At 38.8% G+C, this 72089-nt stretch overlaps 4 protein-coding genes and 1 long non-coding RNA gene across 7 annotated transcripts; 1 reads left to right on the forward strand and 4 right to left on the reverse strand.

Annotated features, from left to right (window-relative positions):
- Positions 1-7492: 7492 nt before the first annotated feature.
- Positions 7493-11251, reverse strand: LOC115742091 (metal transporter Nramp3-like). Its single transcript, XM_030676200.2, has 4 exons — positions 10632-11251; positions 9749-9885; positions 8995-9644; positions 7493-8108 (listed from the first exon to the last, which is right to left on the reverse strand). Exons 1-4 carry the CDS (start codon positions 11168-11170, stop codon positions 7887-7889), a joined length of 1548 nt encoding a protein of 515 aa, XP_030532060.1. The 5' UTR covers positions 11171-11251; the 3' UTR covers positions 7493-7886.
- Positions 11252-19310: 8059 nt separating this feature from the next.
- LOC115742092 (E3 ubiquitin-protein ligase APD2-like) lies at positions 19311-21250 on the reverse strand. Of its 2 annotated transcripts, none has more exons than XM_030676202.2 (5): positions 20926-21250; positions 20601-20676; positions 20316-20388; positions 19895-20189; positions 19311-19822 (listed from the first exon to the last, which is right to left on the reverse strand). In XM_030676202.2, the coding sequence occupies exons 2-5, from the start codon at positions 20610-20612 to the stop codon at positions 19744-19746; spliced, it is 459 nt and encodes a 152-aa protein (XP_030532062.1). In that variant the 5' UTR covers positions 20613-20676; positions 20926-21250; the 3' UTR covers positions 19311-19743. The 2 variants fall into 2 exon arrangements, with proteins under 2 accessions (XP_030532062.1, XP_030532061.1); XM_030676201.2 differs by having other exon boundaries at positions 20601-20688.
- A 5213-nt stretch (positions 21251-26463) lies between these two features.
- On the reverse strand, positions 26464-29826 carry LOC125312909. Its single transcript, XR_007196982.1, has 3 exons — positions 29719-29826; positions 29389-29401; positions 26464-26505 (listed from the first exon to the last, which is right to left on the reverse strand). It is a non-coding gene; the product is annotated as an uncharacterized LOC125312909 (long non-coding RNA).
- On the forward strand, positions 29749-31980 carry LOC115742087 (pentatricopeptide repeat-containing protein ELI1, chloroplastic). 2 transcript variants are annotated; one of them, XM_030676198.2, is made up of 2 exons: positions 29749-31829; positions 31861-31980. In XM_030676198.2, exon 1 carries the CDS (start codon positions 29889-29891, stop codon positions 31788-31790), a length of 1902 nt encoding a protein of 633 aa, XP_030532058.1. In that variant the 5' UTR covers positions 29749-29888; the 3' UTR covers positions 31791-31829; positions 31861-31980. The 2 variants fall into 2 exon arrangements, with proteins under 2 accessions (XP_030532058.1, XP_048128842.1); XM_048272885.1 differs by having other exon boundaries at positions 29749-31818; positions 31850-31958.
- An 837-nt stretch (positions 31981-32817) lies between these two features.
- On the reverse strand, positions 32818-44537 carry LOC115742090 (WD40 repeat-containing protein HOS15). Its single transcript, XM_030676199.2, has 14 exons — positions 44433-44537; positions 42061-42206; positions 41588-41957; positions 39945-40039; positions 39765-39811; positions 38476-38626; positions 38175-38238; positions 37073-37231; positions 36873-36994; positions 34904-34978; positions 34623-34676; positions 34467-34540; positions 33625-33699; positions 32818-33334 (listed from the first exon to the last, which is right to left on the reverse strand). Exons 1-14 carry the CDS (start codon positions 44491-44493, stop codon positions 33115-33117), a joined length of 1713 nt encoding a protein of 570 aa, XP_030532059.1. The 5' UTR covers positions 44494-44537; the 3' UTR covers positions 32818-33114.
- Between the last annotated feature and the right edge of the window lie 27552 nt (positions 44538-72089).

Below are 72089 nucleotides of genomic sequence, written 5' to 3' on the forward strand. Positions count from 1 at the left end.
CCCTCGCTCTCATCGCAAGACAGATTTTAGTAACTCATTATTCAACGATTGCGGTTGAACAAGCATTTAGTATTGAAGGATTAATTTTGGACGACCGACGTTTAAGATTACATCTGGATTCGATGGAGGCTCAAGCTTGTCTCGATGATTGGATAAAGGCTCAATTTCGACAACAAGAGATGGATCGCAACGCAGAAGCCAAATTCTTCGATGATGATGATGGAAATACCACCGCCACGACTATTGAAACAGGTAGCGACGATTTACGATGAGGTAAGTTGAGGTTATCAAAGATAAAAAAATTATATGGGCTTTAATTTTTCTATCTCCAAAAAGATATGTAGACGCTTAATGATAATTAATTAAGTTCAAGCCCCTTCCCTCTTTTTTTTCTTTTTTGTCTCCGTCAAATTTGATTACAATGTACAATTTGATAATAATTTATATTTGATAATTTATTATTTATTATTTCATAATTTATTATTTACAAATTAAATATAAAAATCGGAATCGGAACCGGAATCGGCCCTTAAACCGGCCCCGGAACGCCTGTTCTGGGGACCACCCCTTAAGGGGCTTGTTACGATTTAGGGGTGGCCACGAACCGGAACCGCCGGTTCATGAACTTGAACCGGCATGTTCTGAATCGTGGCCACCTCTACTTTTGCCCCTTCCCTTTGCCCTAAACTTCCAATGGCAGTACACTAATGAATAACACTCTATTCTCATCCCATTTTTTACGGAATTTCATCCTTGATTTATATAAATAAAAAGTTAATAAAGAAAATAACAGAAAAAAGCCATATTAGTAGAAGAAAGTAAATACCAATTATGACAAGAAAATTAAATTTTAAAATTTGAGGAATATATTACTAGAACTAGTAAAAGGTTTTAAGAAAAAGAAACGCGATTAAGTACAATGAAAAATTGTCTCCATCAAAAAGGTCAAATTACAATACTTGAATACTCATTATGCATTTCAAATTAGGAAGCACCGACACCGTCGTGCTGTGTCAAACACTCTTCGACACTCTGACACTTCCGACATGCGATCGACATATGGTTAACGTTCCAGACACGTCGGCGACTTGTGAGTCCAACATCCCAACACATTATTTCGACACACACAGGGTCAATTTTAAGCATTTTTAATAAATTATGAGTCAAAATGTAGATTTGTCAAAAATATACATACTTAAGTCATATATCCAATCACTCCAAAGTTATATCCCAGTCAACAAAGAAAAAAAACCTAATCGTGACTGATATTTTTATACGTACATGATAATTAATTATTTATATATAAAAATATATATTTAATATACAACGTATCCCAAAGTGTCGGAATTCTCTATTTTTTTAGAAATGACGTATTAGCGTATCGTGTTTTATTGTGTCGTGTCGTATAGTGTCGCGTATCGTTGTTGGTGCTACTTAGATTTTAAATGGTTATCTAATGAGAAAGAAAAAGGATGATCCATGAAAAAATTTTAAAATATCACCTTGTATTTCGTTTAATCATTTCCTTTTATGAGTTAGACCCACGCGCACGAACATTTGGGTTAAAATCCCTAATTGGTGCCAAATTTCCTCCTCTAAACGTGAACAGAGTTTTGATTTGGGGGAGAATCTTCATCTTTTGCACTGGGGTAGCATCTCCAGCTTTGTTTAGGATCTACTAGAGCCGTCAAAACGGCGCATCGAGCTGGATAAAAAATGGTCCAACTCATATTGACTTATTTAATTAATTTTAATCATTTTCATTCTATACAAATTTAGCAATCCATACCCGACCCGACCTACATTGTTAAAACACTTCTATATTAAAATCTAATTTAGAGAAAATTATTTCTTATACATTTTTAAAGATATTACAGTTTAAAAAAAATCTGATATTTTGTATTCTTTCTTTCTTTCTTTTCTTTTTTTCTTCTACGATCGGCAAGGGTCACCGGCCAACCTGTCGTGGAGACCCACGACCCATATTATTAAATCACTTTCATATTTAATCCACTATAGGAAAATTTGTTTCTTATAAATTCTTGAAAAAAAAATTCCTAAAACATTGTGGATAATCTTTTATAAATTTTAAAATAATTGAATATTTTAATTTTTTATTTTTTTTTTTTTTTTGTTCAATATTGTAGTGTCCTAGGCGTAAAAGAACCACACCAATCCATCCTGAATTTGGTGGTTAAACTTTTCTTTCTTCCTCCTTCGTCGACTAGTCGTCGGGCCTCGGTGATGACCGGTAGCTTGGCAACCGATAATAGAAGTGGCCAATGGCGATGAGCTCGAGCTCACTAGATCCCGGGGACTTCGGGGCTCGCCGGTGGTCGTCGTCGGCTACTCGCAATGGAGGTAGGAGGAAATGGAGGAAAAACAAAAAAAAAAAGAAGAAAAAGAAAAGAACAAACAATAAATATAAAAAATTAAAATAAAACAATAAATTATTATAAAATTGTTTTTTTAAAAATATTCGTAAAGCCTATTTATGATTCACTTAAGATAGTTATATTGGTTAACTCATTTATGACTTATTTGAAATCCATTTATGACTCATTAAATTCTAAGTAACCCTTTTATGACACACTTAGCTTATTTTTAACAATACATTTATGATCTGTCACCATTAAATATGTGTCAAATATCGGTTCTATACTCATTTTACCACCTCTAGGACCCAAGTTACCTAGGACAATGGTCCAAAAATGCCTAAATTTATTCTACGGTAGCCAATTCAGTGCTAAACCTTTCAATTGTGCTAATATAATCCTTAATCTTTGGATGATTTATCAATTCAATTATGAACTTTTCAATTGTGTCAATTTTGTCCTAAACCTTTTGACGATTTGCTGCTTTAGTCATAAACATTTTGATAATTTGTCAATATAATCCTTTCCGAAAAAATAGATTTATGACTAAATTAGCAAAATTTCAAAACTTTTAGAACTAAATTGGCAAAACTTCATAAGGGTCAAGAGTAAATTGACACAATTGAAAGTTTTAGGTTTGATTGGCAAACTGTCAAAGCACTAAAATGATACAATTGAAATGTGTTTGACTAAATTGGCTATCTTACGATAGATTTAGGATTTTTTGGACAATTGTCCCCACATTACCTAGACCCCATTGTCTCGTTGGGATCAACATTGTCTTCATACGTGGTTGCAGTAGAGACCAACGAATCCAATTGTATGTGTGCTTACGCATGCATTTTATATGAATTACCTCGTGGTACCTTGCTCCAGTCCCCTTACGAAACTTTCGTTATTGAGTTAGCTATACGCTTCACATGTTTTTAGCTATTCACATGGTATCATCATATAAATCTGTGCGTGTATGTCTGCTAAATCATGGACCCTAAATGAAAAAGCCAAAATTGAGCCCGTGCTTACTCCATAGTTCGTCTATAAATTGAAAGGGCCGAACGATCGGCTAAGCGATCGAGTGTCATGCTGGCTTTGTATCAATCCATGATGTTCGGCATTGCAGCTTCCCGGCCGCCTGGCATTGTTCTTCCACCTTCAATTTCATCCTTTCTTTGTGTTTGCTCGTTTGGGATCGTCAATTGGAGCTTTCGCACCGATTAAGGATTTTGGTGATGGTCAAATATGAAGATTCTCAAACAATAATAACCTTTCATCAGGAGCAGATATAGCACATGAAAATCACGTGCTCGCTGTCCTTTACGAAATTTGGCCGTCGATGAGTTTTTTTTTGGGGTTTGGTCGAAGGCCTTCGACGGGTTGAGGGGTTGATTGAGACGCATCTTACGACTATGTGGGTCCACGGTGTTAATTGAGACCAAATCCATCTTTTGTTGCTATTTGCAAAAATTGGCACTACTTTAGGGTTTTTTTTTGGAATTTTCCCTAAGAAATTTACTTCCAATAAGGTTTGGTTTCAATGAGACATAATCTTTTAAAAATATATAAAGAGAATGTAATTCGTCTCTTATTACAAGTAGACATAACCTTGTATGACTTTAGGATTTCACTTCCCTCAAATTTCATTGGTGCACATCCAGCTTCGTGAAGATTTCGCTCTTACGGGTGTTAGATTTGTGCTCATTTAACCTTATTAATTTGCACATCAATGGTGTTGAGGACGCCGAACCTTGGCGCGCATTGTCAAACGGCAATAGCATAACAATTATTGGAGATTTCGGTATGTGCTCGTAGCCGATTTTGGTTTGAAGAAGTCACGGATCATAGATTCGATGATTGATGATCCCTAAATTTGTTTTGATGATTTATCTCGTTATTTGGAACTTCTTTTTGTTTTGAAGTTGTTTGAAATTTGTCTTGATTTGTGTTAGATTGCGTTTCTCTCTTGTATTTATGAGAAGATGTATGAAAAGTTATTTTGACAAAAAAAAAAACCTCTAGTGAATTGCACTTTCGATATCATTCGAGAGCACAATATAAACATAATAAGAACTCCTTTAAAAGAAATGCAAATCCCGACACGACTAACTTATTATACCAATAAATATCACACCCCGAATCATATAGGAATAGGGGAAATGATGGGGCTATCCTTCTCTCCACCCGAGGGATGCAGTCTCAAACTTAAAATTCAACTACAAAAAGTTTCCAACTATCAGCGCTCTCATCCTACTTGACACTAACTGAAGAACCTAAAAAACAAGATAAAATGAAAGGGATGAGCAACTACAACTCCAATGAATAGTACGTCTCGTCTAAACAGATCAAACAATCACTATGCATGTATACAAAGGGCAAAAGGACGCTTCACGTATCAATATCTATGTACGACGCTCACTTTGGTGCCAATATTTTTTTTATAGCTTAAGTGTCAATTTTTTTGAAAAATAATTATTTAAGTGCCAACTCTGATGAGGTAGCTGGAATTTCTTGCCTTTGGCATTAAAGTGATCGTTTTGTCTTTGATCCGGTACTAAAGTGATTATTTTTTGGATCACTTGAGTGTTAATTTTTTTAAGGAAAAACACAACCAAAAACCCTAAATTATGCCCACCATGATACATTTACCCTAAACTGTTTTTTGTGACACAAAAACTCCCAAATTTGTATACGTGTGACACATTTACCCCAAACATTTTTTTATAACACAAAAATTCCAAACTTATATCAATGTGACACATTTACTTCAAATTATCTTTTTGCGACACAAAAAATCTCAAACTTATAAGCATGTGACACATTTACCCTAAATATTGAGGTAAATGTGTTACATAGATACAAATTTAGGATTTTTAGTATCACGAAAAAAAGGTTTGGGGTAAATTTGTCACACTAGTATAAATTTGGAGTAAATGTGTCACATGGATAAAAGTTTGGGAATTTTGGTGCCACAAGAAAAAGTTTACGATAAATGTGTCATAATGAGGATAGTTTAGGATTTTTGGTGGCTTTTTCCTTTTTTTTAAATGATTATTTAAGTGCCAACTTCAATAAGGTCGTCGGAATTTCTTGTTGTTGGCACTAAAGTAATTATTTTTTCTTCGATTTGGCACTTAAGTGATTCCTAAAAAAATAATGACACCAAAGTGAGTACCGTATACAAATATTAATTCTTGAGATGTCCTTATGCCGTATACAAACCAATATTAGAAATCATACTTCAATCCCAATATATATACACGAACACACACACATATCACATCTAATGCAATTTGTTTCATTTCAACAAAATTTTGAGCAAGCCAGAAATACTCATTTAATAACCATCACAATTCAAATATCAATGATCAAGTCCATTGATCAATCTCTATCAAAAGCAGCATCAATGGTCCATTCTATTGACTAATTTGTTGCTCAATCTGACACAATGCATGGTGACAAAGCAACCAAGATTCCCCCTTGGCAAGGTTTTCACCTATTACCGATCGGTAGCTCAGCTCAGAAGGATATCCTAACATCGATGTGATACCCCGAAACCCCTAATCGGGTTCACATAAATGATAATCCATTTAGTAAATCGAAACAGATAACATTTTTGCAACACATCACATCCGCTAGAAATATCTTTCTCAAAGTATTTCTCATATCATTCAGAAATCCTTTCATAAACCAATTCGCAAAGAAATACATACATACATGCATATATGTCTTCACAATACTTTGCATAACATGTTGCCTAAAACATTCGTAAATCAAGGAGTAGTAAATGCTTGAGCTTTTTATGCAACAATAATGTCATTTCATGATTCATACGATATGTAATAATCCATATTACTTTTGAAATATGGGTTTTACAAATTCAAAAAAGAGATGGTACCACTCATCTAGTAATGTCCAAAACCAACAACATGCAGCTAAACAAGCCCACAACCTCATAATGCTAACAATTAAACGAGAATTGAAATCAAAATCGAGTAAAATACTACAACAATTACAAATCGGCTAAACTATATGTAAGCGCTAACGAAAAAAGTCCTACACGTCAACCAATTGCACAACCAAAGCGATTGCTCAAGTCGTTCGCAACGTAAAACCCTAAAATTTTCACCCAGACCGAAACGTTGCTTCAAAATGAATGCCATCAAATCCCACGGTTCCACAATGCCGTCACCAACTCAAACATCAGATTTTATGGCTCAAATTTCACATAGCTTCGAATTTAAGCTCTAACCCCAAAAATTACTTTGACTAGATGAAAAAATGGTGCGAACGCTAACAGGCGTTGCAAATTGAAGTCGAAACAGTTTGAAAAGGCGTCCGTGGCGAAAACCCTTTTTTTTCCTTCCTCTCTCTTCTTTCTTCTTCCCCTTTTATTTTCTTGTGAGCGAGCTCTCGGTCTCTTTATTTGAGTAGGGGCGTCCAATTTTCTGCTTTTGTTGACTTTTCAACAATTTTTGTACTCTTTGATCTTTGACTTGGTCCAAGTCCAAATATTACGTTCCACCCTCTTTAAAAAAAAATTATGTTCAAAATTTATGCATTTCTCAACCGCCAAACAAGTGAGGGTATTTGTGTATTGCATCTTCCTCAAGTTCTCAAGCGGTCTTAGTCAACCTATTAATAATCTTCATTAAAAAAATATATTAATAATCATCCATATAGCACTCTTACCACTTGACATTCCCAGTAGTCCAACAATAATATCCTTGCTAATATGCTCCACCTTTCATTTAAGTATCTCTTGCAACTGTCCATCCACTGTTAGAGCTCAATTTCACTTGTTTACAAATCGGACATTGATACAAATGTTACAACATCATTGTTACAACGGACACGTGATTATGTTCAAATATTTTGGTAATGACCCGAATAGGATGAGAGGACCCAGCTTATTACCCTCCCAACACTTGACTCATACCTCTAACAACATATGCAAACGGATGGCACGCATTTAAAAGGTTCGAATCCAACGGCTTGACAAGAGGTAGGTCAAATTTTACCGAACTGTAGAACCGGCCTTTTGACAAACATCTTCCTCACCCTCAGTCCCCTCACATGTTTGCAAGTTGAATTTTTTTTGTGTTCTCGTTTCTTAGCACTTCTAATTTAAACATTGGGAGTTTTATTAGCTATACAATACATGTAAGGCAGCAACATGTCCACAAGTATCCCTGCCAACTATATTAACATCGTACTACTGCAATAGTTTTCCATTTCAGCAACCCTGTCTACAGCTGATATATTGAATAGCGTAATCGTACATTTAGCTGGTTTCTTTGAACCCTCGTCTTGCTTTAGTCCAATGGATTGGATTCAATTCTCTCTACACAGGGTCCCTGTGAGTGCGTCTAAGCGAAAAAGGGCACGTTTCATCCGAAATGACGGTGTAGATATTCCGATATGATAAGGAGCCCCCGAATGACTTCATAAATAAAAGGCTGCCAGATCGAAGCAGTGTCTGTTAATGTGCACCAGACTCCATAGATTGGCCCGCTTTTAACTCTCTGTGGCAGTGACTTTCTTAGATCGCACAACATTGCGCCATGAGGAAAACGTGAGGCCCCGAGACACGAGGTACAGTATGAATGCGACATACGCAGCCGTGAAACCAGACACGACGGTGCCGAACATGATGCTGGTTACTTCGTTGGAGAAGAAGTCCAGCAAAAGATAGCCGTTGATCACGATCACCAGAGCAGCTACGAGCCAAGAGACGATCTAGAAACAAGAACCGGGGATTAGTTTCAGGGTTATTAGCATCAGTGTGATGGATGCTGATTCAAAGAAAGTGCTTTTCAGATTTACTAGTGAAATCTCATCATGCCTAAGTAGCTATGGTACTTCATGGTTCCTTCATACAACATCAGAAGCTTGTGAAAACAGATGGCATAACATTAATTCTCTGCAAAGAATGCGGTGAACCTGACAATTGTTAAGATGATGAGACTCATAGTGAAATGTTTGCAACCAAATCCACTTCATCACCAAAAGAGTTATGATTTCAGTATTTCACAGACAAAATCAAGGTATCTAGAATGAGTTGCACCTTGCCTCTGCATATTAAACCTTACTTTCCTGCACATACAGGCATATGAATGTACATGAATACAGCATAAGAAAGGAAGTAACTGGAAAGAAGTGCACACACTAAAGCGCCGCCATTAATGTAGAAGAAGACAGACATAGATCCATGCAATAAGCTGGAATAGTAGGTTTTTTCAAAATCTTACACCCCTCGATAAAACTGAACTCACCGTCACATTCTGCCATTTTAATCACAACAAAATAATAGGGAGGCTTTTTGGAGGCAAGCAGTTCACACAGCAAAAACTCATTTTCGTAGATCAACTATCAATGGGGCTACTATCCATTTAGGCAACCATTTTCTTGTCCTTCTTAAGACTAACATTCACGCCTTTATGGTCTTTCTGAGCACTTGCATATTTAGCCTTCATTTAGCTGTTACTTTCTTTTTTTGTTCTGTGTGTTTTTGGTCAGATAGCTGTTACTTGGAAGGCAGCAAAAGAAAGCAAAGAAAAAATAGTGCATCAATCTACGTCGAAACGATCAAGGTACACCGCGGAAAAATGAAATCACAGCATACCTTAAGAACAGGACCGATCTTAAAAGACCCCATGATCTGCTCCCTGGAGACCAGATAGAGAAGAGGGATAAGTGCGAAAGGGATTTGTATGGACTGAAGCACGTTAAGCCACTCATTCAGAACATCTAGCGTCTCCTCAGTATCGAACACAAGAGCCACTATCATAGTCGGCACGATCGCGCAGCTCCGTGTGATCAATGCCCTCATCCATTTCTTCAACCGCAGGTTAAGAAAACCGCCCATTATAAATTGCCCAGCGTAAGTGCCTGTGATGGTGCTGCTCTGCCCTGCAGCTAACAACCCTATTCCCCATATGTACAGTATAGGGAAAAAGCCTCCCCCGTACTTCTCTTGGAGATACTGCCCAGCGTTTACAAGGCCAATGCTGGTGGCAACTGGCGTGCCATAGAAACCTTTTGCGAAAACAGTCGTGACAAAGAGATTGATGATGAAGGAGATCACGAGGGCGGCAGTGGATTCTATTGAGTAATATCTCAGGGCTTCTTGGACCCTGCCTTTTTGGTTATGGTCAATCTCCCTCGATTGCACGAGGGCTGAGTGCAAGAAGACATTGTGAGGCATAATAATGCAACCCACGACTCCCACAGCTTGCTTTATTGTTCTGGAGCTAAGTTTTGGGATCAACATGCCTGCAAAGACAATTTGATTTACCATCTGTCCCTAAGGTGACCATTGTGGATCTCAGTTAAGCACAATCATAGATGAACAATTGGGAGAAACTATCTATTATTACCCAAAAGAAGTTCGGTTCCACTTGGTTTTGCATCAGCAAACATCCAGGCAAATGACATTGCCATTGTTGCAATAAGGAAGGCAAAAAATGCTTCAAGTTTCCTCACTCCATAGTTCTCAAGTAATAGAAAGATGAAGCTGCAGCAGCATTAATGGAGATTTCAATTCAGGAAGCATTCTACAAATAGACCGCATAAACAACCCCTATCAGAAGATTGTCATTTCGAGAAAATTTAGCATGATCCACTTTTCATTTCAGGCCATTTTCTCCCAATTCTCCAGGCCATTTCTAGATGGGGCCTGCATTTGCTTTCAGACAGCAACTTAGGAACCTCAACCCAATCTACTGTTGTCATTATTCATTGACCCTATTTACTCTTTGAGTTGACCTGACTAGGTAAAACACTAAATTCAAAATCTGACAACTCCTAAAGGGCTCAAGAAAATACTCAAGATAGTTCCTTAAAAAAACTTGGCATGTCATCAGGCAAAACTGCAATCAAATCAAAAATGACAATCCTCAACAAGGGGGGGAAAAGAAAATCAACCCTCCGATAACTCCTCTCCTGCAGATAAAAGGCGAAGAAAATCCAAAAAGCCTCCGGGACATAACTCAGACTAAAGCTAACCAGTCTCAAATCCCACAACAAATAAATTTCATCAAGAAAACATCACAAAACCGGAATCCTCACCACCACCAAGACCACTGCAATTCATAAAGCAAAGGCAAAAACTAGCATAAAATAAATAAATTAAAAAAAAAAACCATCTTGCCAAAAAAAAAAAACAGAAAAAACAACTACGAAGTCACCACAAAAACAAAAACCATAACGAAAAACAAGAGCGAAATCAGGATTTCACTTCAATCCGAATGAGACGCTCACCAATCAGCGGCGGTGATGACGACGCCGGACCAGAGGGGCAAGACCCCATTGCTCAGAATCTTGATGGCGATCGCGCTACCAATGACCTCCTGTATGTCCGCGCCGATCAGGGCCAGCTCGGCCATCACCCACAGCACCATCCTCGCCCACGTCGGGTACTCGTCCCGGCACAGCTCGGCCAGGTGCCGCCCCGTCGCGACGCCGAGCCGGGCGGAGAGGAGCTGGACGAGGAGCCCCATGGCCGTGGCCCACATGAGGAGCCACAGCAGCGAGTAGCCGGCGATGGCGCCGGCCTGGAGGTCGCCCTCCAGGTTCCCGGGGTCGAGGAAGGCGATGCTCATGAGGAACCCCGGGCCGGTGAACAGCCACAGCTTCCTCCATGAGAACGGCGGCGCGCCGCCGGAGGAGGGCGTGCCGGAGGCGGCGGGGTCGTCGCCGGCGCAGACGATGTGGACCTTCTCGGCGGCGTCATAGGCGGCCTCCTCTTCCGGGTCAGAGGAGTGTAGGAGGGGCTGTCGGTGCTCATCTTGCGGTGGCATGGCGAGAGAGAGAGAGAGGTTGGTGTTGAGGAAATTGAGGTTGCTTCTGGTACTGGATTTAATGGGGGGACGCTGCTCTCTCTCTCTCTCTCTCGCTCTGTCTCGGCTTTATCGTTACGAGAACGGGAAGCTGAGAAAACTACCAGTCTCCCTCCCCCACCCACACTTGATTCCTTTTTGTTTTTCCTTTTTCTTTTGTCGAGGGATGGACAATAAGATAAGGTTGCTTCTCGTATTTCCCATCAACATTTTTGTCAGGAATTTTCTCAAATTGTTCAATCATGTCCTTCACCTAAACTTTTTTTTTTTTTTTACTAATTGAATCATCAAGATGTATTTTAACAAAAAAAAAAACAATCATCAAAATGTGTACTTTTTTGTTCGAGTTAGATCTTTCCTTAAGAGAAAAATGAAAATGTCGGCGTAAATATGACACATTACCGTTATATTAACACTTCCGGTGGTCAAGTTGATAATCATGTGTAATGACTGGATATTACATTATAAATATATATAAAAAAAAAGCAAAATCCCAAAGGAAATAAAAAGAGAGAAGAAAGGGAGATTGCAAAATCCCAATAGAAAGAAAAAGAGGGAGCAAGGAGGACCACAGTGGATGGCAGCAATGCATCTCCCCACCGATGAGGCATTCCATTTCTGAGGTCGCACGACCCCCTCCTGTCGATAATCGAGGTTGCGAGACCTTATCCCACACCTAGCACGGGTTGCCTGACTTACGCAAATTTGGCCTACCTAGCGCTACCCATGCATGGCCTCAGTCGAGGCCATGCGACCCCTAATCATCGGTCAATCGAGGTCTTGCGACCCTAGCCATTGCTCCTCAAGGTTGTGCAATCCTAACAACAGTTGCCAGAGTTAAGGGTCCCTCTCTACGACTAGCAGCCAGTGCTCACGCGACGTCGGTGACACTTTACCTCCTCCCCCACACTCACCCCCTTCATTCCTTTTTGTTTTTCCAATTTCTTTTGTTGAGGGATGTACAATAAGATAAGGTTGCTTCTCGTATTTCCTATCAACATTTTTGTCGTGAAGTTTTTCAAATTATTCAATCCTGTCCTTCACTTAAACTTTTATTTTTTTGCAATTGAATTATCAAGATATATACTTTTTTTTTTTTTTGAGTTAGATCCTTCCTTAAGAGGAAAATAGAAATGCCGGCGTAAATTTGACACATTACCGTCACACCAGCACCGATTGGTGGTCGAGCTGATAATCACATGTAATGACTAGATATTAGCTTATAAAGAAAAAAATAAAGAAAATCTTAAAAGAAAGAAAATGACAAAAGAAAGGGAGACTACGAAATCCTAAGAGAAAGAAAAAAGAGAGAAGAAAAGGAGACTACAATGGATGGTGGCACCGCCACTCCTCACCGATTGAGGAATACCATTCTTGAGATAGAACGATCCTTGCTATCTTATCCAACACCCGACGGGGGTTGCTCGACTTTCACAAATTTGGCTAGACCGGCGCGACCGATGCCTTGGTTGAGGTCATGCGACCCCTAATTGTCGCTTAATCAAGGTATTGCGACCCTAGCCATTGCTCCTCGAGGTTGCGAAATCCTAGTAGCAATTGCCAAGAGTCAAGTGACCCTTTGCGGCTAGAGGCCATTAGTCACGCCACATTGGTGACGCTTTACCTCCCCCGATCTATAAGAAAATTCTCTCTTTATTTGTAATATTAATAATGTTTTTAAAATTATTTATCTATAAATTACTTTATCTTTATTTTGTAAATGCCAAAAAAGGTCAATGTTTTTTTTCTGATGGTTCATCTAAACGATCGTAAATCGTTTTACTTTCCTAATGGTTAATGTTTGTCTACTCATCCACCACTATAAATATTGTTTATTTTCCCCTTTACGTGTACCGATAAGCATGTGTTGAAAATCATAGAATCGGATGGGGATGATTATGATGAATTAGTATCATATGTACTTGTTTTAGAGGACGTCGTTTAGTGATCAGAAGTCGATTAATATAGGATTAGGTCCACCAAGTTTAATTTTCCTTTTGGCTAGGTGACTTCATGTCAATTTGCCCCGGCATACAACCAATAATTGGCCTAGCTTTTGTTCCGATGGAGATATTTGTAAAGTGCTTTTGTAAGTATCTTTTCTTTTCAATTCAAAGTACATGACTGCGTAATAATCGGAAAAAAATTATAAAAAAAGTCTTTAACTTATTGTATGACTATCAATTCAGTTTTAAATTTTTAAATTTGACCAATTTAATTCTAAAATTTTTGACGGTTTGTTAATATAATACTTTCGGCCAATTTTAACAAAAAATTGTTAATGTGTCGATATAATCATCATCCATCATCTTACGTGATTCGAGGCTGATATTATTTTAACCACGTAAGATGATGGGCTGATTTGATTGTGGAGTTGTCCACATCGCCACTGCAAAAGGTCGAATCAAGCCCATAATTGCTCCATAATTTCAAGACTGAGAAGCCAGAAAAAAAAAACAAAATTTATGTACATTTCCGAAATTATTAACCCCACTTCATTCCTTTTTGGTGTTTTATTAGTCATTATTCATTACAAGACACCGCACGCATCTTAGTCGCGGGCCCCACGATTCCCTCCCATTTTTCCTCGAATTGAGTATGGAGTGACGGCGACGTCGAGAACGCCCACTTCCGTAAAGTCGAAGCTGATAGACGCGAGGTGGCAAAACGACGTGGCAGATGGTGCCGTTTTCGGTTTTCTGAAAAATTTGACCGCCCCCGGGTAAGTTGCGTGGGTTCTTGGGTGACCGAGGCCCCAAGGAGGGCGCGGGCAAGGCCGAGTAGGGACGTGACACGTGTGTGGGCGCCACGAGAGCACGCGCGCCTTGACCGTGCCTGGCTCGTGGTTGCACGGGGTCGTCCGTGCCTCTAGTTACGACAAAATTCTTCTCCCTTGAAAATTCCACCCGAGATTCCGATCTGAGTCGCATTGAAGTGAAAGATTCCGAAACAATTTAATTTAGAACCGAACAACATCAAATTTAATTCGACCAAAAAAAAAAAAATCAAATTTAAGGAAAATATTTGGTATTATCTTTAGATGCTCGAAAAGATGCATAAGTATAAGATAGATAATTAACGACATAGTTCAATTAATGACATTAAACGAAAAATCTTGACAATCATAAAGAATAAACATCAATTTCTTCGGCCGCAAATGATCTATTTGTCAACGATTATGATTTTTAAATTTTATTCTTCGGAACAAAAAATATGAGAAACATGTTTGATATCCTAAATGATTCTGATTTTGATTTTGCTCCTGGGAGCAGTTTTGGAGCAAAAAAAGAATAAAAAAATTGATTCTAAAAAAAAGAATCAAATTTTCAAACTCACAAAAAAAAAAGTCTCAATTCTTTTAAAAATGTTAAGTCTAGGTGAACTTCTGAACTTTAAAAAAAATTAAAATTAGATTTGAAAATTTTCTAACAACTAATTTTTCAAATTCATTTTTTTAAAATTAAGTTTAAAAATAAGCTTTAAAATTTTACAAAAAAATTTTAAAAAAAATTCAAAAATGCAAAAATTTTAAAAAAGGGGGGGGGGAGGGGAATTAAATTTAAAAAAACTTTAAAAAATTTAAATTTTTTAAAAAAGATGGAAAAAATTAAAAAATTTCTCAATTATTCTCGAGAACAGAAATTTTGTGCATATACCAAACGCCTTTCTATTTGGGAATAGAAATTTTGTGTAGTTACCAAACGCATTCTGATTTTCTAAAAATATCTAGGGAACAGAATCGGAAAATATGATTCTAATCAGATTTACTTTTTTGGATCAGAATCGTTGCCAAACGGACCTTTTGTGCGGTTGCCAAACGCATTCTGATTCTTTAAAAATATCCAGAGAATATAATTAGAAAATATGAATTCCAATCAAAGTTAATTTTTTAGAAAATATGAATTCAAATCAAAGTTATTTTTTTTTATCAAACTCATTACCAAACAGGCCGTTTGTGCGGTTATCAAACGTGTTCTGATTCTCTAAAAATTATATAGGGAACAGAAACAGAAAATATTATTCTAATCAAAATTACTTTTTTGGATCAAAATCGTTGCCAAACAGACCCAAATATTCCACCCGATGTTTTGACTCATGTATCTTTAATCCGAAAAAGGGAAAAAGCAAAAATAAAATAAAATAAAGCAAAAACAGAAAATAGAATAGGCGAACCAAACCTCACTCTTATCTATTTTACAATCTCACTACAGTCCCCAAGAATTTCCTCAAAAAGGCAAGAGAAAAAACATCATTTCATCTTGTTTTATGAAAATATCAACTTTACACCCCATAAAAGAAAATACATGAATTTCTAGTACGAACCCAAACTTGTCTACATAGCAGGTTGGTGAACTCAGAACTCCAAAGTGGGAGGTGGGTGGTGCATCTTTCTCCCAACTCCTGCAAAGATTCCTCAACAGTTTTTTTTAAAAACAGAGAAAAAGCACGTGTGATCCAAAGTTCTGTGAACATTTCAACTCTATTTATTGCCCTAAAAACAAATGTTTACCGAGCATCAGCAACGGCGCTTTCGCAATAGAGACACGGTTTGCTTCTGATCTAAAATGATTTCGGTCAAAAGCAGCAGCACTCATTGCCACTTTCTATGGCCATCATGTGAGCTCCTGTCCATTTTTAAACCTTTAGCTTTTCGGTCTTTGGCACATTGGCGCATCGTCGTTCGAGGAAAAAGAGCAGACATCTTGGGCTTTAGTGCTTTTGTCGATGTGTGGCAACTTCGCAGATGGGTGTGGACGGAATCTTTCTTACTGTGTGGTATCTGTCTTCTCCATGCAGTGAGTGAGAAAAGGAGGAAGTGAAGTGACCCGTCTTGGAAGAATTTGTCGAAATCTTCATACGAAGTTCCAGTGATTCTGTCAAAGAAAACGAACTAGGTTCTCTCGCGTAACAAACCGTACGCGATTCGCTCTTGGAAGTTTTTGACTCTTTTTCCCGGAAAAATATGATTAGGTCGAATCGACAAAAGTATCAAAAAAGTCCTAAATATATTGTAGGGATACTAATTTAATCCTAAACTTTTTAGTTGGATCAATTTAGTCCTAAACCTTTTTACAACGGTTCGATTCAATTCATCTGGTTAATTTAGATCGGAAAGTGCCGACGTGGAGGCCGGCCGTATTACATGACACAATCGATGCTAATGTAAATATTTTTTTTAAATAATTTTTAATTTTTTTTATATTTTCTTTCTTTTTCCTCGTTGGCCATGGCTAACTGTGCTGCCCTCCCACCCTCGCCTAAGCAAGGGTGAGAGCCGGCGAAGCCAACCCTTGCTCGAGGACCGGCGAGGCCGCTCTAGCCGGTGCGAGGGTTCGTCTCGCCAGATCTGACGAGGGTGGCCTCATTGGCACTTGCCCTCACCTAGGCGAGGGCAACCGTTGCTTGAGTGAGGGTGGCGAGGACACGACCCTTGTCACCCAAAAGAAAAAAAAAGGAAAAAATATCAAAAAATTATTAAAAATATCAATGTTAGCGCTAGTCGTGCCATGTAGAACGTTTAGCGTCCATGTCAGTACTTTCTGACTTAAATTGGCCGGAGAGACCGAATTGATACCGATGTGATAATATTTAGAACTAAATTTGCTCAATTAAAAAGGTTAACGATCGAAGTGGTATAAATGCATCATTTTTAGGACTTTTTGGTACATTTCCTGATCATAATGTGTAGGTACATCATCCAAAAACTTAAGTTGTCAATTTTTTTTTTTACTCGAACCATACTTTATTTCTTTGATACTCATACATAAAAGTGTCAAATTTGACCCACTTTATTGAAAATGGGTTAGTCAAATTAAAAAAAAAATCTACAAAATGGGTTGTTAATGGGTTAGCCTCACGATATGTGGGTAGTAAATGGATTTGTCTTCGGACTTATTCACAACCCATTTAGCTAGACAAACCCAACCCATTTACAATTCATTGGCTTTAAAATTTATCAGCTTATATTTTTTTGATTTTGATTTTATTATTTTTAATAAGTAAAATAAAGAAAGAAAAATTTAAAATAAAATTGAAAAATATAAAAACTATTAATGCCGCTGCCGAGCTCCGGTCATTGACCTCCGGTCGCCGTCGTCACCAACCGTTGCCGTCCGCCACCGACGACTAGACATGGCCGGTTCGGCCGAACCGCCTGTTCCGGTTCCACGAAAAGGTGGAACCGGCGGTTCCGGCCCGGTTCCGATTCCGATTAGGAATCGCTGGTTCCCAAGCCTAACGGCTCTTTCTCCGTGCTTCTCCTTTTTTTTTTTTAAAAAAAAAATGGTCTAAACCGGCCCCGAACCATCGGTTCCGGGTCGGTTCCGACAATTTAGAAACCGGAACCGGCCTTCCGGGTTGGAATAGTGGGCCCGGTCAACGGGTCGGTTTCGGGCCGATTTCGGGCCCATTTGGCCATGTCTACCGACGACCGCCCATCGCCGTGCTCGATCATTGTCTCCAATTGCCGGAGATAAAGGAAAATAAAAAAAAACAATAGAAATTATTTTTTATTATTGAAAAATATTAATTTTGTTTTCTATTTTCATTATTAAAAAATTATTTTTAATTATTCTTTTAGAAAAAAGTAAAAAAAATTGAAAAAAATTAAATTTGTATTGCATAAAATTGTCTTAGTAATATCATTTTTCTTAATAAATTATAAGAAACATGTATTCTAGGATTTCATGAAATATAGAATTGTTTAAGTAATACGGTTCGGGTGTGAGTTATGCATGGGTTTGATCGAGTATGAGTCATTAGATTTGTATTGCACGAAAATGGTTCAATATAGATCGAATCATATTCGACCCGACCCAAACACAACTCGGCCTAGCCCACCCCGTTTGACACTTCTATTCATACACACTCATTTTCACACCCCTAAATGTAAAGTATCCCAGCCCTTCTAAACAAATCTGCTTTCAGTCCCCTCCACACCCGAAGCACCGTGTTTTACATTCTCTTTTGACTTCATTCAAGTGCCTCGAGCCTTCTTGAACAAGCTTTGAGTTGCATTCCCTCCTCGGCCACATCTGGTGCTCCCTCTCTTTATTCCCCTGTCGCTCTCCGTTGTCCACCACCCATTCGATTTGCAGTCCATATACATCATGACCCATGTGAAAGAATCATCAAGAAAAGGCAAAACAGCCCAACAAAAAAAAGGGCCAAAAAGAAAAAGAGCAAAAAAAGAAGAAAAATCCAAGGCACAAAATCATCCAAATCAATTTGGAAAGTCTCCCTCTTGTGTTGCGTTCCTTGGAATGAACAGGAGCATCCCCCACTTTGTCGGGAAAAGGATCCCCTAACATTGGGCATCCATATTAGGGGTGACATAACCCCCCATCGGACCGTCCATTTTTCATCGGACGGTCAACAATTAATCGCGTCAATAAAAAAAAAATTCCCTCCCAAAATTTTTCCCCTCTCAAAATTTGAATTGATTGATTATTGACTGTCCGATGGAAAATGGACAGCTCGATGAGGGGTTACTTTGTCGTGAGGTCACATTGATGAAGAGAACAAACGGCCAAACATATCTTGTTCTCTACCCCTTCAGTGCACCAGATTTTTTTTCATTTCCTTAGGAGATTTGAGTGTGATTCGAGAATGGCATCTTTTGAAATCCTGAACTTGCTTTTTTCATTTCGTAGTTGGCTTTGGCTCCACTCACCTATTCTCTACTCCTAATTATTGCTTGTGGCTATTCCTCCAAAACCTCGAGGCAAAAGTAACAATTTAAAATTTCCATGAACTTATGAAACCTTGAACATGAATCTATAGATTAATATCAGTGTATTTTGAAAGGTACCGGATGTTTCCCTTAAAAAAAAAAAACAATCGAGTTGCGGGAGTCCTAACATTCGTGAAAGGCGAAAGATGAAATGTAGAAGCGACCCGAACAGACCATCCATTTGGATAGGCGATGCCATGACTTATGAGCCATCCACATATTTGGAATTTTTAATGAATTCTCACTTCAAATGGTCCGAACAAATCCAAAGTTTTTATATCATTCCACACTTGAAATTCAGTATTCAAATTCTCAGTTTCAATAAATATGACCTCGTGTAAATTCATGGTCACTTCGCCTAACTTTTTCCCCTCTTCAGTACCAAAAATTCGAAGAGGGTGCATTCTTTTTGCCCCCGGAAAAGTCAAATGGAATGTACATAGCTACAGACAGCCGAAAGAAGCGAAGAGTGTGTGTTTCAATTGAGCTGAGGCTTATACTTCGTTGGTCATATTTTTTTCAGTCACCTGCTGACTTGTGGGCTTAGGGCCCACATTTTCATTGGGCCTTAGAGCCCACATTTTCTTTGGGCCTTACGGCCCGTCTGTACACTTGGAAGTTCCCACAAACAGTTGACCTCTGCCAGTGACATGCAAAATCTCAATGATCATGAACTCGAAGTGGTGTGGGCAATCATCAATTTCAATCCTAAATAACTCAAGCCAAGGACCAAAAAAATTCCTCCAAAATCGTCGCTATAAAACACGAAAAAAAGGAAAAAGAAAAACGACGGCGTTTCATCTCAAGAGGTGAACCACTTCCTCACTTTCCTGATGGGTCTCCTGCAAACAGGGCAGGCCTTGCTTTCTCCATCAAAGATCCTGGCAGGAACCCAAGTTGTCATGAGTAACAGTCTTTCGAAACCGTAGATAAATGAATCAATGTTTCATTACCTCTGAGCACAGTCATAGCAGGTAGCGCAATGGCCGCAAGGAACGAAGTAGCAATTCCTCTCCTCGTCGTAGCAGATCACGCAAATCCTCCCGTCGTACAGCTCCTCCGACGAGCTGCTCCCGCAGCTGCCGGTTTCTATGTCCTCCTCCTCGCACGTCCCGTAAGCCGACCGCGGCGGCTTGAATGCAGGTATCGGGGTCGTCTCGGTCGGCGCCGGCTCCCGCTCTGCAGGGCTCTCGTCCTCCCAGCTGTCCAGGTATCTCATGATCGCGAAAACGATGAACACGAGCAGTGCTGTGAGATTTCGAGACGCAATATGAGCACTCCGGTTACAGCTCTTTCGATGTCTCTCTCTTTCCTTGAATGAGATTCGAATCGAACACATCTAGAGAGTAACAATTTTGGGAGAGGAAAGCTCACCCAATACCGCGATGTAGGCGACTAACCGGGCCAAGAACGTAAATGCAAAGCACAATTCAGCCAGTTCATCGTTCTGAGAGTGGCAAGGAAAATCGGAAGTCAGAACGTCACGCCAGCTAAACTAGACAAGATTAAACAGTGAGAAATTATCGAATACGGCTCGCAGAATCCCTGAACAATCAGAGACAGCAAGAGAGAGGCAATTGCTCCTCCCTGGGCTGTCAAATTTGAAGGCTTTCTGAAGTTAAACTGAGCGCTAAGTTCAGATTAGCTCGATCCACCTACCGTGGAACACATGCTGTCGCTCCTCTAGCCTCCGCTGCCGCCCCTTCTCTATTGTTCTCGAAGTTCAACTCCGGACCTGAAAAACGGACTGCCAAAATGGAAGCAAACATCATATAATCGTACAATTTCTTTTGGTGCTAGACAGAATTCTGTGTACGGAACAGAGAAGTTAGTAAAGTGAAGTGCAGCAAGTCTCCTGATCAATTAGCATAAATCAGACAATGTGGCTTGCTTCATCTAGGGCCCTAGTATTTTCATCGTGTTTGGTAGTTTTCAAAGCAGATCCAGAGATGGAAACGCAAGAGAGCTAACGCAGAAAAGCTACCTGCATTGCGTCAGACCGCCTCCGCTATAGGCGTCGAGCTTTCTAAATCTTTCTTGGAGAGCCAACTCCCGATGACAATGCGAACCATCTCAAGCGTCGCCTCCCGATGATAAGTTAGAATTGGTTCAAGAAACAGAGAAGATTAAGCCGGACCTCCCTTCTTGCGCGCCCAAATGAGCTCAAGATTTGACCAGTGTCTCTGAATCTGTGAACGAAAGTTGTGCCTTTGGGAATGGTAAGAAGAAGTCGAAGAAGAACGGTGAAGAAAGCGCTTTCTGATTGGCGAGTGCGCGATTCTGGAAGAGACCCAGAAGAAGGAAAGGAAAAGGGTTGACTTCTTTCAGGGAGCATTGGAAAGGTAGTTGATGGCTTCTCGATTTGAGTTCTGGTGCTCAACTACCAGATAGCCTTTTGAGGATTTGGCGGGGTGACGGAATCGAAGGCTGTCCCTAAGTTTCTGGTCCTTGAATGGTAGGTTTAGTACAAGGATGGGGACCAAAGCAATCGAGGTTTTCTATTAGAACATCCGCTCACGACAACGCATAATAATCACATGCATGAAGAACATGTATCCAAATGCATCCCCACCATTCAATTCTGTAAGATCCATCATACTTAAAGTCATGACACGCCGTGTCGACGCATGTAGTAATTATCCAAAGAGTCTTAGACTTATTGTAGTGCGGTCAATTTCATTCCCAAATCTTTCGATTTTGCTAATTTAGTCCTCAAGCTCTTGACAACTTTTTCAATTTAGTTCTAAACATTTTCAATTGGGTCGGTTCGATCTTAAACCTTTTAAAAATTTGCCAACTTAGGATAGATTTATAACTAATTGTCAAAAGGTTTAGGACCGATTTAGGACTAAATTAACGGATCATCAAAATGCTTAGGACTAAATTGGCACAATTGAATGATTTAGGATTGAATTGGCCGCCGTGCTATAGGCTTAGCACTTCCTGTTCAATTTTCCCATCGACGCATAATATCGCAACTCCGATTCTAATGAATTTGCATAATGCGTAAACCGAACCGTGTTAATGCATAAAATCGATTTGGTGTAATGAATTTTCTAATGGTCTCGACATAGAATGGGTATGCGCATCATGGCGCCTCGTGCAATAATTGGGATGCAACAGCTATTTTTGAGTCGCCCCCACACATGTTCCGCGTCACCAAAATAGAGTTCCTCAACCACTCTTTGCAAATTGGTCCCTGTCTCGCGTGGGCCATAAAAAGAAATGCTGCTGCGCACGACGGATTCAATTTAAGGATCGAAAGAACGTTCTCCACAAAGTTAATGTCAGCGTCGCAAAAGGGTTAGGTTTTGCCTGCCCAAACCGACCAATTGGTGTTCTGGCTAAGAGTGACACCAAAACCAGACCGACCGACCGACCGACCGACCGACCGACCGACCAGTTCTCGTAAAATGTTCCGTTCTGGGATTTTGTGTTGGAACCAGACTTGGTTCATCATTCCTGTGCAGAATCGTAATTAGCCATAAGCTGAAATGGGAATGCGTAGGATAAAGCATGGGAATTTCTAACCTGGATCTGGAGTCGGCCGTTTGATTTTGTGCATCCCACAAGATGTGTTCGGTCTAGTGAATTCGGGTCTAGGCAAGTGTCCGTCAAACGTAAGGAAAATTACCAAAAAAAATGCTAAGCCTATTTTTACCAACCGAGGCCTAAACCTTTAAATTAGGCTAATTGAGTCTTAAACTTTTTCATAATTTTGCCAATGAGTTTATAGAGCAAATTTTGGCTAGAAATCGCCGACGTGGATGTCGGCTATATTATGTGGCACGATTGATACCGACATAGACAATTTTTAATAGTATTATAATATTATTTTATTTTATTTTCTTTATTTTTGTTCTTACTGTGGCCGACAAGAGCCCGGCGTCCCTTGCTCGGTCTGCCCCTTGGCCACGATGGTTCGGGCAAGGGTCGCGGTGACCCTCGCCAGCCACCGTAAAATAAATAAAATAACAATAAAAAATTTAAAAAAATTTCAATAAATATAAAAAAATTAGTATAGAATTGTCCACACCTTCGCGCGGCTTGTGCTATGTGAGACAGCCATTGTCCACGTCATCAATTTCCATCTAAAATTGGACGGATGGATTCGATTGATAAAATATGAAAAGGTTTAGGACTCAATTGGCATAATTAAAAGGTTCATGACTACATTGACATAAATGCAATAACTTTAAGATTTCTTTTGATAATTTCCCTGTCAAAAACACGACCTCACATATGTCAAGACAATGTCACTGTATGTCGTTGTCTCTTGCTCCATTTCAGACTGCTTTTACCGAAAGTAGTCAGTCCATTTAATATTAGCCAGAATGACAAGCGATGATAGTGTCAAAGTGCGAGTTAGGTGTACTTAAAATAACAGATGATACTTGCTTTCCTATTCACATTCAAACTAGGAGTTAGGGTCCCCATTCTGTTGAGAGAATCACAAAAAACAAATTATCGAGTTTGATCCGTTGAACAAAATCCTGTCGAGCAAACCCCGATGTTAACTAGGAGATTATAGTCCGTTGCCGTAACGAGGAAGTCACCTTTTGTCAATCGGCTGAAGCTTCAGAGATATATTACAAAAGGATGTTCCCTTTCAAGGTTTGGCCAACTTCTATCTTTTGGGGTTCGCATTCCTCAGATTATATATGTGTATCTTGTGGGATATATAATGTCTTTGAACCAGGGGTACGTCGCCGACAAGTCCGTTCAATGTTCATTTACTAGTCGAAGAGGAAAACGTGTGGCTTTTGGGGGCCTTCAGAGGTCGACGTAGATTGAGCGCACTTAGTGTGGTGATTAGTAGATTATTTACTGCTGGCTCTCTCTGCAGAGTAAACGATCGCGCTCGGACAGAACTATGTAAATCTCATGTGTTTTCTCTAGTTATTTCACGTTGATTTAATTGAAAGATCCGATTAGCTTTAGCATTATGTTACGACGAAAATATAGTATGATTAGTCAAAGGTATTCTAAGTATGAAAGCTGATTATATTTGGGAATCGAGCAGTAAATTTTGGTGAAAGGTCGAGAACTTGACCAAACTTTTCAAATTCAACAGGGATTTCTCCATTGCAGAGGTTCGAGCTACGATCTAGATAAGTGAGATAATCTCTTATTTCCATTGGAATGGCACGTCCTAATCCATTTCCATCTATATAGAATGGTCAAGCTTGTTAAATTGGCCAAGGATGGAGGGATAGGGCAAATGAAGGAGTTCAAGCTTAGCCTCTTCTTTTAATTAACATGGTTCGTGCCATATCTTGCAAAGAGCTATTTTTCCTTTCAACGACCCTATCCAAGTTAAGAGTATAAGAAGAAGAAGAAAAATTATGTTTAAAATCGTTTCCATCACGAAAGTCAGAAAGACTTTGATCGATCAGTTTTAATGGAAGAAACATTGTAATATTTATCATTTTGGATCTTTTTTGAAAAATTTACCAAGGTTTCAAATGTCCCATTCTTTTAGGCAAGAAATCAAACCCATATAAATCTAGAATAGTCTGTAAGAATTTTTTTTTTTTTTCGTGTGGGCTACATTAATTAATATTGTAATTAATTAATTGATCTAACAAAGAAGAAAAAAATATAAAGATTGAAAAAACTCTATAAATGAAACTCAAGTCCCTCCTCCAACCCCTATGCACAAATAACCTCACATAAGGACCCGTCACGTAACGCGATACGTGAGGGGCATTCTCATTGAAGACAGCGATTTAGAGGGTAATAGAGGAGAAGTTTTTAAGCATTAGTTCATCAGTATTTTGCTTCAAGATCGGATTACGAATGAGGTGTGTAAATTCCTCTACTCCACTATAGTGTTTCGTGATTTTAGTTATGACGATCTTGAGGCGCTGTTTAAAGTTTTGATTGCAGTTTACATCGGCATCCACAATTACTGAACATACTTCTTACAACCAAAGCTTGTATTTTGTGTTGGTCCGAATAGATCCATTTGTAGAAGCCGAAAGACTCGGTTAGCGGAAATGAAAATTTACGGATTTGAATGAATTTTTTTACCTGTTTGCCGAAAGAGCATGCATTGCATAGATCGCTCTTCTCATATTTATCTTTTGGGTAATCATTGAACCAGATCGTTTGAGACACCTTAGATATGTTATTCATACCTATATGACCCAATCTTCTATGTCACGGTATGCTATCATCTTTGATAGAAACACAACATGGAGTTTGATAAGGATCACCACAGTTCGAGCGGTTGAAGAATAACCAATCGGCTTGACGAATTGCTTTGACAAAAATGGTTTTGTAAACCTGATTTGTAGGTCTAAGTCTCAATCTCTCCATGATCTTTGGAAAATCATTTCAAATTTCGCTTTCCCTTCTCAAAATCAAGACCAAATTTGATGTAACAGGGAATGTGGATTCGAAGAACGTGTTCCAACGTTCTTCGATGCAAGAGAAAAACATTTCACAAATCTTGGAAATTTCTTCCTTAATCACTTTCCCTTTTGCAATGAATTCTTCTCCTCCTTGATATATGAAATTTTGCTTTTCCAACTGGACGATCTCTCTTCTATTAAAGCGTTCTCCGGTTTCATTATAGAGACTTCCTTTCCAAATCGGACATTTTTCCTTCAAAGCATTTTCATGTTCGATACACGATTCGTTAAAACACAATCAAGGGTGAAAAAAACGTAGAGACAAGCGCATATGCATGTGAGATTCGATGCCTAAAAACGAGACATGCAAACAAAGGCTCAATGTTTGGAGGCACGAGGGTAAGCCGGCCTAGGTCTCGTAGTCTCGCGATTTGGTCGATCCTCTCGACACCGGTTTGGTCGAGAGGTCGCCCCGTGGTCCTGCAAGCTCGCAGACAAGGGCGAACGCTCTCGACCCCGAAGAAAGAAAGTTCCGGGTTGAGAAGGGCAATCCTTAGTCTAGTAGGCTCGCAATACGGCCGTATCCTCTCAACAACATCCTAGTTGATTTCCTATAATGCGATTCGGTCTGACGCGGGACATGTGTGCAGGAGTGTAGTGCCGCAACATAGTAAAACATGCACAACAGTTTATAATATGTATATTTTTCATCTTTTCCAAAAGATTTCCCATTATTCGTATTTTCATATTCTCTAAATTTTTCCAACAATCTCTAGCATAAAGCCTTACACTTATAAAGTGACCATCAGCCCCTTCTATAATTAATGTGGGACAACCCCAATAATTTCCTCTTGACACATCGGGCCCTGGGTCGGAGCAGCAACAATCCTATCTCTCCTATGTAACTGTTGAGTTCCCGAGCCTCTCTCATCCCAAAAACTATCTTAAAGGTAGAAGCTTTTCGTTACACTTATAAACCGATCACCGCTCTCTTTCACAATCGACATAGGACAATCCCAATAATTACCACCGTCCCACCCAAACAAGAAAAACTCGGGTCCCCCGGAAGGAGGCCTTCTTCAAGAGACACATAGAGATTAGAACGGTCGCTCTCATCAATTATGGTAAGTTCGTCACGATCATTGATACCGTCGACTAGAACCAGGTAAGCATGCTTCGTCTTTCCTACCGCAAGCTTGAAATAAACCCTTTCCGGTGGCCGTGAGGTGTTGTCTTTTTTGAGGAAAAAGATAGCAAGAAAATTGATGGATTGCGATGTTGGCCATAATTGGTTGATAAGAAGTGCTCGTCTTGGGAAAGTTCAAGTATTCTTGGAGAGATTGTGTGGACGTGGTGATGCTACGTTGGTAAATTTTACTGAGAAATGCTTGCGTTTGGGTTGTGTGAGTTTTTACTAGTGTAACGTGTTCTCATACATGTTTAAAGGAAATCGAGGAGAGAAGTGCCAAAAAAGTCCTAAACCTCTTGCATTAGTGCCAATTCAGTTATAAACTTTTTTTTGGTACCAATTTAGTCCCAAACCTTTTGTATTTGTGTCAATTAAGTCCTAAACCTTTTATTGGTGCTAATTTAATCCTAAACATTATGTATTGTTGCCAATTTAGTCCTAAATCTTTTATATTTATATTAATTGAGTAAATCCGGCCAATTTTGATCGAAAATCGCTAATGTGGACATTGATTGTCTTACATGGCAAGGCTAGCACTAACTTGGACACTTTTTAATATTATTTTAATATTTAAAATAATTTTTTAAGCATCTTTTTTTTTTCAAAATTATTTTTAAAAATTATTTAAAATATCAAAAAATATTAAAAAAATATCCACATTAGCGCCAACCATACCACGTAGGATAATTAATGTCCATGCCAGTGATTTCTAATCAAAATTGGCCAAATTGACTCAATTGGCATAAATATAAAATTTTTAGGACTAAATTGGCATTATTGTAAAAGGTTTAGGAATGAATTGTCACTAATAAAAGATTTAGGACTTAATTGGTACCAATACAAAAGGTTTATGACTGAATTGGCACAAAAAAAGAGGTTTAGGACTGAATTGGCACAAAAAAGAAGGTTTAGGACTGAATTGACACTAATGCAATAACTTTAGGACTTTTTTGACACTTTTCCCGGAAATCGAACATTGTAGCTTATTTTCGTTATATGTGAGCGTCTGGTAACTAGCACATTATATGCTGTAGGTCGCGAACATTTTTTTTTTAACGTTCATTCAAACTTATGTTCAGAACACAACATTTGTTTTTTACTTTTTGAGTTTATTTACTAGTAATAGGATGCAATAGGGACATAATTTCAACCTGCCATTTGAGAGAAAAATCAGCATGATTGAGCTAGCAATGAAGTTACATCGATTTGCCAACTTCTTTTGTGCAGATTAAAATGCATGACAACGTTTGATCATGAAAGATGAAGCGATGAGCACATTTCATCAGGACTCTACTTTCCGGTCGTGGTATAATTTTCAGGTACTCCAATAGACTTGCTAATATAATCTCTTTTCACTATTTTAAGATGACGGCGACTTTTTGATATTTGATCTTAATATCGGTATCACGCGGGGAATGTTCGACTGCAATTCGAGGTCATGGCGTTTCAAATGCAATCTTTAGGTTTTGTAGCATCGAGTTGTTTTGCAAGATAAAGTAAGTCATGGGTGTTGGTAACATGTGTTTCATTTGGTGGGAAAATGACGCTTGATCTATAAATTTGAAGACATAAATTAATGTAAGATATTCTGATTTGAGATTTATTGTGATGCACTGAATGGTATTCATTCGGTGTCCGCGCTTTGATAGCTTAAAAGATTCATAAAAAGTGATAGTGACCTAATGCTTACTGAAGAGCATTATGTGGAAAGGTTACTTTAAAAAAGACACATTTTATTGTGGATATCCTGCTATATTAGAATGGTATAATGATGCCAATTGGATCTTAGATTCAGGTAAGATGAAATCCACTAGTAAATATGTGTTCACCTTCCTAAAGAGGTGCTGTAACTTGGAAATTAGCCAAAAATATTGTGGGAGAAATTACAATCATGTTAAACCAAAAGTCGACTTGGTTGAAACAGATTTCTGATGACATAGTTGCTGCAGCCATTTCTCAAATATTGTGGCCAACGTGAAAAAAATAGATGGTAGAATTAGGTGTTACCACGCATATATTTACAAACAAAATGTCTTATCCTCCTACACTCCAGTACGAAAAGGAGAAGAGATTATTTATCTTGGTAATTTGAAAACAGCTTAAGTTCTTGGTTAAGGAAAAATTCTTCTCATACTCACATTAGAAAATGAGGTTGAGTAGCTGAGAAACTTCTTAGCAAATGTTCCTTTGGGAATGAAATTGACACCTTTGATGTCTTGGCATTGTGACTTCCAAGAGGCATTAGCTATTGCAAAAAAAAAAAAAAAAAAATGAAACTTTCAATGGATAAAAGAGACACATCCAATTGAGACTTGATGTGGTAAAGTAATTGCTTAAAGATGGAATTGCGTCCATTGATTATATGAAGTCAAAAGTGGATTCCGCTAATCTTCGAGGGGAATGTGACTTAAGCTAGTTGAGGAAAATCAATGGTAATTCAACCTTTGTGATAAGTGATCCTATAAATTAGGTTCATCTGGATAATAACAAATCACTTGTTGATAAAAAATTATATTTATGGTCCTTCCTAAGGTGATAAAAATGCAAGACTCCAAAAAAGAGAGGGATTGAGCTAAGCTCTCAATGAATTCCATGGTCCTTATTGTGACGTATTAAACTGCAGAATACACTTCACGGAATCACTTATATAAGTGTGGAGTAGGGCTGCTGTTATGAGATAACGAAATCGGAGATAGGAGTTCGCTCGCACAGAGGAAAATCCCACATATTCTTAATATTCAAGTCTTGTTTGTCTGGCAATGGAGATGACACCTCTATTTATAGAGTTTAGCAAACTTTTGGAATTCTCGAAAACCTAACACACTATTGGGAATTCACCTAATTATGACTCTTGAAAGGAGAACCACAACAAAGTCTCGTGACAAATTGCAAATTAAGAGACTCAATAACTAGGACTAAATGCATCAGATGCATTGGAACTTGATAAGACCCTCTAAATTCGTGTACCAGTCTCGGAAGCCGAACAATCACCATTGAATGTCATCAAACAGTGATAGAAATCGACTTAGAACAACCTCTAGTCATTGGGCAGCCATTGTGGAGTCTCGAAATCGACAAGAAGTCTTTGTAGTTCGATATCTATGACGCATAATCGGTTAACTTCATCCTTGAACCCACGTCGTTAAGTTGCATCATGCATTGGTTTTTGTTTGCATGAATGATGAATGTGTTCGTTCATCATGGTACTATTGTCTTATCAATGGAACAGGACATTTCTGAATTCAAAAGTGAGGATGCAATGGTGATTCCGAAAATAGAAGACGCAGAAATTGATGAATGCGTCTGATGTGGGATGGCGATGGAAATTGCAAAGATTGAGAAACCTCCACAAAATTTATTAATGGCGCCACAAACGGTGAGAAACGCAGGAGCATCTCAGCCATGTCCATGTCCATCGTCTCAGCCGCACCTCCACCACTACCCACCACCGCCAAGAGCGCCTCCGTCGTCCCACCGGCCACGACCACCGCCAACACCACTCAGCCACAAAGGCTCGCATTCCTCATCGACAACTCCAGGTCCCTCGACCACCTCCTCCAAATCCACGCTGCTCTCCTCCGCCACGGCCTCCACCACCACCGCATCCTCAACTTCAAGCTCCAGCGCTCCTACTCCTCCTACGGCCGCCTCCGCAGCTCCGTCGCCCTCTTCAATTGCAACTCTAACCCCACCGTCTTCAACTGGACCGCCCTCATCCACGATCATGCTCATCTGGGTGTTCACCAGCAAGCCCTCCTCTATTTCGTCCAGATGATGGGCGATGGGATTGAGCCCAATGCCTTCACTTTCTCTTCCATTCTCAAATCTTGCCCGCTCGAGAGTGGGAAGGCCCTTCACTGCCACGCGGTCAAGCTCGGGCTTTGCTCCGATTCGTACGTCAGGACGGGCCTTGTTGATGTCTACGCGAGAGGGGGAGAGATCGTGTCCGCACGCCGGTTGTTCGATTCTATGCCTGAGAGAAGTTTGGTTTCTTTGACCGCTATGATCACGTGCTATGCGAAGCACGGGGAGCTCAAGGAGGCGCGGGCGGTGTTTGATGAAACGTTGGAGAGGGACGTGGTTTGTTGGAATGTGATGATTGATGGGTATGCGCAACATGGAAAGCCCAATGAGGCTTTGGTTTTGTTCAGGCAAATGTTGGGTGCTGGCGTGAGGCCTAATGAAGTGACTGTAGTGTCTGTGCTCTCTGCTTGTGGGCAACTTGGAGCCCTGGAGTTGGGAAGGTGGATCCATTCTCATATCAAGAGTAATGGAATTCAGATGAATGCTTATGTGGGCACTGCATTGGTCGTTATGTATAGCAAGTGTGGCAGTTTGGAAGATGCAATCTTGGTCTTCAAAAGTATGAATCACAAGGACGTGGTTGCTTGGAATTCAATGATACTGGGGTTTGCAATCCATGGGTCTAGCCAGTGTGCTTTGGGGACGTTCAGTGCAATGTGTAGATTGGGTGTGAACCCTAACGATATCACCTTCATTGCCATCTTGACCGCCTGCAGCCACACAGGGTTGATTAAAGAGGGTTGGGATTTCTTCAACTTAATGAAGGATAAATACAGAATTCAGCCAAAGATAGAGCACTATGGATGTATGGTAAACCTCCTAAGCCGGGCCGGGAGTTTAGAAGAAGCATATCAGCTTGTCAAGGAAATGGAGATACAACCAGATGCTGTCATCTGGGGAACTTTACTTGGGGCCTGTAGGCTCCACGCTAAGACGGCGCTGGCAGAGGAAATTGCGGAATTTCTTGTTGGGAAAGACTTAGCGAATTGTGGAACCTATACTCTTCTCTCCAACATATATGCTGCTTCCGGTGATTGGGATGGGGTTGCTAAGGTGAGGACATTGATGAAGTCCAGCGGGGTGATAAAGGAGAAAGGTTGTAGTTCAATAGAAGTTAATAACAGGGTCCACGAATTCGTTGCAGGAGATAAGAGACATCCGAAGAGCAGAGAAATTTATTTAATGTTGGAAGAGATCAATGCTTGGCTTAAGACATATAATTACAGAGCACAGACAGATACAGTGCTGCACGATTTAGGAGAAGAGCAAAAGGAGCAATCCCTGGAAGTTCACAGTGAGAGGCTCGCCATTGCTTTCGGGCTCATCAGCACTGAAGCGGGAACCACAATCAGGATCGTAAAGAATCTCCGAGTATGCTCCGATTGCCATGCAGTTACCAAGCTTATTTCACTGATGACTGGCCGGAAAATAGTCATGAGAGATCGGAACAGGTTTCACCACTTTGTAAAGGGTTCTTGTTCTTGTGGGGATTACTGGTAACCTCTTACTTGTTAACCTTGTTCTGTTGACTTGTCAGATTAAGCTGCAAAGGTCTAGTCGCCTGTCAGATACTAAAGTATCAGAATACTTCATTACAGAATGGCTCTCGACACAAGCTCTTTGTTTTCCTAGTTCTGATTGCTTGATGCACCCTAACAACTCATTAACATCATAATTCAGACAAATAATTATATTGGTTTTTAGAAACGGGAACACATTTGGCAAAGTGAATTTTGGGCCTTCGAACATAGCCTTCTGCGATTATCTAAGGACAGAAACTCCATCAAGCCATACTGATATTCAAAAATGGTTTTTCCATATCCTATCGGCCAGTGGAAAAGTTGGCCGGAAATCCAAACCTTGTTCATGAATTACCATCAAGTATGTCTGGTCACATCTTAAAAATCAAGTTGATCTGACCGTAACTTCTCCAACTTCTCGGGCAAGATTGCCAGGTGCGAAATTTTCAATTACCGCGTATGTAACTTTTGGCACAACAGCTTTGATTGCAGTTTTGTGAAAGGATGGTACATTTATCATTTCCATTTTTTCTTCTCATATTTGAACATGATTGTAGAAGTTCAAATATTTAAGGATCGAGCGCAGAGGAGATTTCAGTTCACTTTTTTCTCCTATTTGTTATATGAATTTCGAAGTTGCACAACTTCCATTTTTTCCAGCCACTGGGGTATGCTAGTCCCCATATATATCATTGATAGTCAATCCCCTCGAAAAGAACCATGTCCAATCAGACGACATAGCCAGCTCTGAAGCTGAAATGGTAGCCAAACAGTAATGAGAATTGATCCTTCCCACTCAAGCAGACAAGGCAAAAAGCAGTCAACACATTGACAATGATTAAAGGATGCAAGGAACTTGACAGAAGCAAAGAATTATGATTGCAGCCTTTCAGGATATCTCCTGCTGATGTAAATGCCTCGAATGAGACTTCCTTCCAGAAAAAAACAAGGGACGAAGATTGAAATACATCAACACTGTGATGCTGCACACCGATAGCACGACCAGGTTGGGAACATCCAAATCTAAAAGCATTTGCAATTGAGGTTTGTCCATGTGAAGGTTACAATTAGTGAATCACATATATACATGGTTCCTACTAAACAATCTTGCTGCAAGAGAAAACTGACAATTTGCCAAGAAAAGATGATAAAGTGGTCAGGATCAGTGGGGGAAAGCCTACTGCCTAGGGTTAACATGCATGACCTACACACCTGCAAAGCACGGCCACGACAACCAAAGTAGGCAAAGCCAGTGTTTCCTTGATGATTGCCCGAGTTCTAACGCTCGAAAAGCCCTCAAGATTTCACATTCTAAAATCCAAGACACACACTGTATTGTTTGCAAAACACGCAGCGATTTTGTCCCCTTCCTTGTTCCAACAGACTTCAAAGATTCCTCCATTTCCGGTGTATGTCTTCACGATCTTACCCTCCTTCAGTGACCAGATGTGAACAGATTTATCAAGAGATCCACTGGCCAAATATTCTCCGTTGGGGCTAAATGCTACAGAATATACAGGTTCCCTTTCCAAAAAGCAAAACCAAAAGAAAAACAAAAATCAGAGACCACAACAATCAAGCATCAACATGTCCAAAAACAATCAAACCAATTCTTCGTGAAGTCTCACTAGAATGAAAAATAATAACATGCTTCCCATTATACAAGTTCAACAGCACAAGATTAATCTTCTCAACATTCCACGTAAATAGCCTTCTATTGTCACAGAAAGCAAACTTCACAATCATCCGTGACTAACTAGGGCTTGCATCTTTCTATCGTCCCAAAATGGAGATGAACGCAACAGAAAATTTACCTGTGACCATTCAAGCTGTAAATAAGTTTCCCCAATTCAACATCCCACAATTTCACTGTTGAATCAAATGATGCACTGCATGACAAGACAACAACGATATTATAACAACCAACAAAGAACAGCCAGGAGAATATTTTTACCAGTTAAAGCAATAATGAAATGAAAAGAGATCTCAAGATGAGAATGCTTCACAATCTAGTAAAGATAGAGTATCCAAGAGAGTAGGTCCAAAGCCACTATTGCATTTTGGACACGACACAATAACCAAAGAAAATATGTAACTTCACACACAGGTTAAGGTGCAAAGAACCTATAGATTTAAAAACTTTCACGAAAGGATCTGAAGTACTTACATTACCAGTGGATGTGGTGCTTAAGAGCTCCCAGATGTAAGCATTAGGAGCCTTGGGTTTCAAAACTTAGGAGATGTACTTGCTTACAGCAAATTTATTTCATATCCCAAAAGACATTGCTAATCAGACTCAGTATTTTAGAATCATCGTCCTACTAGACTGCAAAAGCATGTGACATGTACGTGACACAAAAAATCAACTAATTGTCTTAGAAGTCTTAAATTTTTCCCAATGATGGAAAATATCATTTCCAAAACAATCATCCTCACCAGCACATGCAGCAGCTTTAAAGATATCCTCCAAAGACCAAACATTTCATAGATGTTGCAAGACCAAACATATACCAACTTTTAAACTAAAATTTTTAGTATAGCTAAAACTCCATATTTTTGAAAGATGCTATAACAAGTCCCACCACCCAAATTAAGCAAATTGGAATCACGCAAGCCTGAATGGAAATAAACTTGGTTAACAGTTGCAGTAATTCACCTTGCGAGCACTAACTGCTGGTTAGGATTGTTTGTGCCAGATCCAGTAGGGCTCCACCTGAGAGTGTATATTTCCTGCAATACAGTCATTAACACAAAAAATGCAGGACATAGAAATATTAAAAAAAAAAAAAAACCTTGCTAAAGCATGAAGTACCTTCGAATGCTCCCTCAAGTCATGAACATACTTGTCCTGCTTCATGCTCCATATCTGTGGCATTTAATAAGTTAGGAGGCCAAAGAGATGGAATTACTGAGAGAACAGACAGATCAAAGACAGAAATGACTCAGGATGGAAAGTAAGTCAATATGCAAGACACATATTGACTTACTTTCCATCCAAAACCTAAGAATGAAAAAGGTGATATCAGGAAAGCAAGTACTGGCTGAGAAATAAAGCATCAGTGAACAAGATAAATTAGAGGTTATTTTTTTAACCTTCGCACTAATGTCATCAGAGCAAGAGGCTAACAATGAACCAGTTGGATCCCATTTGACACAATTCACCTCACCCTGCAATAACATCCAAAAGAATTGACAAAAAAAAAGAAAAAAGCAATTCAGTTTCGAGAACCTGCAAAATAATAAGCATTTACATGACATACATCCACCAAAAAAGACACCCTTTAGAGCCACAAGCTATTAAAATAAAAGTTGACGATCACCGCTAGCACACAATAAGATTAAGCAAAGACAAAACTCCCAACATCAACCAACCAAGTCACACATAAATTAACTACATCAGAAGGGTATAATATACTGCCATAAGCAAGCAATGAAGTTTACTCAGCATCTTCTACTTTCTCACACATTGGTGATGAACTCTTCAAACTACATTATTTTTCACAAACTATTATTATCACTGACGGTCATATTTTCAAGGTCCTATCACAGTATTATCTTAACGAGGTTACTTGAAAATAAATTCAATGCATTCTATTTCATTTTCTGGCCTTAAAAAAAAAGTCCAAATGAAAAGTGTTCCAATTTCACATCAAGACTAACAGATTTTTATTCGCAACACATAAGGGCAATAAGTACCAGCAAGCAAACATGCGTTCAACGTGAAGTCGTGCGATTACAAGAGTGGAAGAAATGTGCAACAATTTACGATTTGCAATGAACGATTGAACGAATATAATTAACTAGCGTCCTCCCCTCGCCAAGCTAGTTAATTAAGAGAGGTAATACTGGCCACCACATTAGAAATCACGGGGTTCAACATTATTCATAAGAAGTCTGAGTGACACATTAGTGTAAATATGTTAGGATGGAAATACTTAAAAAGGGAAAACAAGATCGATCAACTTGCGTTGCTTATACACATTAATGATCTGATATGGGGCGCATGCTTTCTGCCAATGAGTCCCCTCACTGTAAGTTGTCCAATTTTTACTGTCAGGGCCATCAATGTTTGCTCTCGCACTCTCATATTCACTTTTATTTTTCACTAACCAGAGGCTTTTGAAGACCCACCACAGGACGAGGACTCTATGGTTGTTGTAGATGTACCAAGGCTTTTGAGTTTTCGCCAGCTCCTCGTGCTCCTTAGTGCCTCATCAAAGGCTTTTCTTAACCCAACAATACCTGTCTGCATCTTGCTTTGGCTTACATGCCACCCATCTTCCCTGGATCTTACTATCTATTAATCCCAACGTAGCATCTTTCGACCAATCTAATCAGCCAATGAGGCACCTGCAATCCTATCCCTAACATCATTTTTTCCAGATTGGATATATATATATATATATCACCCACACACACAACAACACCTGTATGGATCTTGGATCTTGCTTTGGCTTACATGCCACCCATCTTCCTTGGATCTTACTATCTATTAATCCTAACATGCATCTTTTGACCAATCTAATCCGCCAATGAGGCATCTGCAATCCTATCCCTAACATCATTTTTTCCAGATTGAATGGAAGATATAAATATATGACACACACCCACACACACACATCATTTTTTCCAGATTGGATGGAAGATATAAATATATCACACACATCTACATCTACTATCTATTAATCCCAACGTGGCATCTTTTGACCAATCTAATCTGCCAATGAGGCATCTCCTATCCCTCACATCATTTTTTCCAGATTGGATGGAAGATATAAATATATCACAACACATGCACATGCACACGCACGCGCGCACACAGAGAAGAAAAAGAATCCGCAAGTCGAGATAATCTTGAATCAGATGCACAACACATGCACATGCACACGCACGCGCGCACACAGAGAAGAAAAAGAATCCGCAAGTCGAGATAATCTTGAATCAGATGCACAAAATCAAGCGAATCTACACACACAGACACAGAGAGAGAGAGAGAGAGAGAGAGAGAGAGACAGATTTCAATGTGAGCGGCTCTCAAGGCCTACAGAAACCAAAACTAAACCTGATGCCCTGCGAAGGTTTTGATTGGGCGATTCTCTCCGATCTTGCAGACATATATCATGTTGTCTGTGGAGCTTGTTGCAAATGAAACATTGTTCCGCCAGTCAACATCAAGTGTTGGACCTAGAAAACCACAAAAAAGTTAAAAACTCTGTCGCCCAACCGATAATTTCATCCTAAAACCAAATTTATGTCCCAAACCTGAATGAAATTCAAATTGCTGTTTCCCTTCCTCTGCCTTGACATCCCACACAATAGCAGTTTTGTCACAGCTTCCTGTGAGCAGATAGTCTCCTTTCTTGTTCCATTTTAGAGAGAATATAGGCCCTTTATGTCTACTCAAAGTGGTCTTCAGTTCACCTAATCAAGATACAGCACTAGTATAAGCAGCAAAAATTTCCAAAATAGAGCATATTGCCAGACATCAAAAGAGAGAATACACATAACACAGGATTGTCCAAAAGCAACAATAAAAGCATGCCAAACAGGCAAAAACAAAAGTCAAAAAATGTTGTCTAAGTATGCAAAAGTGTCAGGAACTTATTTCGTCCTGTTTAGATTCCTCTCTCATCTGCTTTTCCAGGCTTTTCTTCCATATTACAGTATCTTCGGTAAACTCAACAAGTACATGGATACTGTAACTTCCTCTCTACGATATATTTTCCCTACATATCCAACAGGAAATACAGCTAAAAAAACACTACAGCCTCTCATGACTAAAATACACAGGTTGAGGACCCAAAATGGCACATGTTGACTTATCAACAGTGGGAGCTTAACTATCTTTTGTGGAGAATGGCAACAACAGGCTCCACACAAATTACAGTAACAGTTCTATCCTGAAAAGGCACCTAGAAGTTTTCCCGTTTCATTCACATCGATTATGCATCCACATGATGCTTAAAACCAGTGTGTTTTCAAAGGCACCACCTGTTAAACCCCAAAAAAGAAAATGACGTATCTTCTTATGTTGTTGTCTATGCCATAGACGATAGAAGGTTTTGGATCTAATCAATTGTAGGAAACTACAAGTGCGTAACCCACACTCTCAGGCTCCCAGTATTTGGGTTCTGAAAACACAAGAATCTCCAAAAGACGAACAATTCAATCAAGGATGTGAACCAGGATGGTGTTGAGGCACCATTTGATTGTCAAAAGATTGGGTTGCATAGTTGAAACAAGAACTGTAATATACCGGTAGTGATGGTAAATATGTACAAAGGACACAGTCACTTGTTTGGAGTTAAGACAATTTTACTTAATATACGGTTAAGTTACAGAGCAGTATGATCTCAGAACATACCATTTGTGGTCCAAATTCTTGCTTGCCCATCATATGAACCTGTTGCAAGAAGTGTTCCGTCCCCCTGCAGAGACATGGAGGTAATTGTGGTTTAAATGGAGAAGCAAATGAAACCTGCCTAATCATGAAAGTCTTAAGGCACCTAAAATATAAATGAAAGAAGCAATTTCTAGCATCAAGAAATTAAGAAACAAGCCGTTCCAGAAAAATTAAAAATAAAAACAGAAAAGAAGGCAAAATGACTAAGGAAAAGATTTGAAAACCAGTTATATTTTCTCTCACAAATCACCAATAGACTTACATTCCAATCAAGGGTCGTGACATCTTTGCTCTTTTCATTTGTTCTACCCTTTACATGCTTCAATATCAGCACGTCTGGGGTACCATTTTGCAGACTAGATTTAGTGGTCCCATCTGGTATGGTCCATATCCGAGCAGTAGAATCTCCAGATCTGAGAAAAAAGGTCATTCATTGGAAAACATAAAATCTTGACACAAGTCTTTCAACTGTAACATAGGCGAGAAGGATGTCATTATCTAGAACAATCTATAAATTCCAAAAAAAAGGAAAAAGAAACAGTATACCAATTTAGGACATACACGTAAAATGTAATAATGAAAACCTGAAGGAAGACACCAAATTAGGGACAACCGCATGGACAATTACTTTCTGCAATTCATCAAGCTAATCAGTCTAGTCATATATTCTCTAGAGAATTACTTTCCTAACCCCAAGTGCATACTTTAGCTTTATATTCTATTAAGAAAATGAAACCCAAGCACAAAATAATCTCTGAACAGAATTATCATTTGAAAAAGTGCTACTGGACAAAACAAAGTACATTGATCATTTTACAAATGAACATCAAATTCCAAGTGGACATGTTTGAGAAATGCTGGAAACAAAAAATGTTGAATATCTTTCATTTGAGAAATGCTTGTCTTGAAAAATTATTCGTCCAAACAAGTCCTTTGGGGTGGGTGGGTGGCAGGGATATCCAACGAAGGGCTTTCCATTCTCCTTAAACAAGAGCCCCTAATCTGTGCCAGAAAGTTTGCCCTAAACCAACACAAACAGAAGCCCCTGCTAGTAAAGATGCATCAATGACTAGTTAACCAAAGAATGATGTTGTTCAGCCAAAATATGAAATAATCTACAATACAGAACGTCTTAGGGAATCAAATAACCCGTGACCATGCAATGGAATAATAGAATCTTTCATGTACAATTCTATACCTCACGAAGTTCCACATACAACCACCTTGCATCACTGTGATTTACAGGGAAAAGCAAGTAACAAATCCAATTCAATTTCCACCGTTGCTTTCTTCAGAAAAATTAACTCACTTAACAATTTATGAAAACACATCCAAAGGTAAAGTAAAGAAATTTTCATCATCTCAGCTCAAATAATCATCTTCAGAAGTCCAGATTTCACGGACTAAAATCCACTTCCTATAGAGCTACACTTCAAAGGGTAATGGATAAATGCGTAGAAAGTTACTGCAAAGAATCTAGTTAATGTAAGAACCAAATGTGAATAGCAGAAAATAGACCAGTCAGAATTATCCACCAGATAAAGTACCAACCCTGAAGCAAGAAGTGAACCTGCAGGACTCCATGCACAGGCACAAACCTACATTGGAGAATTGAAAAGAGGTGCACTGTCAAAATATCACTGATAGATTTCAGGCACAATAGTATCAATAGTTGTTTAAAATGAACAAGGGAAAGTATCCCAAAGATATGCCATACACAAAGATTCGAACCTCAGAAGTATGTCCTTCTAATATTGTCACATCTGTACTAGGAATCTCACATGGCTGAGGAGTTGATGAAGTACAAATTTCCATTGGTTCAGGTCCTAAAAGAACATGCAATAAAAAGTTATAACCACTAATTAAAGAATATATGTAGAGCGAGATGAAATCTTCAACAAGAAGGAAAGACATAAGCCAATATCAATCACACCCTTAGATGAGTCCTCTGAGGACGGAGAACTGCCCCAATATAAAGGGCAAGGACTAGAAATCCCATAGCAACATTGTTCACCTCACCTAGGTCACCAGATATAGAATAAGCACATAGCTAGAGACTACATGACCACACAAATTCCAGGGAGAGAAAAGTGACAAAATACTAGTAGTTTACCTTTTTTATGAGTTTATGTACCACATTGACTATCCATTATTTTAATTCTCTCCCAATCGTTCCCATTATCTCCTTTAATTGATCCCTTCTCAGTTTTTCATTTAGCCATATCCATTCTTTTGTTGTGACAATTAAAAAAGTCGGTCGTTGCTATTGAGCAGAAAATGGCAAAAAAAGAGAAAATTGCTTCTTGTCAGTGCGTACAGTAGTTCGGCGTTTGAAGATCCAACTGTCATCACTTCGACTAATTATGCTTAATAACTTGTTTCCTTTTCCCTTACCTACTTCAAAAATTCAAACTGACAAAATGCAAAAGCAAATACAATTGTCAAATAAAGCAAGTAAGAAAAGCCAGTTTCTTAATGCCAACTGGATGCAATAAAAGGTTTCGTAGCAAGGTAAATGGTTGCAAGGCCCTTGACTCAAAATTTGTATGAAGAATGTCTTCAATGTAATACAAATCCACAATCCCAAGTATTGTTTTAGCACCACTACGCTAGAACACTCAAAACAAAGAATCTCATAGTGAATATCTCAGCACGAGCAATTGCATGATCTTTCAATGAAGGGATCAATGCACATCAAGCACATTAGAACTTCGGGGATTTTCTTTTGAATACTAAATTTTGCAAGACTTCCCCCCCTCCCTTTCCCTGCGCACATGGGCCTTCTTTTTGACTGCAATGCATGTTTTCATGGAATTTTAAGGAAATTTTAATTACATAACCGGTGACCAGATATGCTATTGTCAACATCAAGCACTGTCCGATGTCTTAATTGTCTAGAATTTGACAGTTAATGCACTAGTTACATTTTCAAAAATCAAGAACCACGGAACACCACATCATAGGAGCATGAGCAACTCCCAATTTGTTGGGGTGCAATGAAACCCTGTTAAACCAGGAACAACTATGCTAGAAATATGCTTCCAAATATACCTGTTGCAGTACAATATAAGAGCATGTTCTCTCAACTTAATTAAACCCCTCTTTCTTGCTTGATACCTTCAATTATTCACTTCCTATCGTGTCATACTCATATTTCCCTGTCCTTCAACGTCATACAGAAAAAAACGTGTATAATTTAATTCAGTTACAAACAGCCACATGACAGATCACGACTTCTTCATGTCATTTTTGTTGCTTTCATTTGTTTACCCAAAGAGCAATGGTGACACTAGAAACTCTAAATTGATATTGCAGTGATAGACAAGTTCATGTTTGAAACGGTAAAAATTTTTTTTGCAAGAAAGCACATTTACCAGAAGGTCCATTTTCTTCATGCTTTGTAAGGTTCCTCTCCACCTCCTGATTTGCAGTTATTTCCTTTTCAGAGTGATCTTCCCGATGTTTTGGTTGCTCCTTCTCTTTCTCTTTCTCTTTCTCTTTCTCCTTCTCTTTCTCTTTCCGTTCCCTATCTTTTTCAAGTTCCTTCTCTTTTTCATGTCTATCTTTCTCCCTTGCCCGTCCACGCTCAGCTTCATGGTCCTTATCTAATTCTCTGTCTTTGTCTCTATCTTTTTGCAAATTTTTCTTTTTCTCTCTTATAATTTTCCTGAGTTCATAGACATCCTTTGTAATAAGATCTAACGGTTCCAAGAAGGAGAAGTCTTCATCCACATCTGTGTCACTCTGACAAGCTTACAGTGAACACTGATCAACATAATATCCAGAATAGAGTATTTAAATTAAAAATTGACAAAAAGCAAGTTCATAATAGGTTGGGCATGCTCACACTATTCAAGTTTGCTTCCATCTCTAGATACTGAAGTCCTTTCTGCACCAATGTAATAAGAGCACTAGGGGGAACCATATTCCCATCAATTGTGCATTTGTTAATGCCTGCCTCATATCCCAAGGCAAATGCGGAATGTGTAAAACCTACATATGCATTTTCAAGCATGTATCAGAAACATCAGTCCATGATCACATTTGATATTAGACACTAGCAGTTTTGAGAAAAGTTCTCATTCTGAGATCAAAACTTTTTTAACAAAAGTAATAAAGAGTACAAAAACTAATACATGGAGCAAGCAATCACACTCTCGCCTCTACCACGTCCTTGGCAATACACATTCTTAATACCCCTACAACAACAAAGAGGGATCAACTACATGGATCAAGCAATTGCATTCTCTTCTACCACGTCCTTGGTAATATCGAAGTACTCGAGTTCTTTTCTTAAGTACTCATGTCTGCCCCCACCTTCCAGTAACCCCTTTTGCCTTGCATTTCCACCATAATGTCTCATCTTCAAATTAGATCCTCTAAAGTTTGCATTTCCACAAACCCAAACATTTTTAAATGTGTTTCTCCCATTTTATTCTCAATTGAAGCTGCATCAGTGTTTCCATAGCCAACTTCCCATGCAATATTCCATTACTGTTCTCCTTAGATTAAGCTATAAATTTAAATTAATATTTTGTGCTCGCACAAGATAGCAAATGGGTTTCTCCACATCATCCACTTCACTAATCCTCAATGTTACCATTCCCTCAAGTTCCCTATCCTCCTGCAAAATGTACGCATAACATTATGAAGTTCGTTGTCAGCACCTTTTGGTCCTCAATTCATCCTAAGGCTTTCTTTGAACTTCTTTCCTTATGTAACTTGGAGAATGGAAAACTCTAGGAAGTTTACATGACAGCAAGATATCGGATCCAAGAGTTTTATCAGATCGAGGGAACTAAGATTGTTTCTCGAAGCTGCATCATTTGACATCTCTATTAATCCGGCAAGGATTGCATACAGAAAAGATATTAAAGAATATTCCAAATACGTGACCTGCTGCGCTGCAGCTAGGAGAAGCTTTTACGTACAATCAAGTGCATTAAAACATGACAAACAACCTTCTGATAGAGGTTCTAGGAACTAGACCCTGCAGGTACTGTAGAAAGCTCTGCTGACTCAATGATTGAGAACATTCATGAAAACAGAGAGGACAAAGGGCTGCAATAAACATGGCACTATTTGACATGGGTGGTTAACAGACAATAAAGTGACAGCCTCAGCATTAGCCCATGGAGACGGAATGGAAAGATATTAAAATTACAAGCATCAGGTTGCACCGGATATTCATCACGTTTTGCAATACAAATCTCGTGAGATCAACAAGATAAGGGTTACCAAACTGTTTTCAGTCAATGAGATGGAAGGACACTCGTCACTGGAAATGCCAAAAGCAAGACGGTAATTTATTGATGTATTATTTTGTAGGATGCAGAAGACCAGGAACTGGAAATTCACAATAACTGAATAGCAAGGTTAACAATATCACAATAATGGCTGCTGGGAAATGAATTATACATAATAAATATCTAGAAAAGATGGCAATTTTTTCTGCCAAATCCATACATAGGGGACAGAGCTGAATACAAGCCTCTTTCTCTGGGAAAGATTGTTCAGAATAAGGAGGCACAAACAGATCTGTCTTCTAATTAGAAAATGAGTAGGAAAGAAACTCCTGCAGACTCTAGAATATCCACAAGACAATGGTAAACAGGTGCCCTACTTTGCAAACAGAGGCCAAAGCAGTTAAACATTTCGCTTTGCATTCCTCAGAGGTCACAACTATGAAACTATGCATGAGCTACCCCAAAAGTATAAAGCTTCTTGCATCCCTTGGATGTAGCTGAAGAGAACCACAATTTATGCACAAGAAACTCTTACTCCTTTTGGCTAAAACAACAAAATCTGCGATTGACTCTCTCCGAATGTGTCCACCAGTCTCTTCGCAACCAAATATGCAATTCTTGCAAAACCCTAGAACGACTCCCACGCCAAAATCTAACTTTTTCGTTAGGTAAAGACAACTGGGATGCCAGTTCAACGCAAGAGATCTCGCCATGGCCACTAACGAACACTCATCTGGGTGCCTTATGCCCTAAACGAAGATCATTCTAGCCGTTACAGCAATCTAGCGAACAAACAGGCAGGAAGGAACCCCAGCTTTAAGGTGCTCAAAGGGCCACGCGAGCTGAATCAGAGGAAAACCCTAGAGCCATCGACAACCCAAAGCGAAACGGAATCGGTCGCTGCCGTTACCTCATGCACAGAAATGAACCAGGAGAAGAAGAAGAAGAAGAAGAAGACGAAGAAATGAGGTACCTGATTCTTGAAGGTAGCGGAAGACGAGGTAATTCAATTGGACGGAGGTGATGGAGGCCATAGACGCATATGCAAGAGGGAGAGGGAGAGGGAGAGAGAGAGAATCGCCAACAGTGTGTTCCACCAGAATGGTGAGGTGCCTTCTTGTTTCAAAACGGACGAGGAGATCTCAGCGAACCGCCGTTGATGGGCCCACGGATCGAACCGAACGCTTTGCTAACGCAAACCGAACCGCTAGCCCGTGGGTTTTGATTGGGCCTAATTTCCTTTGAAATAAAAAATCTCGAATTTTGGTTTAGTCTCAATTTTATCCTAAATTTTCTTTTATTTTAAAAAACTCCAACTTTAAGTCCGTTCTTAATTTCGTCCGGAACTTTTTTTATCCAAAAAAACCCCCAAACATTATATGTCAAATCCGTCCCGAACTTTTTTTTTTGTTTTAAAAAACCACAAACTTTTGCTTTAGTTTTAAATCTTCCCACAACTTTCTTTCGTCTGGAAACAATCATCAACTTTACATCAAATGTCAAATTTGCCCCCGTTAATCCTCCGTCCAATAATTGACATTAGTCGTTTGACTTGACATTTTCACGTTGGTAAAAAAATTCAAATCTGCAAGGTAAGGTGAAAAATTATCTCCAAAACGAAATCGTTATTTGACATGAAGATTAAGGAAATTAGGGATGACTAACGATTATTTTTGTACGAAAGTAGGGGTAACAATGGCAGATTTGGGATTGAATTTAAAGTTTGCGATCTTTTTAGATAGAAACAGTTTGGGGAAAATTAGGATTGCACCCTAAGTTGGGGGGGTATTTTCGAGACAAAAAAAAAAAATTCAAGGCGGAATTGAAACTGAACGTAAAAAGTTCGGGGCATAATTTTCGGGGCATAATTTTCCATGATTCCTTTGAATTCGACTTTGACTTCGATTTTGATGTTCGATTTTCAAAATTGATAGAGTATTAAGGTTTATTAATAAAAACCCACACAAACAACATAGAATGGCCAAAATTTATAGAGCGTAGCACGTCACTTTAAAAAGGCATACTTTCAAAAAGAGGGAACCAAGATTACAAACTTAAGCGGGGTTAAAAATCCTTATGACTTCGGTCCGGTCATTTGTTGGGCGGATGCAGTGTAAAAGCACATGCGCGACTTTCAGAAAAACACGAAACCAAGGTAATAAGCAACTTTTTTTTTTTAATCAGAAGATTATAAGCAACTTAAGCAAGGTTAAATAGCCTAAATGACTTCGGTCCCGTCATTTGTTGTGTGCACGAAACCAACAAAAAGGCCGACTTTCAAAAACATGGAACCAATATTGTAAGCAACTTAAGCGGAGTTAAATATCCTAAATGACTCTGGTCCGGTCATTTGTTGTGTGTACGCAGTTTAAAAGCATGAGATCAAGTCATCTGCTCGCAGTTTAATTTCGCGAAGATAAAGCATAAATTGAACAAATATGAATAAAATAAACCGAACCATGTAAAATTTTTAGGAAATTAAGTGATGGTTGCAATGACTTAATTGAAAAAATCATACATGGCTCGAACCCTTTGGGTCGCTATTGCTACTAGGGGTGAGCATGGGCCGGGTGGGCCGGGTCCAGATCTAGACTCTGAAATCGACCATGTTATAACCGGTTCCCGTTTTTGGAACCGAGAACCGACCCTGTTTGTCTTTGAACTTATTTTGGAACCGACCCTATTTTTTTATCCGATTTTAGGGTCTACCCGAGAACCCGTTTTCCTTTTTTTTTTTATCAAAATAATACGAGCATTGATGAAATGAGCAACAAAAATTATAATACACCAAAAGCAACAATCCAAAAAATAATAATAAATAATAGTATGATTCACCAAAAGTAACAAACCCTAATATAAAAAATAAAAGTTGCAATCCATCAAAAGCAACAATGATCCTCCAAAATGCTGAATTAACATAGTGCAAGTCTTTCTATCACACTTCAATTTTCGTTATACCCATTAAAAAAGAACTGAAATTGTAGGATCCAAATAACATGCTAAAAGACACCACATTAAGCGCGCATGAACCAGCACCAAAAAAACTCAAACACCACAAGCATAAAACCAAAATCATAGTTATTTCGTTTTTTTTTAAGTAACTAAATACCAATTCTTAAACCGATTCGGATGGGTCTTTACCTAGAATCGGGAACCGGACCGGTTTCAACCGATTCCCAAAAATTGGAACCGAAACTTGGACCCGTTTGAGCAAGAACCGATTCCCGATCCTGTTTTTTGGGTGGGCCGATCCGGGTTCCGAGTAAACCCGATCCGGTTGCACACCTCTGATTGCTACCTTAGGTCCCTAATAGAGTTGCCATGTAGCACCTCCCTAGGGCCACGAGCTGGAAAAAGCACGTAGAGAACTACGAAAGGGTAAAATTTTAAAAATTTTATTATTTATGAGTGAGTATGATTTGAGGGTAAGATTGAGAATCGGATCAATGAAAATATGGTAGGTTTCAAGTTTCAAAGTATGCGGGATATGTTCCATATTTCAAAAATTGAAGAACCGATTCCGATGTATAGTTTCTAGGTTCCGGAAGGTGAAATCTGAAACCCCTAACTTGGAAAAAGCCTTTTTACCTTTTTCTTCTTCTATGTATTCGCACAATCCTACGATATTCCATGACATCCGATGATAAGTGTACTATGAAGAACCATTAGTCCGAGCTTCCATTTTCGACAATATCTAAGATCGAAACTTTTACATTGTTAATATTTCATATTGTTCGTATGTCTAAATATGAGTTATGATATGTGGATTGTAACAAGACATAATGGTCATTAGAAGTGATAATTCACTATAATCATTTTCAATTAAGAATCTAGGTGGAACTCGGTTAGATCTTGGAACCGCCTTTGAAACCTATGATATGATAAGTTACGGGTTTCGAGGTATGTAGGGCGTGTTCCAGGTTTCAAAAAATAGGGAATCGATTTCGATGGGTAGGTTTTAAATTCCATGTGAAGCTTGGAAGAAATCAAAAACCGCTCACCCTTACTAAAATTTCAATTTTCAAATTAAAACTGAAATAATAAAGTCTCCACCAATCATTTTACGAAAAGCCTTGGATGACTAGTGCACGGTTGAAGGAACTAGTCATTTCATGAGAAAACCAAAGATTGTAGTTCGATGTTTGGTTACTATGGAAAGAGGTTAGTCCCACTCCAACATCATTTCGATATCACATTTTTTTTATCCAAAAATTTCGATATCACATTTTATCGATCAAGTACTTGTGTAGCAACCCGAAAACCAGCTCCCCAAGTAGAGTTGTTTTGATTGTAATACTCAATTTCTTATAGAGTGAATTGTAAATTGAGATAGGAACGTCTTTCTCAATAAAAGTCCCTCGACTTGTGTGAAGGTCATTTTGGATATATTGCGAAAAGTATTCGCAATAAGTTACACAGGGCACAATCAACTTGAAAATTGTGTGACGTCACAAATAAATGGATGATCAAGTGATTGCGAACTCTATCCTAGGATTTCAGCTATTCTAAGTCTAAGGTTGCAACACAACTATACACGACTAATGAGACATGACGTAACAAAAATTGGGGGACAAGGGAGACAACTTGGAGTGGCGATGGGTTGTTCGCAAAGTTCAAAAGGAGAAGGAGAGGTGCTAAGTGGTGGTATGTAAATAATAGGCCCATATTAAGATATACACATATGCAATTTATTCAACATCAATTTCCTCATCAATCAAATTGCAGCAGAACCACATGATTTGATGGATACTGTAACATCAAGTCCCACATCGCCTAGGGAATGAGGTCTTGGATGGTTTATACGGCTAGGCCCTCCTTAGACTTGCAAGACGCGTTTTTTGAAGGTTGTATGGGCGGTGTATGGGTGGCCTCCTTGAACTTGCAAGATGCCTTTTCTGAAGGTTGTATGAGTGGCCCTCGGAAGAACAAACGAACAAAATCATGAGGACCGTGTCTCTAAACGGACAAACAAACAAACAAAATCATGAGGACTGTGTCTCCAAACGGACAATATCTTGCAAGTGACGCAGCGGAAGCGTGGTGGGCCTAGGTCGTTACGATTGATATCGGAGCGGGCCTAGGTCGTTACGGTTGATATCAGAGCCAACATTCCGACAGCGTACATATACGCATAGTACGGGTCAAATTAATTCAACAAACGGAGATAGCACATAAACAATGGACAAATCAATTGCAACCAATCTATTGATGTGGGATAAATTAAACTACTAGGTTCATATGCAGTAAATAAAATCCCCAAAAGTGCAGCACACGAGCTTCCACTAGTGTGGGCTTCAAGGGATCCCCAAGAGCCAAGATTGTCGCTTGAGATCTACAAAAAGGGACATCACGGCAATGGCCTCTCGTCACACAACAGGAAGGGTTGACGGCTGCGAGCTCAGACCAAAAAAGGGCGGCAGCGGCGAAGAGGCTAGAACAGGTTTCGTCGTCGTCCAAGGTAGGCAGGGGACGGCTCGGACAAGGTGACTCAGCGGCTGGTTCGTCGGTGCCGTAGGCTTGCTGAGTTGGACTGGAATCACAAATCTGAGTCGCGGCATTGGGATTTCGTGGCTGCCGGTCGGGATGCTCAGTGAATCAATAAGGATTGTTTGTGAGGCGCGGAGACCGCGAGGGATGACTTCAGAGCGTCTTCTTTAGATCGGCAAGGAAAAAGAAGAATTAGTGCAAAAACTCGTCTTTTATTATTAACCTTCCCTGCTCGTGCCTCTGACTAGTATTTTTGCCTCTCCACCACTTGGACTGATTCTTTGGCATTTCAATCGTCGGTGTTCTTCAGCCCAACATTGTTTCCTGTATAGAAGTCAGGGAGGAAAAATCCGCGGAGGAAACTCCAAGGTTGTAAAACTGTCGTCCAAGAACTTCGCTTCGTTGATGCACGACAAACAGCACCACCAGGAGGGCCTTTTGGAATGGTTGAGCGAGAGAGTGGAAAAGGGAAGCTGTGCTTCCTGTGAAAACTTCCTGGAGCGTCTCCTAGTCTTTCGCTAATGGCCGTCTCTTGTGAATTTTTTTTGTGGCCTCGTTCTCTTCTCTCACTTTTTGCGCCCAAGACGCCCTTCTCTCTGATTTCTCTCTCTTTCTCACTTTTCTCTCTCACAAGCAGAACTTTTTCACTCGGGCCTTATCTGATAATTGTGTGGCCTCCCCTCTAAAACCCTAGACATAAGCTTGTATTTATAGACTAATTAAGAAGTGGCAAGCTTGGGGCGTAGGCTTTCTTTACTTTCGCAAAATAAACCTGAGATCGGAATATAATTTGAATTAATTTCCGAGGGGCTCAATTGCACTTAAGCTGGCCGAATTCCTGAAGTCAATTATGGGCTACTGCACATTTTTGGGCTTAATTAGGATTTTTTAGGAATAATAAATATTTAATTAAAGCCTTTTCTTAATTATTAAAGCACGAATGGGCTGAATCAAGCTAAAAAATAAACCTAATGGCCTCTCAAATTTCGGCACTACCCTCCTCTATTGCCAAAAATATTGTGATAAGTCCATTCCAATCGCTTGTCAATTTAAGCTCATTTTCCTACCGTCGATCCGAATAAATGCAAATGTAATGCAATGAATGCTAAAAGTAAATGCAAAAACAAAAAAATGATTTAATTGTTTTTGGTAAGAACTAAAAAGTTAGTTCTTAGTTTTTTTTTTTATATAAAAAATCAATGACCAAAAGGTAGTCAAAATTTATGTGTCAATAATTTGCAACTCGAGTCTATGAAACTGGCATTGTTACATCATTATTTACCCTAGCTTACAGGAAAGGAAAGTTTTGTTCAATTCTGAGCCTCTAGCTACATTTTTTGTCTCTAAACCCTTTCTTTGTGGCATTGGAAGGATTAACCGAAATTTTGACCGGCGATTACTCTCTTGTCTGATATCCACTTGGCTTGATTTTCATTGTGTTGGGATGCTTGCAATGCCTGATTTCGGGATGTGATATCGAAATCAGGAAATCACAAACTTCTCGATATTGCAGTCTAAGGAACATGTTCGTTACCTCCGGTCATAAGTTTTGAAAGGCTGCACTGATGACCATCTTATATCTGAGGAATTGAAGCTAGATCATCTTTGGAAGCTTCAGGAAGCTGAGGAGGCTTTCTTTGACGAAAATCCAGAGTTAAATGGGTGAGACTTGATGACCAAAGGTCTAAACTGTTCATAGAGTAATAAAGGTCAGGAGCTCAAGAAATCACATGGACTTTGGTATTTGAAAATGCGGAAAGGATTTGGGTCATAAAAATAATGGAGTCTCTTCTGGGAAGCCCTAATAGTCCTTATCAGAACTTTTCCTTGCCATCTTCGTTGGAAGATCTCAAATTGATTGAGGAGCAGGAAGCTTTTATGACTGATCTAATTACACTCTGGAAATTAAGCCGGCTGCTTTGTCCATGGATGATGGTAAATCCCTTGGCCCTGATGGTTTCACAGCGCATTCTTTCAAGAAGGCTTGATCTGTGGTTAGTGAAGATTTCACCAAAGCAGGTCTGGACGTTTTTTAAGCGTTCTAAGCTGCTGAAAAAAGTTGATGCAACAATTGTTTCTTTGGTTCCATAGGTCCCAAGTGCTGCAAAATTGTCTCAGTTCAGACCCATTTCTTGCTGCAATATAATTTACAAATGCATTATTAATAATCTTGCCAATAGATTGAATCATTTTCTGCCTTCCTTTATCAGTAAAATCAGGCTGCTTTTGTCAGGGGGCAGATGTATTTCTCATGGGACAAGAATTTCTTCTCGATTCATGATCAAGATCGACCGTATGAAATCTTTTGATTCAGTAAGATTGGATTTTTTGCTTGAAGTACTTACTGTTATTGGAGTTCCTGATCAGTTTTTACAGTGAAGTGCTACTTGCATCACATCTCCATATTTCTCTATTTAACCTAATGGAGCCCTCAAAGGCATCTTCAAATTGGTGGTGAGGTTTCAAGGCAAGGGGATCCATTATCTCCTAATTGGTCTGTAATAGTAAGGGATGTGTTCTCTAGTATGCTTGATGATGCTGCAGCCAGGGGTCATTTGAAGTTTCATCCTCTAAGTTCTAAAATACAGCATACCCGCCCAAAATGTTCAGATGATTTGATGATTTTCTGTAAGGAAGACAAGGATTCGTTGCAGCATACCTTCTTTTCCATCAATTTCAGTGTCTCTCAGGGTTACAGCTAAATTCTAAAAAGACTAAAATCTTCTTTGCATGATATTATGATGCGCAAGCTGCTGAATCTGTCTGGTTGAGTGGGTTTCGAGGAGGTGTTTTGCCTGTCAAACATCTCGGTTTTCCTTTAATATCAGGTAAGCTAAGTGATAAGGAGTGAAAACCTTTGAGTTGATGTTGTTACTTCAAGAATGAAAGCATGGACAGTTAGACCCCTTTCATATGCTGGACGATTTCAGTTCATTAAAGCAGTTTTGGCATTACCAACTTTCGGTGCCCAATGGTCATTGTCCCAAAAAAGGCCGTGAAGGTGATTGAGCAAAAATTTAGGGCTTTCTTATGGAAAGGAGAAGCTGATGCTGTTAAAGTTGCCTAGGTCTCTTAAATTGATGATTGCATGCCTATGTGTGAATGAGGTCTGGGGCTTAGGAAGTTAGTGATTTCGATCATTGCTCGTGCCTTGAAACTTCTCTTAAAATCTGGTTCCGTATGGGTAGCCAGGACACACTCCTATTTCCGTATTGGAGTGCAACTTTTTTAAGAATGTTTGGAGTAAGATGTTAAATCTCAGTGAGTAAGTTGGTAACTTGGATAGTGAGCTGCCCTAGGCATTAAAACACAGTGAAGGCAAGTCTTCTGCTAAACTCTTCGTGAATCTTGCAATGGTATAAGAGTTTCATCCCATCACTTTTGCATTGAATGAAACTCTCTACGGGCTAAGGATCAAATTTATCATGCCTCACCTCATTCTGGTCTTGCTGCAGCTGATAAGACAGTTCTGGGATTCTTAGGGTGCAAGATTACAGAGGGAAAGACATTATTGCTCCTTTGCTAGAATGTTTCCTGGTTGTCTTTTGGTGGGTTCTCTCTGGATAAAATTTAGTCTTCTTCAACTCTTCCCTTGAGACTTTGCCGAACCATTAGTCTTATTTGGCAGTAGTACACCCACATTTGATGTCAGTCGAGTAAATAAAGATAACTTATCAAGAAAAGAAAGGCTAACAATGCGACATGCCGTGGCAAAAAATACATGCTCGAACAATCAAATAAACAAAATAAAAATATAAATTTAGATAAATATTTACATGGTTCGATCGATGGGACTTACTCCACAAGATGAGTAGTATATGATTCTACAATAGATAAAACTATACAGTGGAAATCTAAATAATATCGCGGTTGACGTCTTTTTATTTTGCTTATTTGCATTTTAATTATTTACTTTACTCGTTGTGTATATCATCATATTCATGTAATAAATCGAATTAATTTAAGAGGTTACGGTATGATGTTTCATTTCTTTGTATGTAATTCTACGAGAGACTTTGAAGGATTAAATCGTGTCTTGAATATATATTGCGAATCGTTCATATTAGAAATGATACGGCATTTGAAAAATGTTTTCACAAGCCTCACAATTGCATATGGAATTTCTTCAAACCCAACTACCGTTCTTAGAACAAGTTTTCAAGCAATATTATACTCTCTCTCTCTCTCTCTCTCTCTCTCTCTCTCTCTCTTTTAGAGGTCGAAAGAACCAGACCTAAGTATGAAGCACCGAAACGTAAGCAATGACGACATCATCTCATGATAGTGAGATCGCTTTCAATTTCTCCCGCTCATCTCTACAATTGACGCGTGCGGACAATTGCGTCATCGAACACGTCAACCACCAGTCGGTACTTGGATGGGGAACTCTGGAGAGGACATCCGTTGGTTTGATAATACCACTGGTCAGCTGACGTGGCATGCATTTATTCATTACGAGTCAATTAAAAATTAACACGTATATATTGATATGGACCTAAATTTAAAAAAATTAAAAATCTCTATATATCTCTCTCTTCACTGAGCCATTGAAGCTTCTATGATTGAGGATGTATCGACATCAGTAGCTTTAGTTTGTCGACTAAGGGTGTCGACGCGACATTGATGTGCTTCCTCCATCAATAATCATCATACACATATTATTGTTGATTAAGCATGAAGTTTTTCGAACATCATTTGAAAATATAGATGAAGGGCTAAAATTTTCAAACATCACTTGTAGCAAACAAACATAAACTACAGGCATTACTCATGTGCGTGTGGCGTGGGAGAATTTCGTTTTGAGTGATGAATGAAGGAATGGAGGGACAAAATAGAATTGGGGGTTTGCATACTGATAGATGGATGCAAATGCAAGATAGATATAATCTATACCGAGGCATAAAGGCTGCGCCACCAGCGGATGATACTGATCAGGATTGACAAAGCTCCCCACCATGGTCTAAAGACAATGCCACCAATGGAGGATAAAGGGTTTCGGGGTAGGAAAGCTCATCACTAAGGCATAAAGATATCACTAGTTGAAGATGAATGGCTTTTTGGCTTACCACCGAGTAGTAATCCACTCCCATAGGATAAAGAGACCAAGAAGTTATCCAATCTTTAAAGATATTCATTCAAGAGAGCAAGATCTCTCATGTATTAATATTCATCAAATCAACCAATCTTTTACGTTATAATAGAGATTTCACTTCATTATATAGAGGGACTCAAACATAGAAATAGACAAAACATTAAAGACTCGGGAGCTACCCAATTAACAATTCCATGAAAACTCGACAACAATTAAAGACATAGGGACTAGACGACATGGGAAGCAAAAAGCTATTAAAATCCTAGTAACTAGAAATGCATTAAAAAACATAGGAACTATAAAGCATTAAAGATATGCAGATTTGAAGTCTTGACTCTTTAGCCTTATGGATTTATCTCCCAAAATTCATCTATGAGCATGGGCACCTCAATAAATACCTCTGAAGATCGATAAATAGCAAAGGACTTTGTCCAAGGCTACCTTCCATTGATACGTTGTAGATTCGCTTCAGAGATAGGCATTTATTATGGTGAATCGGTAACATAATCGGCATGTAAAGAATCGGTAGCTTAATATGTAACTGATAAGGAAGAATTTGGGAGTGCATGACAACTATTCTATTCCAGAAATAAATTTTTCTATTTCTATTTTTAGATGAGTTTTTGAGCAAAAAATGCATTTGATAATAGTATAAAATTTCTGATCTTGGAACAGAAGTTCGTTTGACAATAATTGAAAATTTCTACTTTTGAAAATTATTATTTAGTATTTAAAAATAAAAATTATTATTTATTTTTTACTTCAAAGGCGACGGTGGTTGTAGTGGCCGGCGGTGGTGGGCGGCAGTGGCTGGTGAAGGGTAGCAATGGGAGGCAAAGGTTGGTGGTGGGTAGTGATTGGTAGCATATGGTGATCGGCGATGGTGGGGTTGACGGTAGGCGATGGGTGGCGGTGGCTTGCGGTGAGGCGGGGGGCGACAGCGAGCGGCGGCCGGTGGTGGTCAACGGCGGTTGGTGAGCCACCAATGACAGTGGTTGGCGGCGACGGTGGTCATGGTTGTGGGCGGCGGAGGTCGGCGGCGGTGGGCGACAGCAGCCAACGGTGAGGTGGGGAGCTACGGTGGGCGGCGACAGGTGGTAGTCGGCAGAGACCGGCGGTGTGAGACCGAGGGCGGTGATTGGCCGTGGCAAAGGTCGGAGGTGGTTGGCGATGGCCGCCGGAGGTCGATGGCGGTCAACGATAGTTGAGGCGGTCAGCGGAGGGTGGCGGTGGGTGACGGTTGACGGCAAGCGGTGGTGGGCAGGTGGCGGCGGTGGGTGGTGGCCGCCGGCGGTGAGGCGGGGTGCGGCGGAGGGCGCCGGTAGCCGGTACTTGAGAAAAAGTGAGGGGTTTTATTTCTAATTTATGTTTCTCTAAGAAGCTAAAATTTTTTGTTTTTAATTTCTCTTTCAAATCTATTCTGGAATAAATTTTTGTTTTAGAAATAAAAAAAATAGAATTACGTTACCAAACGAGATCATGTTCCAAACTTGTTCCAAAAATTGGTTTGGAATAGAAATAGAAAAGTAGAATGGTTATTATAGAACTCCCTTAGCAACTCCACTCTTAGGCCGAAAGTCTTCACATCGGTAACTTCTTAGTCGACATCTTGATTGCTAGCCTTCATGTCAGCATCACCATTGTTGATCCATCATAGCAAGTTATAACCATAATCGATTTTAGCCTAAATGAACAACGACGATGTTGGATTGGCCGATGGAATCAAATTGGAGCTTTAGGATTGTTCCGATGTGTCAAATGTTTCCGTATCATTATTTAAATTATCCGCCGAGGACTGAATTGAGATTGCGAGCCGGTAAATAGGGCGCGATGCTCTTGCAACAATTATCATCCCATAATGAATTTGGATTTTGGTTGAGCATGACGTATGGAGCACCGAAACGTAATCAATGACGATAGTCTCATGGTAGTGAGATCGCTTTCAATCTCTTCTGCTCCTCTATAATTGAAGCGCAGGGACGACTGCTTCGTCAACATACGTGAACCACTAGGTGGTCCTTGAGATGGGGATTCTGACATGAATTTTCAATTCATAAAAATCTTATCTCGAAACGACTTCACGTACTTCAATATGTGGACCACCTCATGTTTTGCAACTCTTTTATGGATATTCAATTCACAAAAGTCTATCACCATTGCATCACTATAGCACAAGTACTAATCGAGCTATAGCCTGGGAAAAGTATAAAAAAAAAATTTAAATTATTATATTAATATCAATTCAGTTCTAAATTTTTTACATTGATGCCATTGATGCCAATTTAGTCATAAATATTTTATTATTGTCAATTTAATTCCAAACTTTTGGCATTAGTGCCAATTCAGTTCTAAAACTTTTACTTAATATCAATTGAGTCAATTTGGCTAATTTTGACCGAAAATCGCTAGCATGGAAGTCACTTGTCCTATGTGACACGACTAGCGCCGACGTGAACATTTTATCCAATATTTTTAATAAATTTTTACAAATATTTTTTTAAAATTTTTTTTTAAAATATTATTAAAATATTTAAAAATATTGGAGTAATATAAAAATGCTCACGTCGTCGTCGGTCATACCACGTATAAAAATCAACATCCACGTCGGCGATTTTCAGTCAAAATTTACCGAATTGACTCAATTGGCATAAATGTAAAAGATTTAGCACTCAATTGTCATTGATCCATAAGATTTAAGACTGAATTGGCTCTAATAAAAGGTTTAAAACTGAATTGATATAAAAAAAAATTGAAACTGAATTGCATCAATACAATAACTTTAGGATTTTTTTTTTAATACTTTTCCCGCTATAACCCATATGTGGTAGAAACAGAATAAAAGCGGTAGACAAATCGTGGATTTTGTAGGCTGAGTAATTGATTGTGGTGGAAGGGGTTCCAAATAAAATAATCTGGAAACAAGCCCTTCATCACTTAAGCCAACCAAGCACGCGACGGTGGAAACGATTAATTCAAATGCAGACAAAGGTCATATCAGACACGACTTGTCATGACGATGCCGACATTGTTTCATACAGGCAAACACCATTTTATAGTTTTGAATATATTTATTCCATGAAAAACGAAAAATTTTAAAAATATTTTTTTTATAAAAATTACTTACATTACTTAAAATAATTATTTAATAAAAATGTATTCACTATCCAAAATGATTTATATCTAATCATTTCGTGGACGATTAGCATACTTTTCATTGATTTATTTTTATAAGTCATATAAATAATTATTTTCAGAAAAATACTTTGCAAATTATTCATTTTTCGTGAAACAAATAGGATTTTGATTATGAGTTAAGCAATAACCGTCATGGCGTAACACTTTGTGTTGCTTAACGCTTAACTCTACATTTTCAACTTGTGGCCTACGCTTTTACCATTTTTAAGGATCACACCTATTTTTTGCAATTCTTTGACACTTATTTTATGAAGCGTTGTACCGTCGTAAAATAATTTTACAACAAGATACTGTGGGAAACTAAACCCTTTCTATCTAAACATTATACTTGCGGAAACATGCCCAATTCATCACTTGTATCACCAATCAAAACAATAATATCACGAGGATATACCGTAATTGCCACGGACTAAATGCCTCTTTGCGATCCCGAGAGTTCCTTAACGATTCGATGATCGTTCGAGTGAGAGAGCATCGTTCGTTGTTTTCGTTCTTGACACAACCGATCGAACAGGGAGAGAGAAGGAGCAGTTTTTTTTTTTTATTTTTACGTCTTTTTAAGATACGTGATTTTTCACATTTGAAAAATTGATAAGCAATAGTTACCTCGTGTGGGTTGGTGTGATTGCCTGCATGGGCGCACACCATAAGTCCCATGTTTCAACATCTCCCACTCGCCCATGTAAAGCAAACAACTCCCACATGCCCACGGAGGACCAACAACTCCCACTCGCTCACAGAGGACCAAACACAACTCTCTTTATTTTTTGCATAGTTTATATTGGCAAATAGTCCGTGCGACCATAATACACTGAGCTCATCGTCATATATCCATTGGGAGTATATGACCGCTTGAAATGAACATTAACAAAGGTAAATTTTTTTCTATGTTGTACCCTAGATCGATCAGTCACATATATATCTTTCTCCCGATTTCATTTAAAATATGACATGTTATATTCACAATTATGATCACACTAAATAATCATAACTGACCGGTCTATGAATATAATACATAATGTGTCTTAAAATTCCAAATTAATTTTCCTCCTCCACTAGACCTCTCAATCTCGGTTCAGCTAGCTTTTCTAGAAGTGTCCCTTTAGATCGAATCAATTTCATGACCATAGACAACATTCTAACATAGCGAACACTAAGTAGAAATCTCGAGAATAATGAAGAGCATAAGGGTACGAAAATGAGGAATTTTTATCTTCGAAAGTCTCATACGGCTTAGAAAAGTTGGGATCTAAACTTTTGCCTGCTCTTTTTGGTCGATTCATGTGTACATAATATGAAATACGTGTTACGGTATTTTCTCCTCTCCATGGAGCGTATGTCTTTCTATTTTAATACAATACATATGATAACTTAGACACACTCAATGTCTAACTCAAGTTCACGTAACAACTCCAGCCAAGAGTTTCCATTAGAACTCTCATTTGGCAATAAAGATAGACAAAGTGAAATATGTGGGCTATTTCACTTTCGGACATTATAAATATTAAGTTCTTACCCTAACATTCTGTTAAGGCGGCTTAAGTATTTTAAGCTTGAATTCTCAATTATCACCTAGACAATAAGCTTAAAATTGCATCATTTCTATTCATCACATAGTAAATAAAGGCGATTACTCGTATGAGTGGGCTAATCTCTCATCCGTCCAACATACCTTCTCAATATAATGCATCAAGCATTAACATGCATAAATATCAAATAGACTTACAGGCATCCATATTGATACATTCAAGGGGAAAAAATATTCAATACATCAATGTCTACGCAGTCCTAGAGTCTTTACATGACCAAGGAAAATATTTCTAGGAATCGGCTTTGTCATAAGATCTGCTAACATACCGTGCGTAGATATATACCGTAGGTTCACATCCTTTTGTGCTACCATGTTCTTGACATAGTTATATTTAATGTCTATGTGTTTGGTCTTATTGTGGAACTTATGATCCTTAGTGTAAGTTATTGCTGCCTGATTATCACAATAAACCTTTACATGATTTGCAGCATCTTAAGTAACACCCAAATGATCCAAAAATCTTCTAAGCCAAACAGCGTTTTGTGCTGCCGCCGATAATGCTACGAACTTAGCTTCCATGATAGACAAGGTTATACACTGTTGTTTCTTACCGCTCCACGATACAGCGCCATTATTCAAGAAGAAAACTTTTCCAGAAATGGATTTTCTCTCGTCCAAATCTCCTCCCCGGTTAGCATCAGTATAGCCCTCAAAGTGTAGGTCACTTCCTTGATATGTCGGTGAGTAATCAACGGTTACTTTCGGATACCTCGGGATTCTCTTAATGGCGGTCCAATGTGCTTGACCTGGATTGGATTGGTATCTCCTCGCTAGTCCTACCGCATAACAAATATCAGGTCTAGTACACATCATAACGTACATTAAGTTCCCAACGGCACTCACATAAAGAACATTTTTAATTTGTTCTTGCTCTTGCGGAGTCTTGGGACACATTATTCGGTTCAAACCTTCAGCTTTTACAATAGGAGTATCAATGGATTTGCAATCTTGCATACAAAATCATTTAAGAATTTTATTAATGTACATCTCTTGTGAAAGAGACAACAACCTTTTCGAACAATTTCTCGAAATCTTAACTCCGAGAATGTATGTAGCTTCATCCATATCTTTCATTTCAAAATTAGAAGATAGTCAACTTTTAACTGTCTTAACAAACTCCATATTGCTTTCGGCAATCAGTATATCATCGACATATAATGATAAAATTATAAAATGACCTTTGGGCCTTTTGATATACATGTAATTATCTTCATTATTTATATTAAAGTCACATGCCACTATGGCATTATGAAAGCGTATATACCATTGCCTTGAAGACTACTTAAGGCCATATATCGATATCAGAAGTTGACATACTTTATGTTCTTGGCCTTCATTGACAAACCCAATTGGTTGTTCCTTGTAGATCTCTTCTTCTAATTCTCCATTGAGAAAAATAGTCTTTACATCCATTTGATGTAATTCAAGATCCAAATTAGTCACCATTGCCAGAATAAGGCAAATTGAGGTAAATCTTACAGTAGGAGAAAAAGTATCTTCATAGTCAATTTCTTCATGTTGGTTATACCCCTTCGCTACAAGGCTTGCCTTATATCATTCAATCAAGCCATCAGCCTTACGTTTACTTTGAGAACCCATTTGTTCCCAATGGCTCTACGTCCTTTCGGAAGATCAACTAGTTCTCAAACGTGATTTGATCTCATTAACTTCATCTTTTCTTCTATTGTTTTCATCCACTTTTCTTTATCGGGGCAAGATAGAGCCTCATTTACATGCCTTGGCACATCCTATTATAGTGGAGAGACCATGAAAGCTTCCCCTTCAATCTCAAAGCGTCGACGAGGAATGCTTTTGCGATTTGTTCACTAAGGAGAAGATTATACTAAGGGTACTTCATTCTCTATTACGCTCCCACTCGGACCAGATAATGGTATCGTTTTATCAAGTGGTTGCAATTGAGACCGGTTTGTACTCAACTCCCCACTTCTCACATTGCCCCCCCTTGGATCATTACGTCCAGTTGTCTCATTATCTTGATCTAGCGTCTCAAATAGGGAGTAATTTTCCCCTATTTCGCCCTTTCTCAAAAATTCATTCTATAAAATGTGACATCTCGAGATTCAAATTCAGTCACACTTCCGCTTTCTTGCTTGCCTATAAGCACATACCCTTTTGAGTGTTCTGAGTATCTTATGAAGATACTTTTTTTGCTTTGCGGTCCCAATTTTTCATATTTATGTGTGGACTCATGAGTATAGGTAGCACAATCCCAAAGTTTCAAAAAGCTCAAATCAGATTTTCGACTTGTCCACAACTCATATGGTGTGGAGGAGACTGATTTTGAATGTACATGATTAAGTACATAGATGGCGGTAAACAAAGAATCACCCCAAAAGGCGATAGGCAAATTAGCTTGTACTATTATGGACCTAACCATTTCCATTAGGGTTATGTTTCTTCTCTCTACAACACCATTTTGTTGCGGAGTGTACGGGATAGACAATTGTCTTTCTATTCCATTTTCATCACACAAATTTCTAAACTCATCAAATAAGTATTCTCAATCTCGATAAGATCTTAATGCTTTTATTTTCTTGTCTAATTGATTTTCCACGAACGTCATATATTTCTTAAGCAACTTAATGGTTCAGATTTATGAGAAATCAAATAGACATATCCAAATTGAGTGTAATCACCGATGAAAGTGATGAAGTGTACAGCTCCATGCATTGCCCTTACATTCATTGGGCCACAGATGTTAGTATAAATTAATTGCAATGGAAATTCAGCTCTCGTTCCTTTTCCAAATGGCTTTTGAGTTGTTTTCCCCACTAGGCAATGCTCATATGTGGGCAATTCGACTTTCTCTATAATGCCCATTAAGCCCTCTTTGGCTAATCTATTCATACGTTATTGGCTAACATGACCAAGCCTAGCATGCCCCACATTCACATCATTATCACTAAAATGGAAAGATGTAAACAGAGAATAACAAATATTCATATTAGTGTTTTCAACATCCAACACAATAAAGCCATCAACAAAATAACTTGAACCATAGAAAGTTGGGGAAAAGTACATTAAAAGTGTCATAACTTTTGTACGACGTTCACTTGAGTGCCATAACTTTCAAAACGTTCACTTAAGTGTCATAACTTTTAAAAATCGTTCACTTGAGTGCCATATTGATGTGGCAACCGGAAAAGTTACTGTAGATGCCGAAAAGATGACGTGGCACGCTGGAAAAGTTACTGTAGCACTCAAGTGAACGATTTTGCTGCGACGTAGCACTCAAGTGAACGATTTTTGAAAGTTATGGCACTTAAGTGAACGTTTTGAAAGTTATGGCACTCAAGTGAATGCCGTACAAAAGTTATGGTACTTCTAGTGTATTTTTCCCTAGAAAGTTGTACTTAATAACAAATCCACACCATTGTCATGGAAATTCATACTAAAATCAAGTTTGACTAATACCAACATAGAGATAAGATTTCGACGAATCTGTAGAACGTACAATACATCATGCGGGAATAAAGTGCGATCGCCGAGCATGAAAAGTTGACAGGTGCCAATTCCTTTAACTTTCACTCTAGAGTTAATCCCTACATAAATCCAGTTCACTTCACGTGGAATTCGTCAAAATTCCACAAAGGCACTTTTGTCTCTAGCTACATGGTCTGTGGCGCTTGAGTCTACAATCCAAAAAGGATGAGATTCAGTTAAAAATACAGAACTTGATACATAACTAACACTTTTAAGTGTATAAAGGATTTTCGCCTTCTTCTGCTCACCACAGTCATGAGCGAAGTGACCTTTCTTGCCACAATTGTAATATTTCATCCTTGAAATATTTTTCTTCACGGGACGCTTCCCTTTTCCATGCTTCTCAAACTTCGGTTTCTTGCCGGATGGTTCCACTCTTTTACCTATCCTCTTCATGAACCCGCCAAGACGCTTGTGCTTGGAGCCCGAAGCTCCATGCGAGCTAGAGCCAACAAAATACACTTCAGATTGAATCTTAGCCGCCAGAAGGCGGTCCTTCTCCAGCTCCAAATGGCCCATAGCATCCTTGAAGGTCTTGATATTCACATTGTGGGTCAAGTTAACTTTCATGTTCTCCCATGGGGCAAAGAGCGGATCACGCCTTGCACTTGTTGTTCATCGGATAATGTGTAACCTACATCCTTCAGCTCACTAATCATGTTCGACATCTTTTTCAAATGTTGCCTCATATTATGCTCATGTGACGTCTTATATGTGCCGAATTTGATTGTAAGCTGCCTCAACTTAGTGACGTAAATCTGTCCAAATCTAACCTTTAATGCGTCTCACATATCTTTTGCATTCTCATACCGCCTGAATTCTCACATGATATCATTATCCATACTGCTCAACAATGTAATGCGAGCAGTTGAGTTCTTTTTCTTCCAAGCAGCGAAGGCTTCCTTATCCCTCCCGTGTTGTGTAGTATTTCCATCCTCTAGCTCGATCATGGTTAGGTTAAGAACTTCTAGTGCATCTAGCTCTTCTAGCACATACTGGATTTTCATATTCCATCTCTCATAATTCTTACTGTTTAATTTTTCACCCTTATTGAGTTCAACTACAATATTCTTTGAAGTCGTTGCCATTGTATTTGAATATGAGGCAATTTAGACTTTTTGCACGAAAGATATAAGTCTATTTGAATGCAACAAATGCATTATATTCATACATTTTAATTGTACTAACATACTGTTTCATAATAGACCCTAGAATCGACAGTTCACTAAGTTCCACATCATCATCTAGGAATTCTAATTTGAAATTAATTTCAGTACAATCATCCAACCGTGTTCTTTATAAAGTTACTAAAACTTATGAACACTCCCACTCAATTATATAACAAAAACAATATATATTAACAAAATAAATATATACGGATCATTGCATTAAAGTAAATTCCAAGTTCAAAACAAAACATCAATTCAACAAAAGTAAGTACCTAAAAGTCTGCTATATATACATAGGAATAAAACTATCATAGGAAAGAATTTTAAAGATAATCTCGCGTTATCACCATCTTTTTGGTTTCAAGATTGACCCATGTAATTATCCATTTACAAGGAAGAGAATCCTCAAGATCTTTAGGAGGATTTTCAATTACATTAGGAACCCACATCAACGCCTTTGGAAAACCCCTCCGAGGATCTTTGGTTTTACGACAGGGCGCATTCTGCCCGCACCAAGATCCATCCATCCCAAGCGATAACGTCTTGGTTGCACCGACACTTATGAACTCGTGCAAGAAATGTAGCACGTACGTCTTGTGTGAGATTTGATCAATCCAAGTGCGAGTGATCGGTTCGTGCCATTCCTCGGGTATGGAGTTTCTAATTGCATAAAACCCATCTTCCGGGATGTCCATCCCAAATGATCTCTTAGACATATTGTTGACCCTTGTTACATGGGTTATAATATCACATACATTATCCCATCGATAATAACCCAATCGCTCAATCTTTTCATCAAGGGCTCGTCTTTGTTCTGGTTTCCTTGGCATTGAAGGATTTTTTACTCTTTGCACCTTCCATTTGTTCTTAAGTCATGGTCTCGATGGTATTGTTCCTACAACGAATCCGTAACAAAATGGATTACAAAAATTCAGCAATCATGTAATTATTACGAACATATCGTAACCAATAATAGGTAAATCGGGGTGTCAAACAGGCCCATATAAGTTGACCAACCTCCTCCTCCTCCTCCTCCTCCTCCTCCTCCTTCTTCTTCTTTTGGTCAACCATTGATCCGTCAACACCGGTTAACGGTCAACTCCGGTCAACGGGTCGGGTTTGACAAAAAAAAATAGAACCGGATATTAATGCACTAAACCGTACTTAGGAAACAACCAAACTAGAGTTAGAATAGTTTAAAATGAGACTGAGATAGCATAAAAGAGGGGTAGAAATAGCGCAAACATAGATTCCAGGTAGTCGGCACGCGCCACGCACATGGAAGCGTGATGTTCACGCGCGCCGAACCCTCCGGTGCGTGCGGCGAGTACGGGCTGCTCCCGCAGGCTCTGGAGACAATCCATCCATCCAAATACTCATCTCGTCAATACAAACACAATGATATATTCAAAACCATTTTTTGTTGAACAAAAAGTGACGAAAAGACAATGAAACGCCACAGCATCAAAGGACTCTGCCTCGTGGCGGTGTGCGGTGCGCTTCCGGCCGCTACCAACGTCACCTCGAGACGGGCGTCAACTCAAAATTTTCATCTCCTTGAGCCCGTTCACATGGTATATTCAAAAAAACAAATTTGTTTCACGTAACATAAACAATTCCCCATAAACAGTAGCAAGTTAATTTGGGTTTACTCGCTCTTAACCTACAAAATTATTAGAAAAAAACGATTGGGAAACAAGTGAATTGGCTTTGATACCAATGTGGGAAACTAAACCCTTTCTATCTAAACATTATACTTGCAGAAACATGCCCAATCCGTCACTTGTATCACCGATCGAAACAAGTATATCATGAGGACATACCGTAATTTCTACAGACTAGATGCCTTTTTGAGATCCCGAGAGTTCCTTCGCGATTCGATGATTGTCCGAGTGAGAGAGTGTCGTTCATTGTTTTCGTTCTTGACACAACCGATCGAACAGGGAGAGAGGAGGAGCAGTTCTTTTTTTTACTTTTTTTTATGGTACGTGATTTTTCACGTTTGAAAAACCGACATGCGGCGGTTACCTCATGTGGGTTGGTGTGATTGCCCCCATGGGCGCATACCATAAGTCCCATGTTTCGACAGTATCTAACTACAACAATGCATTATAATGTGATGCACTATATTCTTGACATCGCGGAAGTGCCCAGGGGCAACTTTCAGATAAATTTGGATTATGATTGTGCATGAAGATCTTTCAACATCATTTGGCTAAAATTTACAAACATCACAAAAAAAAAAAAAAACCACGATCATTGCATGTTCGGAAGAAGCCGCAAGCATTATCTAGTGCGTCGGACTAGAATTTCTCTAGATGACCCATTGGCACAACACAACACGACCTATAAATTAATAAGTTTGTATTTCGCATTAATGAGTTCGAGTCCATGATAAAAATCATGTGGTACGTTAGGCGGTGAAGCCGTTTAGATATCAACCAACGGTTCAACTTTCTATCAATACAATTCGATCCAAAAAAAAAAAAAAAAACTTTCTAATAATACACAACCAATCCACATATCTAAAGGATAAAAGTTCATAAAAATAACTCCCACACTTTAAAAAAATATAGCAACGAAAAGTAAAAGCCACATTTAGGGATACAAAATCTTGTAATATTGAAATTTGGATGTAATGTAAAGTGAAATTTACAATGTCTCGACGTATGGTGAAAACGTATTATACGAGTTATCGTTTATAAATAGTTTGCTTACTTATTATGTACACATGTGAACATTTTTTTTTTGTGAACAGGTTAATAGATCAGCATATCGACACCCGATATAATGACATGTTTAATAATCTCACTATCTTGTGTTGTGTCATATCTAGTGATCCATTTCATTACGGACTTTGTATCCGATTAGCCATATTCTTACTATACTCTTGATTTGGCATAACACAATGCGTGTTGTGAAAAAAAGAAGAACAAATTCAACGGATTTTGAAAATTGAGTTAAATGCTAGAGAAAAAAAATTATCGGAGAAATCAATAAGGAACCACCAGGACTCTTGAAATTTAAGTGATTCAATTCAAGTGTTGATACCTACTCGACGAGATAGTTGTTTGTCAAGCAATCTATAATGAAACCAAAGAGTAAATAATGTAAAATCGCTTGATTGCTCAAGTGTTTTCCAACCCTCCATTCCACCCAAAGCAAATGCACAATTGTTATCTCACAATTTCGCACAATGCTCCAACGAGCACTCAACCATGATAGACGATTATTAAGCTCAAGCTGAGCTTAGATTCTCTAAAGGAATGAACTCGGTCTATATGTCGGCAAAATCCTCTACTACAAGAATCTTCTTCAAGGTCACATTCTCTCTTGACGGCTTAGTACACTATAAGTGCCAAAACTTGTGTATGGCACTCATTTTAGTGTCAAAACTTTCAAAACGATCACTTAAGTACTAAAATTTTTGAAAAACGATCACTTCAGTGCCAAATCTTTCAAAACGATCACTTAAGTGCCAATTTTTTTTTAAAATGATCATTTAAGTGCCAATTTTTTTAAAAAATGATCATTTTAGTGTCAACTTCACCGGGCCACATCAGCTCAAATATTAATAAAAAAAGCACATGTCGGATTTCCGATAAGCCACGTCACCTGAAATTAGAGTTGGCACTAAAATGATCATTTTAAAAAGAAGTTAGCACTTAAGTGATCGTTTTTTAAAAAAGCTGGCACCTAAGTAATGGTTTTGAAAGTTTTGGTACTAAAGTGAGCGTCGTACACAAGTTTTGACACTCTAGTGTTCTTTAGCCTCTCTTGACATACTAAATTTGTTTAGTAATTATGGTCACAAATGAGCTCGATTCTCTGTGATATTTTTGGAATTTCATTGAACAATGCATCAACTCAATGCACTGTATCAACATTACTAATCAAGTCATTAGATAACACCCCATCTTCTACTCCTATTTTCACCATGTTTCTAGCTTTTGTCATTGAAGAAATTATTGTGTTTAAAAATTACAGCACAACCAACGAAAGTAAACACAAAAATGGCTAAAAAATCCACTATCCTTCGGGTTTGCTGCATGACCCAAGTTCTAAAAAACCAGTCACGGCTACCCTACCTAAATTGCATCCTTTGAAACATACCCCAATTTCTGTCATCCCTAACAAAAAAGCTAGGAGGATCCTCAGTATCACAATATTGGATTTACCATATACATTCTCATGGATAATTGTGATGGATTAAGTCTAGCACTATCCATGGCATAACCAAGACAACCAATAGTACGATCGTGTGAAGCATGAGATAAGTATTCCCCATCCATTCAAGTACATAGTGACAATCTTGACAATTTGTGATTCGCGACAAGTTAAATACTTACAGAATTTCTTAACTATATATTGAAGCGCATTGATGCTTTCCCACATAACTCTTAGTCACTTGCAACATTCCAATAGTCTTTGCTCTTTATATCTGCATACCCGAAGCTGTTTCTACTACACCAAAATAATCTACTTCATTTTATGCATATAACAACTATCCTTATATCTCACCTACCTCTATTAACCACATCAAAGTTTTATTAATTGTGACTTGGAAATAAATGTTACCTACTATACAATCCGGCGACTCTGTAGACACCGTCACATCTACCACACTTTGAACACTTCTAGGCTCTCTTTGAAGCTTCACCCGCTTCTGGACACCGTCCACATCTTTCTCTATAATTGATCCATCACTCCTCTTATGAGGCAGAGCAAATTAATCAATGATAACATCTATACTAAACAAAAAATAGGTGAATCTTCCTACCGTAGCCTATATCCTTTCACGTCATATGCATAACCTAGAAATAAGGCCTTCCTTAACCCTAGCTCTAGCGGAATGTTACTCACACAATCATAAAAAGGCAACATAACACTCTCATTCGGTGGTAATCAATAGCCTTACTCGACCATGTTTCTTCAGGAGTTTTCTAATCGCTCGCTGGTAATGCTGCATCATTGGTATTCACTATTTTTGGCTCAGAGATCTTCACTTAATCCAGCATTTGAGAGTAAAGCAAGTTCTCTTTAATATGATTTTGTTCATCACTTCTAAAACTCCGTTAAGCTATAGTGTGTTGGTGATAGTGCAGTGTTCCACTATGCCTTTTGTTAAAATATGTATTGAGTTTGAACCCGCGAACGAAACTAATTAGAGATTTATTAAAGGAAAATAAGATATGTTGTATATTTACAGATTTTCAAAATATTGAGCAAAGCAGAGTGCATCAGCCTTCTACAAAGAGGAGTCGATTTTGGAATTACTCCAGCGATTGAATCGGTTTTGATATGTTCACGGTAGGGCCCAAAAGTTGAACTTTGACCACGGAAAAAAAATAACAAACAAATAGAAAAGAGATAAGTCCAATCTTGGATTGTTTGACCGAATCACATGGGACTTGCCAATCCATGTTGAAGTCGGTCGGTTCAACTTTTCTTTGGCGGAGATATATATAAGGTGGTGGAAGTCTGTGCGTGTCAAGTTGATGAGCAGAGGCAACTTAGGCTTTGAAGTTCTAAATTATATCCTCCTGTCTCTTTTCGTGCGTGAAGTAAGATTAGAGTCTGTGTATTTTTTTAGCCAATTAAATCTTGTTATTAGATTTGTATAATTCATTTGTGAGATTGAGAGATTATTTCGAGAGAAATTGGGGGCTACACACTGTGTGTCTTATTGGATGTAATTAGGGTTGAGAAACACCGATAGTGTTTAAGTAACTCCAGTGTGGTTCGTAATTTCCATGTATCACTCGGTCTATAGTAAAATTCATTGTTGCTCTCCCCGTGAACATAGGTCTCTACGATCGAATCGCGTACATTTGGTATCCGATTTATCTTCTTGTTTTGTCTATTTATTGTTCGATCGCTTGTTCCGCGCAATAATTAGTATTAGAGCTAGGCTTGCTTGAGTTGAAGCAATTTGATAGCGACGGAAGAAGTTAAAGTGAAAATCGACAGATTTGAGGGGAAGGACTTTGCTTTTTGGAAGATGCAGATTGAGGACTATCTATATCGGATGGAGCTGCACTTGCCCTTATCATGCTGGATAGACGAGCGATGGGTATTATTCAGCAGACATTGGCTTGTAACTTCGCATTTAATATCGTCAAAGAGAAGACCATCGCGAGTTTGATGAAAGCCTTATCGAATATGTACGAGATGCCCTCTGCAATCAACAAGGTTTATTTGATGCGACGTTTGTTTAATTTGAAGATGAGCGAAGGTGCATTAGTTGCTAATCATATAAATGAATTCAATGTAATCGTTAGTCAATTGAGTTTAGTTGATATCGACTTTGAAGATGAGGTATGTGCTTTGATTCTATTATCCTCAATGCATAACAGTTGGAATATTAATGTTACTACTGTTAGTAATTCCTTTGGGTTAACAAGTTTGACATTTGAGGATTCGAGATTTAATTCTGAGTGAGGACATCCGTAGAAAAGAATCTGACAAATCTATATCTACTGTTTTAGTAGGTGAAAATAGAGGAAGAGCTAATACTCATGTTAGCAGTAGTAGTATGAATATAAATAGACGCAATCAGCCTAATATTGGTGATGTTGTCTGTTGGGACTGTGGCAAGAAAGCGTATCTTAGAAGGGATTGCCTTAAGCTGAAAAACGAGAAGGGCAAGAGAATTAGAGTTGAATTTACGGATGATGTCGTAGCTCCAGTTGATAGTAATTCGAATAATGCTGATTTTATCTTGTTTGTCACCGATGATTCGTCATTTGATGGATGTATTATGGATTATGGTTGTTCTTTTCATGCTACACCGGATAGAAACCGGCTTATTACTTATCAATGCATAGATAGTAGTAAAGTGCGGTTGCGGAACAACGCCGAATGCGATGTTATAGGTGTTGGCGATGTTAGAATAAGAATGCATGACGATATTGTGAGGACATTGATCGGAGTTAGGCATATTTCGGAGTTGAAGGAAAATCTGACTTCCTTGAGTGCCTTGGATTCAGTTAGGTGTCGGTATTCTTGAGAATATGGAATTTTGAAGGTTGTTCGTGATGCCTTGGTGATAATGAAAGGAATCAAGCATACTAGCATATATGAGCTTTGAGGCGAGATAATGACAGAATTCACTGCGGAGATGTCGGATGCATCTATTCGAGAGTCTGAATTGTGGCATATGCGTTTGGAACACATTAGCAAGAGAAGCCTGAAGGTTCTAAGTGAAAAGAATTTATTACGTGACAAATTGAATGTATGCGAGTACTGTGATTTAGAACAACAGCGGAAAGTGCGGTTTAGTGCAACCGTCGGAGAAACCACGGAAATTGCAGAATTACTTCACTTGAATGCTTGTAGGTTGTCGTGGTTTTCTTCAAAGAAGAGTACTAGATTTGTGCTAACAGTTGTTAATAACTACTCGAGAAGGACCTGGGTGTTTGTGTTTAGGCACAAGTTTGATGCTATTATAAGGATCATGTCATTGAGAGCTTTGATAAAAAAGAGAGGCGATAAAAAGATCAAGCATGTGCGAACCGGCAAAAGCATGAAGTTTTGCTCGGAGCTATTAAATGAATTCTACATGAAGGAAAGCATGGTGAGACACTGCATTATTCCCAATAAACTATAACATGTTGCAAAATTGATGAGCAGAACATTACTAGAGATGATCCATAAAATGCTCTTTAGTGCTGGTATGGCCGGGAGGTTTCTAGCAGATGCACTTAGTATGACGAGCTACCTGATGAATAGATCTCCATCGATTGCGATTGGATGTCGAACTCCCGAAGATGTGTGGTTAGGTAACGTTACTAATTATTTTGCTCTTAGAATATTTGGTTGCCCATGTTATGTTCGAGTTAGTAATGGTACGCTCGATGGAAGGGTAAGAAGTGCATATTCCTAGGCTATGCACAAGGTGAACATGGTTATTGGTTGTGAAGCCCAGAGTTAAATTCACTTGTTATCGGCAGAGAAGTTACATTTGATGAGTCTACATTACTTCTAGCTAGGAGTGATTATAGCAGTGTTTATACGGATCCAAACGGTGACTAGCTTGAGGTTGAGTTCTAACTAGAAACTCTTGAGGTAGCGGGTATTAGCGAAGTAATCGACATAAATGGTACTTATAGCGAGGTGAAGCCTGTAAAGCCAACTGTTGCTATAACTACCGATATTGACAATGTACGTATTTGGTCTCCCGACAAATATGAATGCAACGTTGGTTTTGTTTTATCTGTGCTAGAGGGGCTTGTGTCAGAAAGTTCTTGTGAAGCGATTAAAGGTGCATGTGTAGTTGGTGTTTTGATGAGATCCACAGTTATGGCAAAGTTCAAGCGCGGCTTAGACTTGGATGATGTCTATAGCGGTTGAGCTCATTATAGCTGTTGGGAGAGTAGTAGCAGTGGTGTTCGGATTCTAGCAAAGCGATTGTGACTTTGGCTGAAACGTCGAGCCAATATGGAGATTGTTAAAATATGTCTTGAGTTTGAACTTGCGAACGAAACTAATCGAAGATTTATTAAAGGAAAATCAGATATCTTGGACATTTGCAGATTTTCAAAATATTGAGCAAGGAGGAATGCATCAGCCTTCTATGAAGAGGAGTTGGTT

This window comes from Rhodamnia argentea, chromosome 11, assembly GCF_020921035.1.
Source record: "Rhodamnia argentea isolate NSW1041297 chromosome 11, ASM2092103v1, whole genome shotgun sequence".
Taxonomy (NCBI): domain Eukaryota; kingdom Viridiplantae; phylum Streptophyta; class Magnoliopsida; order Myrtales; family Myrtaceae; genus Rhodamnia; species Rhodamnia argentea.

Excerpts from the sequence above, each read along its gene's own strand:
- LOC115742091 (XM_030676200.2), bottom strand. The coding sequence starts at position 11,170 with ATGCCACCGCAAGATGAGCACCGACAGCCCCTCCTACACTCCTCTGAC. Across the intron at positions 9,886-10,631 it reads GTCATCACCGCCGCTGATTG|CTTCATCTTTCTATTACTTG; the intron begins GTGAGCGTCTCA and ends ATGCTGCTGCAG. Across the intron at positions 9,645-9,748 it reads TGGAACCGAACTTCTTTTGG|GCATGTTGATCCCAAAACTT; the intron begins GTAATAATAGAT and ends TTGTCTTTGCAG.
- LOC115742092 (XM_030676202.2), bottom strand. Across the intron at positions 20,190-20,315 it reads CGCCTACATCGCGGTATTGG|CACTGCTCGTGTTCATCGTT; the intron begins GTGAGCTTTCCT and ends GAAATCTCACAG. Across the intron at positions 19,823-19,894 it reads TGCTATGACTGTGCTCAGAG|GATCTTTGATGGAGAAAGCA; the intron begins GTAATGAAACAT and ends GGTTCCTGCCAG.
- LOC115742087 (XM_030676198.2), top strand. The coding sequence starts at position 29,889 with ATGTCCATGTCCATCGTCTCAGCCGCACCTCCACCACTACCCACCACC.
- LOC115742090 (XM_030676199.2), bottom strand. The coding sequence starts at position 44,493 with ATGGCCTCCATCACCTCCGTCCAATTGAATTACCTCGTCTTCCGCTAC. Across the intron at positions 40,040-41,587 it reads TGAAGAAAATGGACCTTCTG|GACCTGAACCAATGGAAATT; the intron begins GTAAATGTGCTT and ends ATGTTCTTTTAG. Across the intron at positions 34,979-36,872 it reads AAACCTTCGCAGGGCATCAG|GGTGAGGTGAATTGTGTCAA; the intron begins GTTTAGTTTTGG and ends ATGTTATTGCAG.